Below are 72,089 nucleotides of genomic sequence, written 5' to 3' on the forward strand. Positions count from 1 at the left end.
GCAGTGTGTTAAAACATGTAGTAATTGTCTTTCTGTGTCTGGCTTTTTACATCAACATAATGCACATCTAAATAAATTTATCCATTTTGTTGCAAATGTCAAGATTTCATTCAATTTTATGCCTGAACAATATTCTATTGTGTATATGAGACATATTTTCCTTACCCAGTCATCTATTGATAGGCACCAGACTGATTCCTTATCTTAGCTATTGTGAATAGTGATGCAATAAACCTGGACAGGTAGTTATTTCTTTAGTGAGTAGATTTCATTTCCTTTGACTGTGTACCCAAAAGTGGCATACCTGGATCATACGGTACATCTATCTTTAGTTTTTAAGGAACCTCTATACTGTTATTCACAATAGCTCTGCTGGTTTACATCCCTAAGAGTTCCTTTCTCTCCACATCCTTGTCAACATTTGGATATTTTGTTTGTATTTTTGCTTTTTGATAATAATTCTAACTACTGTGAGATGGTATCTCATTATAATTTTCATTGCTTTTCCTTCATGGGAAATCCTTAGTGATTTACTCCTCTGTAATTCCTAATATTTCTAATATGTGCTTTTTTTCTTTAGTGATTATTATTTTTTTTTTTTTTGTGTGTGTGTGTGTGTGTGTTTCTTTTACTGGCAGTCTGGTTAGAGCTTTATTAGTGTCATGCATCTTTCAGAAGTCAATTTTGCATTTTATTAATTTTTCTCTATTTCCTTTTTCATTTTCAATTTTATTGACTTTATTGTCCTTATTATTGTTTGTCTTAGTATGCTTGGAGTTAATTTCATCCTTTTTTATTGTACCTCATTCTCAAAGATTATAAGTATTTCTTTTTCTTCTGTTTAGGTACTTTGACTTTTGGCATGCAGATTGCCTAAAACATCAAATTCAGTCATGATGAATCACACAGCAATAACAACATTCATCTTTTTGGGACTTATAGATGACCCACAGCTGCAAATTCTGTTTTTTAACTTTTTATTCTTGACATACATTCTGAGCATCACTGGTAATCTGACTATTATACTTCTCACCCTGATGGATTCCCATCTTAAAACACCTATGTATATTTTACTTTGAAAATTCTCCTTCTTAGAAATCTCATTCACAAGAGTCTGTGCTCCCAGATTCCTCTACAGTATATCAACTAGGGATAACACCATAACTTACAATGCTTGTACCAGTCAAATATTTTTTATTGGACTCTTTGGGGACACATAGTTTTTTCTCCTGGCCGCCATGTTCTGTGATCACTATGTGGCCATCTGCAAACACCTTCATTACATCACCATCATGAACAACAGAGTCTGTGCCATCCTCGTCTTTTCTTGCTGGATCTCTGGGTTGGTGTTCATCATCACACCTCTCAGCATGGGCCTCCAGCTGGAGTTCTGTGACTCCAGTGTCATTGATCATTTTGGCTGTGATGCATCTCCTCTTTTTAAGATCTCATGCTCAGACTTGTGGTTTCTAGAACAGACTGTTATTATTGGCACAGTGTTTACTTTCATTATCACACTAATAGGTGTGATTCTTTCTTACAGAAATATCATTAGGACAATTCTCATATTTCCTTCTGCTCAGCAAAGATAAAAGCTTTTTCTACCTGCTCCTCCTACATGATTGTGGTTTCCATCACCTATGGCAGCTGCATCTTCATCTACGTCAAGCCTTCAGCCAAAGAACAGGTGGACATTAATAAAGGGGTATCTGTGCTCCCTACATCTTTTGCCCCTTTGTTAAATCCATTTATTTATGCCTTGAGGAACAAGCAAGTGAAACAAGCTATCAATGACACAATCAAAAAAAATTGCCTTTATCTTGTACAAGTAGAAGCATGCTGGATATAAGCAATTAAATGAAAATGACAAGTTAGTTCCTTTATGTCTTTCTTGAAGTTCTAACTAGATTACCTAGATTAACTTTCTCATGGTTCTTTAAATATTGATTTAGGACTCTTCTTAGATAAAATTAATTTTTTCTCTCTTTAATATCAGAATTGTTTCTATCATTAAAATATATCAGGCCAGGCATGGTGATGCACATCTGTAATCCCATTGACTCAGGAGGCTGAGGCAAGAGGATCACAAATTCACGACCAGCCTCAACAACTTAGTGAGATCCTAAGAAACTTAGTGAGACCCTGTCTAAAAATTTTTAAAAAATTAAGAAGGGCTAGGGATGCAGCTCTGTGGTTAAGCATACCTGGGTTTAATCACCAGTACTGAAAAATTAAATTAAAATATGAGTACATCAGAATTTATTTCCAGAAACTAAAATCTTCCTTTCTTTCTTATTTGGATTTTTTACTATTATTCAAAAAAATGGTATAACTTGGCAGGACCATATTTATGATTTCTGGGAAAATTTTGGAACACTGGTCTTATTTTATATTTATCTATATTTTAAATATACAAATATTATGAATATTTGAAACATAAGAAATACCTTCATCTTATTAAAGTTATCACAATATGAATGCTTATAGCAGATACAATCATATTAGTCACATTATGAACCAGCACAGTATCCTATAAACAGATGAGTAAATAAAGAATATGTGATATATAAAACTCCATTTTGAGTTTTACTCACCATAAAGAAGAATAAAGTTATGATATCTGCTGATAAATGGATGGAACTGGTAAGCACCAGAAAGGCCATGATCCAAAAAGTCAAGGGTAGAATATCTTTTCTCATATGTGAAAACTAATAACAAAATGTGAGGGAAACTCCATAAAAATAGAGATCAGTGGAATGGAAAAGGGAATTGACGGGAAGGGAAACAGACTGGGAAAAAGGAGGAGTGGTGCAATTAAATTGACCAAACTATCCTATGTACATACCTGAATATACCATGGAGAATTTCAACTTTATGTGTCTCTATAATGCTCTAATTAAAAATAATACTATAAATATGTAGAGGAAGGATTCACTGAATGGAGAAAAAGGAATAGAGGGAGGGAGAAAGGTAGATAAAGGGGAAGTACTTGGGATTGAACTGGAGCAATTAAATTTCATGCTTGTATAATTATGTCAAAATGAATCCCAATATTATGTATAAATATAATACACTAAAAAAATTAAATGAAGTATCCTAAAAATAGTTTATTTTCCCAGCATCTTTACCAGCATTTAATGCTGTTTATATTATTGATGACTGCCATCCTGAGTGAGTTGTAATCTGTAGATTTGTATTTCCCTGATGGCTTATCATGTTGAATATTTTTTTTTCATGTAATTGTTGTCTACTTGTATTTTTCCTTTTGAGAAGTATTTGGTTAGTTTATTTGCCCTTTTATTAGTTTTTTTAATACTGAGATTTTTTGAGTTCTTTATGTATTCTGGATATTAGTTCTCTGTCAGAAGAATAGCTGGCAAAGATTTCCTCCCATTCTTTAAGGTTTAATTTCATTCAATTTTGTCCTTTGCTGTGCAGAAGCCTTTTTATTTGATGCCACAAATTTATTATTTCTCATTTCCTGAGTTATAAAGCTCCTATTCAAAAAGTCTTTCCCTGTACCTATATTTTGGGGTGTTTTCCCTACATTTTCTTCTAAGAATTGAAATGTTTCTGATCTTATATGTTTGAACCATTTTGAGTTGCCGTTTGTGAGAGATATGAGTCTAGTTTCATCTTCTATATATGGATATCCATTTCTATTTACATCAATTGTTTAAAAGGTTCTCTTTTCTCCAATGTATATTTTTAGTATCATTGTCAAAATTAGATAAATGTAACTGTTTTTGGTTTATCTCTGTGTCTTCTAGTCTATTCCATTGGTCTATATGTCTGTTTTTATGCCTGCATCATGGTGTTTTTGTTACTGTGTCTCTGTAATATAATTTGAAATCAGGTATTGAGATGCCTGATTTTGGCTTGAAAATTGCTTTGTCCGATATGAGAGTGGCTTTTAGGTTTCACTTGAATGGAGTATTGTTTTCCATCCTTTAACTTTCGGTCTGTGAATGCCTTTGCCTATGCAGGATTTTCTTGGAGACAATATACAATTAAGTCTTGTTTTTAATCCAATTTCCCAATCAATATCACTAAATTGGAGAATTAAGACCATTTAAATTCAGCCTTACTACAGGGATGTGTGTGTTAATAATCATTTTGTTTTATTTCTAATATCTGAACCATTCCTAATTTTTGTTTGTTTATCTACTTTTCTACATTCTTTTCAATGCCCTTATGGTTATTTTTTGCTTTCTCTGCTATGTGGAGGATTCCTTTAAGCATTCATCAACTCCTTCATTTATGCTTATCTTAAAAGGCTTTTTATTTCTTATTCAATTCTGAAGGAGAGTTTTTCAGTATATGTCAATTAGGGTGGAGAACTATTTTCTTACTGTGCTTGAAATATATCATTTCATGCCCTCTGGGCCTTAAGAGTTTCTTCCGAAAATTCTGCTGCTATTCTGAATGGTTTACCTTTCTTAGTTACTTGGTGCATTTCTCTTGCAGCCTTTAATGTTATTTATTTGTTCTCATTTTCTTGGCATGTCAGTCATAATAGATCATGGAGAAGTCCTTTAATAATCATATATCTATTTGAAGATCTAAATGCCTCCAGTACCTGCAAGTCCATCTCATTCCAAAGACTAGGGACATTTTCTGATATAATGTCATTGAACAAATTTTCTAGGTGTTATTTTCACCTATCTTGAACTACATGATTAGCTCCCAGTATTTCCAAAGAATATCTAATAAGGTGGAGACTGCTAAGCTATCACAAGTGTTCCTTCCAATTTAATAGTAATGAGTGCAACTGAGGTATTATATGCACTTATAAGTGTTTTGAACTCCACAAAACTGCCAATTGATTATATTCTATTCCTAAGTGTAGCTGGGTTTGTAGATGCCATTGATTATTCTCACATTAAATCATTTGATATTTAAGGGGTCATTACCATTACTGAAATGTATTTCCACACCTAAATTCACTTCTCTTCTGTCTGACCAGATTCATTTCTTTTCCTTAAAATTATTTCATTCACATTCAGACACATGATTTATCAATACATTATCTTCATTTTCATATATAAAAGAAAGAATTTTTCTTCAGTAATACCTGACCTAAAGGATTCATTAATTTTTTTTGGTCTTTGTATGGATTTTTAAAAAATTTGTTATATATGACAGCAGAATGAATTACAATTCATATTACACATATAGAGCACAATTATATTTATATCTGTACACAAAGTAGAATCACACAATTTGTGTCTCCATAGACACAAAATAATGATATCCATCTCATTCCACAGTCTTTCCTACCACCATGCCCTCTCCCTTTCCCTTCCTCCCCTTTGCCCAATCTAGAGTTCATCTAATCTTCCCATGCCCCACCCCAAACACATTATGTATCAGCATCCTTAAATCAGAGAAAACATTCAGTATTTGTGTTTTGGGATTGACTTACTTCACTTAGCATTATATTTTCCAACTCCATCCATTTACCTTCAAATGCTGTGATTTTATTCCCTTTTATTGATGAATAATATTCCATGTGTATATGTACCAAATTTTCTTTATCTTTTCATCTACTGAAGGGCATCTAGGTTGCTTCCACAGTTTAGCTATTGTGAAATGTGCTGCTATAGACATTGATGTGGCTGTGTCCCTTTAGTATGCTATTTTAAGTCCTTTTGGTATAAAATGAGGAGTGGGATCAAATGGTGTTTCCATTTCAAGTTTTCCAAGGATTCTCCATACTGCATTCTATATTGGCTGCACCAATTTGCAGTCCCACCAGCAATATATGAGTGTGCCTTTCCCCCACATCCTCACCAACACTTATTGTTGTTTGTATTCTTAATAATTGCCATTCTGACTGGAGTGAGATGAAATCATAGAGTAGTTTTGATTTCCATTTCTCTGATTGCAAGACATGTTGAACATTTCTTTATAATTTGTTGATTGATTATATATCTTCTGAGAAGTGTCTGTTAAGTTCCTTGGCCCATTTTTGATTGGGTTATTTGTTCTTTTGGTGTTAATATTTTTGAGTTTTTTATATATTCTAGAGATTATTGCTCTATATGATGTGTATGTGGTAAAAATTGGTTCCCAAATGTAGGCTATCTATTCATCTCAGTGATGGTTTCTGCTGCTGATAATAAGCTTTTTAGTTTTGATTCATTCCATTTATTGATTCATGATATTAATTCTTGTGCTATTGGAGTCTTATTAAGGAAGTTGTGGCCTAATCCAACATGATGTAGATCTGGGAATATTCTTTCTTCTAATAGGCACAGTATCTCATTTAATTCCTAAGTCCGTGATCCATTTTAAGTTGAGTTTTGTGAATGGTGAGAGATAGGGGTTTAATTTCATTTTGTTACCTATGGATTTCCAGTTTTCCGAGCACCATTTGTTGAAGAGGCTATTTTTTCTCCAATATGTTTTTATGCCTCTGTCTAATATAAGATAACTATAATTATGTGGGTTAGTCTCTGTGTCCTCTATTCTGTACAGTGGTTCACAAGTCTATTTTGGTACCAATACCATGCCGTTTCTGTTAATATTGCTCTGTAGTGTAGTTTAAGTTCCAGTACAGTGATACCACCTGCTTCACTCTTCTTGCTAAGGATTTCTTTAGCAATTCTGAGTCTCTTATTTTTCCAGATGAATTTTATGACTGCTTTTTTTTATTTCTATGAGGAATGTCATTGAGAGTATGAATGGAATTGCGTAAACTCTGTATAATGCTTTTGGTAGTATGCTCATTTCTGCTTATCCAAGAACAAGGTAAATCTTTCCATCTTCTAAAGATTTCTTGTGTGTTGTAGTTTTCATTGTAGAGGTCTTTCATCTCTTTCATTAAACTGATTCCCTAGGTTGTTTTTTTTTTTTTTTGAGGCCATTATAAATGGGATACTTTCCTCATCTCCCTTTCAGAGGATTTGTCACTGATATACAGAAATGACTTTGATTTATGACTGTTGATTTTTATATCCTGCTACTTTGCTGAATTCAATATAGAATTTTCTGGTGGAATTTTTGGGGTCTCCTAGATATAGAATCATATCATCAACAAATAGTGCTAATTTGAGTTCTTTTTTTCCTATGTGTATCCCTTTAATTTCTTTTGTCTGTCTAATTGCTCTGGCCAGTGTTTTAAGAATTATGTTGAATAGAAGTGGTGAAAGAGGGCATCCCTGTCTTGTTCCAGTTTTTAGAGGGAATGCCTTCAATTTTTCTCCATTTAGAACGATATTGGCCAGGGGCTTATCATAGATAGCCTTTATGATGTTGAGATATATTCCTGTTATCCCTAGTTTTTATAGTGCTTTGAACATGATGGGGTGCTGTATTTTGTCAAATGCTTTTTCTGCATCTATTGAGATGATTATATGATTCTTATCTTTAAGACTATTGATGTGATGAATTACATTTATTGATTTCCATATGTTGAACTAACCTTGCATTCCTGGGATGAATCCCAGTTGATCATGGTGGATGATCTTTTTAATATGTTCTTATATTCAATTTGCCAGAATTTTATTGAGAAATTTTGCATCTATATTTATTAGACATATTGGTCTGAAGTTTTCTTACTTTGATATGTCTTTGCCTGGTTTTGTAATCAGGGTGATATTGGCCTTATAGAATGAGTTCGGAAGTGCACCCTCTTTTTCTATTTCATGAAATAATTTGAGAAATATTGGTATTAGTTCTTCTTTAAAAGTCTTGTAGAACTGTATCCATCCTGGGCTTTTCTTGGTTGGTAGGCTTATGATGGCATCTTCTATTTTATCACTTGAAATCTGTTTAAATTGTGTATATCATCCTGATTCAATTTGAGCAAAATATAAATGCCTTTGATATATTTTATTTTATTGGAGTACAAGTTTTCAAAATCATTTCTAATTGTCTTCTGTATTTCTGCACTGTTTGTTGTGATAGTCCCTTTCTCATCACATATGTTAGTAATTTGGGTTTACTCTCTTCTTCTCTTCATTAGCATGGCTAAGCATTTGTCAATTTTATGTAACTTTTCAATGATCCAACTTTTTGTTTTGTCAATTTTTTTCTTTTCTTTCAATTTCATTGATTTCAGATGATTTTAATTATTTCCTGTCCACTACTGCTTTTGGTGTTGATTTGTTCTTCTTTTCCTAGGACTTTGAGATGTAGTGGTAAGTCATTTATTTGTTGACCTTTTCTTCTTTTAATGAATGAACTCCATGCAATGACCGTTCCTGTTAGTACTGATTTTATAGTGTCCCAAAGATTTGGATATGTTGTATCTGTGTTCTCATTTACCTCTAAGAATTTTTTAATCTCCTTCTTGATGTCTTTTGCAACCCAATGTTCATTCGGTAGCATATTATTTACTCTCCAGGTGTTGGAATAGCTTTTATTTTTTATCATTGATTTCTAATTTCATTCCATTATGAATGATAGAATGCAGGGTAGTATCTCTACTTTTTTGTATTTGCTAAGAGTTTCTTTGTGGCATTATATATAGTCTATTTTGAAGAAGAATTCATGTGCTGCTGAGAAGAAAGTATATTCACTTGTTGTAATTGAAATATTCTATATATGTCAGTTAAGTCTAAGTTATTGGTTGTATTGTTGAGTTCTATAGATTCTTTTTCCAGTTTCTTTTTCCAGAACTATCCAGTGTTGAAAGAGGTGTGTTCAAGTCACCCAGAATTATTGTTTTGTGGTCTATTTGACTTTGAACTTGATAAGAGTTTGTTTGATGGATATAGATGCTCCATTGTTTGGGGTGTATGTATTTATTATTGTTATGCCTTGCTGATGAATGGTTTCCTTAATCAGTATGAAATATCCTTCTTTATCCATTTTGATTGACTTTGGTTTGAAGTCTACTTTATTTGTTATGAGAATGGAAACCCCTGTTTGCTTGTGCAGTCCATGTGAATATTATGAATTTTCCCCAACCTTTCATCTTCAGTCTATGGATGTCTTTTCCTATGAAAGAAGTCTCTTGGAAAGAGCATATTGTTGGCTCTTTATTGTCTATGTATTTTTATTGGTGAGTTTAGGCCATTAGCATTCAAGGTTATTATTGAGTCATGATATGTATTCCCAGCCATTTTTGTTTATTTTTGGTATTTAACTTGGTTTCTCCTTTGATTCATTTTTTTCTTTGTTTAATACCTCCCTTTGCTGATTTTTATTGTGTTTTAATTCCTCTTCATAGAATATTTTACTCAATATGTTCTGTAGTGAATGCTTTCTAGTTGTAAATTCTTTTTTTTATCATGGAAGTTTTTTATTTCATCATCGAATCTAAAACTTAATTTTGTTGGATATAGATTCTTGCTTGGCATACATTTTCTTTCAGAGCTTAGTGTATGTTGTTCCAGGATCTCTTGGCTTTGAGGGTCTGGGTTGAAAAATTTGCTGAGATAGGAATTGGTCTCCCTTATTTGGGATCTGATTCCTCTCTCTTGTAGCCTTTAAGATTCCATCTATATTCTGTATGCTAGGCATTTTTATTATAATGTGCCTTAGTGTAGATCTGTTGAAATTTTGTACATTTGGTGTCCGTAAGCCTCTTGTATTTGACTTTTCTAATTCATTCTTCATGTTTGGGAAATTTTCTGATATTATCTCATTGAACGAATTGTGCATTGCTTGGGTTTGAAACTCCAGATTGTATACTTTGTCTTTATTATCTGAATTTCTGTCTTCTAAGTGATCTAGTCTGTTGGTGATGCTTTCTATTAAGTTTTTTATTTGGTTTATTGTTTCCTTAATTTCAAAGATTTCTGATTTTTTCTTTCAGTAATCTTTTGAAATAATCTTTTGCTACCTGTATTTACTCCCTTACCTCTTTGTTGGTGTGATCAATTGATGCCTGCATTTGCTCCCTTATTTGTTTATGATGTCATCAATGGTTGCCTGTATTTGCTCTCTTATCTCTTCATTGTAGTTATCAATTTTTGCCTATATTTGCTCATTTAGGTTATTCGTTAATTCACAGATCAATATAATTAAGAACATTCCAAACTCCTTCTCTGACATTTCATTAACTGTACTGTCCATGGGTTTTGTTATTATAGTATCTTGGTTTGTTTGGGGCAATTTCCTTCTTTGTTTTTTCATGTTGTCTGTGTGTCTTCCTTTCTTGCAGTGTTCATCTGAGATATTACAGTTTGAACCCTACAATCTTATAGTATCTGTGCAGATTATCTGTATCTCACCTTGGTATTGGGCTTCCTGACCCTGCTGGTGTCCCAGCATGGATGCTACTGCAACTATAGGTGGTGGCAGCAATAGGAGGAGGTAACTCGATATAGCAGTGAAGGTGCCCAAAGATAGATGCAATGTCTTTCAGAGATGTGCTTGAAAGGGTGGGCTTTACACTGGCTTTGTGATGTCTACTATAAGATGCAGCTGCTTCTAGGCCCTGTCTTTTGTCCCAAAGTAGAGGCTACAATGTGGGAAAGGCTATGGGGATGGCTGCAGTGTCTCAAGATGGAAATGGGTTAGACCTGGGCTCCAGGTGTGGGGCAGGTAGACCCAGGATTACCCTGGGCCCTGGCTCCACGCCGGTCAACAAGTTGGATCTGGGCTGGACTTGATCACCAGGGGGTGTCTGCCAGTGTCAGGATGGACTCAGTCCTGGGGATTCATTAGTGTTAATCCCAAATTGACATCTGAAAAATAACTAGGTTGATAAATGTTGACAATGAACCATGAAGTGAAAAGAATGAAATGTGTGGTGTTATAAAATGAATTTATGAATAGAGTATTATCTCAGGATTTTTTCTCTAAAACATCATTGGAATTTTTAGCCACATTGGCCATATATGTTGAAGCATATTCTATAATGACTATTACATTATAGATTCTATAATGATTAATACATCATGTATCTTAAGAGGATAATTTAAGATACATGATGTATTCATAGGATATGTAAACATACACACACACACACACACACACACACACACATGCACATACATCTAACATCAACAGTCTCTATGTTGCTGTTTAATTGTATAGAATTTAGGTTCAACCTTGTTTTCTGCTGAAATAATGATCTAGAATACTCACATAATCCAATAAATATATGCAGTTCAACATTATTTTCAATTATAAATCATGTAGTATTCAAGATTTATTTCATATGTTCTGTGGATAATTACAAAATCCATCTCCAATTTATTAGAATTTCATAGACTTTAATATTTTATTAACAAAGGTCACTTGACTTTTAATATTTAGAACTTAAATTACAAAATGAAAATTTTAAATGAATAGTGAAGATCTCTATTGAGATTTTCATCAACCAAGAGCATCTATATGAAATTTATAGAACATGCTTGACAACAATAACAGAACACATGGAAAACTATTTACTGTTTTTACTTTTTATCTTGAATGTTGGAGACATTCAGTAAATAGATAGAAATTCTGGAGAGGAAAAGGAAAGGAGGATTATTTCTAACTACATTAATGAGACTGCAGAAATTTTAGGCTTAACCCTAAACCAAATGCCTATGGTTCAGACTAAAACAGATTTTAGCAAAAGCTTAAAATGCTTATCTGAAATTTGAAAAAACACAAATGTAGGTAAGATTTTGCTCATGGTCTAAGTATAAAAGAGTACACTGCTTACTAGAACAATTTATCTATTAGACCAAATCTCCAAAGGATTATACTAGAACTCAGAGTTAAACTAATATATATATCTATAAAGTCCAAGATACAATTCACCTATCCTAAATTGTAGATGAATTACTACAAAGAACTAGTAAAATATATTCCATTCTGGAAAAAATAAAATAATCAGTCATTGCCAAATCCAAGCAGATTTCAATACTGCTATAATCAGACAAGGACTTTAAAGCAAACAGTTCAATAATAATTTCTGAAATAAAAGGAAGTAAAACACAATAAACAAAAAGTTAAGAAATCCCACAGAAAAGTATAAAATATATATTTAAGGTGAAAATTTAAGATAAAAATAAATACATTATGCAACGGAAAAAATTTCACTGATTGAGCTTAAAATATAATATAGATTACACAGGGGAAGGGCAATGATCTTGAAATTAGAATAACAATTGTGTAATATTTAGAATAAATAGTTATGTATTTAAAAAAATAGCAGAGTCTCCAACATTTAGGATAAAAAGTGAAAGCTCTAGAATATGTGTGATTAGACTCTCAGAGGAAAACTCAGAAAGTGATTTAAAAAAATTATTTGAAGATCAATTCAAAGAAAATCACAACTGAACCTATGCATAGTGAAAGCATGAACATAAAAATACAAAAAAGTGACTACATATAAAAATGAAAACAAAAATGTATAAAGAGTATACATTTTAAAATAACAACAGATATTTAAAATAAAAATAACAATATATAAAAATAAAAAAAATGATAAATGTCTGGATGTTTATTATATAAATATCACTGGTAGTTATTTTATTTTATTTTTTTCTGTTTTTATAAGCCTTTTTTCTCTTTGATTTTCGGAAAAGCAGTATTTATATTAACTATTATTAATTTTCTACAATCAGTGGGAAAGGAAAAAGTCAACATTAATATGTTATAATGCCTAAAGTAATGCTAAAATAAAAGAGGGTGGGGTTTTGTTTGTTGCATTATTTTTCATTAGAAATAAAAACATCAAGTGTTTAAAGGTCATCACAGCAAAACAAGGCCAGGAGCAAAGGGCTCTTTCATACCTTAAATAAGAGGTAAGGGGACAAGCAGCGGCCTGGAGACTTGCAATAGCTTCACTTGGGTCTCTAAGGACTGCTTATGCCTCTTGGCTCTTGGTGACACTCCTATACTTGCTTCTAAGGAAAACAGAGCCACTTCACAGTCTATTATGCTTTTTAAAACTGTCTAAATGTTCTTTTCTATTGTCATTTTTTTTAAATAAATTTCTTATTTCAGTTGTAAAAAGGAAAATAAGGTTGCATTTGCCTGTGATGGCTACTGTGGTGCCCTTGGCCAGCTTATGATGCTAATGTTTACACCTGTATCTCTGAGGACACTTTCCTAGCACTGCCTATTATCCTCTGAAGCCCCAAAGTCTATTACATTAGAGATTCATTACTAATGGGTAGATAAGGCCACTAAGGACACTTTTGTTTACCTCACTTAACTGAAAATTGAAGCTTTTATTATGAAGTCAATTTTGTCAGATTAGAAATATCTACCTCTTCCCAGAAAGGTCAGAACCTCAGTCAGAGGGAGAGGGAGAATGAAAGGGAGGGGAAGAGAGAGAGGGAGGGAGGGATAGGGAATACCTCCTAGGCTTTTAAATTATTGTTATCTTTATAGAAACAGAGAGTAAAGAAAATACTCCTTTGGCTCAAGAAGAGACAGGATTTGTGTCAAGAAGTCCTCATGTTGTGTAGGTGGTAGAAGACTTAGTGAAAACTGCTTTGCAGATCTCCCTGTGAAAGGATGTGTTCGTAAGAATGAGTGGCCAGAGCCTGCCCTCCTACCTCCACTGAGATATTACTGGGTGACTTTTTCCATCCATTACTACTTTGGAGTTCAGTTAACACATGAAGCCATGACAAATAAAAAAGTAAGTACCTTTATCATTTTTTATTTTCCTATTTTAAATTATAGAATGTTGCTTTCTTCTGAGAAAAGTATCAATAACAAAATAAATAATGTAACTTTGTTATTTTGATATTTTATGAATGAATTTAATATCATTTATGAAGTAAGCATTTTAATAGAAGTGGCAAATATATGATAGTCTCTGATGCCGTGTTTCCATGTATCAATAAAACAAAGGTGGTCTAACGTTACTAGAATTCTGGGAGAACACCATTCAGCAGCATCTACCACAATCTCATCCTTTAGTTCATCAAAAGCTGTGTATAAAATATGTAAGTTCTACCTCCATCCATTGACTTCTTATTTGCTGATGTGTTGTCATTTGGTGACTCTACCCTCTAATAGCCTTCTAAAATCTAAACTCAAGTTTTAAATCTCTGCATCTTAATGACCATTTTATGACAGTGTTCTCAAGTACATGAATTATTAATGACTTAAAGAAAACTGATGTTTTTGAAAGAAAAGATACAATCGTAGGTAGAGAGACTGAATGGTGTGCCTGGAGTGAGCTGGGGTGAGGGGAACAGTGGCAAGGCACCTGGCTGCAGGTGCAGCCCATTTCTCTACCATGTGCTGTATTTGGCCTTTGTGATCCTTGCCATGGTGTCAAGGTGGGGGTCTAACTTTGAGGCAAGTTGTAATCTCTTATTATGGTTTTGTTTTCTAAATCCCCTTTAGACTAACCTATGGAACTAGGAACAAAGTAAATTATATCTACCTTCATTACACTTAGTAGAAAGGAAATGTTTTAAAACAACCAGTGAAACTCTTTGTCACATCCCATCAAGACTACAAGGTAAATGTTTTTAACATTGTGATATTAAAAAATGACAAGCTGTCCAGGTAAATGTTAAAGAGAGGAAATATTTAAGCAACTGTTATAATCAGTTTTTTTTTTAAAAAAACAAGACCAGATATAGGATAGGTATTGACCCAGAAAAGAATTATAAATCTTTGATTTCTTGCACTCTAAGACAAATTACTGCTGAGGCTGGACATTAGTAGTGTTATATTTCATTGTTGTGAAAGAGCTCTTCAGAATATTTTTATCCTGCAAAACTAAAATACTATATTTATTAAATAAGAACCCTTGCTCCTTTTTACTTCCCCTGGGACCTGGTAGTTACCATTTTGCTTTCCTCTTTATGTATATTTTAAAAATGTTTAAGAACATATGCATAAATGGAAAGATTAAAGGAAAAAAAATCAGTATATGTGTTAGTTCAGGAAAGAAGGAAGAAGATAGTGGTAACTAAGAAATAAAGAAGCAAATTTTGAGGCTCTCACTATTTTTCCATATTTGACCCAAGTAGTAGTTACACAGTAATTTTCTTAATAAGTTTATTTTAAATGGACATATATATCTTATCCATTGTCCTAGAATATAAGATCACTAATACCCTTTAAAGATACACAAAAAGTTAATACTAGAGTTAACTGCACATAGATTTCTTCTTTTTTATTAATTATTATTTTAATTATTCAAATATATGGGGTACAGAGTGATAATTTGATGCATGTAACTGTAAGGCATATAGATGTGTACTTAAGTTGATGACAATAATTCTATGGCTATAAACACTGTTTTCAAGAGTGAAATGCTTTAGAAAGGACAAGAAAAAGTGTCCTTTCTTTTACATTGATTATCTGAGGTATTTTTTTAGTGATGGAAATCTGACTTACACAAACCTCTTTAATCATAACAATGAAAGATAGCATTCAAACACTGTACACATCACTTCAGACAGTCTGTCAAACTCATTGCTTTCTTTCGCATTAAACAGGAATTTGACAACAAGGCAGTCATTGGATTCAACTTTTGAGTAGTTGAAGAACCACTGAAAACAAAAGGACATTACAAAACTCATCAAATTATATAACATGAAAGGTCTTTCCTAGTCTTATATCTTAATTCATTTTAGAGGCAAAAAGAGTGATACTACAGTAATTTAAAAAATGTGTGAGAAAGTGCAAAAGGCAATAAGTATGTGAACTATAACATAGTAAAACCAATACTAAACAGAAACATTCTCTTCATGAGACATACAATGCTTATTAACAGGAATTTTGACAACAGTCATATATCAAGTAAAAGAAGAAAATGACTACTGATGGCAGAATTGGATTTCCCAGCCATCGTCCTTGAGATCTTACATAAACGTTCTCAGTTCAATGCCCTCTGGGTTTGTGACAAAATTGAACAGTGAGAGTCAGTGATGAGAAACCATACATCATTAACTACATTCATACTTCTGGGACTCACCAATAATCCTCAAATGCAGGTTCTGATTTTTATATTACTGTTTGTCACCTATATATTGAGTATAACTGGGAACCTGATCATCATTATACTCACTTTAGTGGATTCTCACCTTAAAAGTGCCATGTACTTTTTCCTCAAAAACTTCTCCTTCTTAGAAACTTTATTCACCACGGCCTGTATTCCCAGGTTCCTCTACAGCTTATCAACTGGAGACAAGACAATTTCCTATAATGCTTGTGTTGCTCAAGTATTTTTTATCATCTTGTTTGGAGCTACAGAATTTTTCCTTCTGACCATCATGTCCTATGATCGCTATGTAGCCATCTGCAAGCCCTTGCATTATGTGACCATCATGAACAGCAGAGCCCGTGGTTGGCTTGTTATCTGCTGTTGGGTGGCAGGCTTGTTGGTCATACTACCGCCACTGTGCCTGGGCTTAAACCTGGAATTCTGTGACTATAATGTTATTGATCATTTTCTCTGTGATGCTTCTCCACTGCTAAAAATCTCTTGTTCAGATACCTGGTTCATAGAACAGATGACCATTGCCATTGCTGCACTGACCACGTTCATAACACTTCTGTGTATAGTCCTGTCCTATATTTATATCATCAAGACTATTATAAAGTTTCCTTCTGCTCAGCAACGGATGAAGGCCTTTTCTACCTGCTCTTCTCACATGGTGGTGGTTTCTATCACATATGGGAGCTGTATTTTTGTTTATATCAAACCTTCACCAAAAGACCAAGTAGCAATTAATAAGAGTGTTTCAGTGCTTACTACTTCTGTTGCCCCCATGTTAAACCCATTTATTTATACCCTAAGGAACACACAAGTGAAACAAGCTTTTGCAGACTTAATCAAAAGAATTTCAATGATCTCAAAGTAAAAGAATGTTGAATTTAAACATTTAACTTATCATACTAGAGCAGATAGCCTTAAGTATATATTCTCACTTTCTTAATTTTTTTATCTCTTCCTTGTCCCTGGTATAGTATTACTGTCTTACTTATAGCACTACTGCTTCTTGAATTAACAATTAAAATATTCTTTCACTTCTTTTGGCAAATAAAATTCTTTGAGGTTACAGCTGTCCTCAGAGAAAATGGAATCAGATTTCCAGGATCAAGGAGTCTTGAGTATATTCAAACTAGTTTCAGCAAAAACAAAAAAGAAAGTTATATTATTTAATTAACAGAAAAACAAAGGGCAGTAATGACCATTCTTTTTTCCAATTAAAAAACCTTCCTGACAAGAGAAAAATATCATATATGTTAATACTATTCTCAATCAGAAACAAGATAGTTTTAAAAAATAAAGAAAACCAGAATGTCACCATATACCTGAAAATTAACATATGCAAGTTAAGGAACCTGAAAATATCTAGCTTGAAAACGGAAACTTTAAACCCCTGTGATTTAGAATTTAGATTCACTGGATTATCTCCAAAATGAAAGATTGGAATCTCTGCACAAATTGATAATCCCATAATAGGTATCCAATAAACTCTACTGAGATATCGTAAAGCCATCTTTAGGATGGCAAACCAGGACCAATTTGAAAAAATGTGCTAATGTCAAATTCCTTAATGTAGCTTAAAAAGCCAATAGGAGGCAGGAAGCTCAGTTAGATGAAATAATAGACAGAAATTCAAAGACTAAAACAGTAAAATATATGGACTCTTCCCTACCCCTCTTGTATACTCTAGGCCTGTGTTCAGTAGCCCTCATCTGTGTACCTGTTACCTTTATAGAGTTGACTATGGCCAAATAACAAATAACCTCAAATTAGCACTCTCAAACACAGATTCCTGGGTGAGCTGGATATTTGTGTTGATCAGGGGAGCAATCAACTGATCTCAGCCTGACTTGTTCTCAGGATTGGCAGGATGAATGTCTGGTCTCAATCACAAATACAGAAGTAGGATGGCTCTTTATGGAGACTACTAAGTCTACTCCACGTGGTGTTTTATGCTATAGGCCAAATTCATTCTATGAGGCCAACATCACCCTGATTCCGAAACCAGACAAAGACACCTCAAAGAAAGAAAACTACAGACCAATATCTCTGATGAACCTAGATGCAAAAATCCTCAATAAAATTCTGGCAAATCGGATACAAAGGCACATCAAAAAAACTGTGCACCATGATCAAGTAGGATTCATACCTGGGATGCAAGGATGGTTCAATATACGGAAATCAATAAATGTTATACACCACATCAATAGACTTAAAGATAAGAACCATATGATCATCTCGATAGACGCAGAAAAAGCATTCGACAAAGTACAGCATCCCTTTATGTTCAAAACATTAGAAAAACTAGGGATAACAGTAACCTACCTCTACATAGTAAAAGCTATATATGCTAAGCCTCAGGCTAGCATCATTCTGAATGGAGAAAAATTGAAGGCATTCCCTCGAAAATCTGGAACAAGACAGGGATACCCTCTATCACCACTTCTATTCAATATAGTTCTCGAAACACTGGCCAGAGCAATTAGACAGACGAAAGAAATTAAAGGCATAAAAATAGGAAAAGAAGAACTTAAATTATCACTATTTGCAGACGACATGATTCTATACCTAGAAGACCCAAAAGGGTCTACAAAAAACTACTAGAACTAATAAATGAATTCAGCAAAGTGGCAGGATATAAAATCAACACGCATAAATCAAAGGCATTTCTGTATATCAGCGACAAAACTTCTGAAACGGAAATGAGGAAAAACACTCCATTCACAATATCCTCAAAAAAAATAAAATACTTGGGAATCAACCTAACAAAAGAGGTGAAAGATCTATACAATGAAAACTACAGAACCCTAAAAAGAGAAGTAGAAGAAGATCTTAGAAAATGGAAAAATATACCCTGTTCATGGATAGGCAGAACTAACATCATCAAAATGGCGATATTACCAAAAGTTCTGTATAGGTTTAATGCAATGCCAATCAAAATCCCAACGGCATTTCTTGTAGAAATAGAGAAAGCAATCATGAAATTCATATGGAAAAATAAAAGACCCAGAATAGTAAAAGCAATTCTAAGCAGGAAGTGTGAATCAGGCGGTATAGCGATACCAGATTTCAAACTATATTACAGAGCAATAGTAACAAAAACAGGATGGTACTGGTACCAAAACAGGCGGGTGGACCAATGGTACAGAATAGAGGACACAGAAACCAATCCACAAAGCTACAACTATCTTATATTTGATAAAGAAGCTAAAAGCATGCAATGGAGGAAGGATAGCATCTTCAACAAATGGTGCTGGAAAAACTGGAAATTCATATGCAACAAAATGAAACTGAATCCCCTCCTCTCGCCATGCACAAAAGTTAACTCAAAGTGGATCAAGGAGCTAGATATCAAATCAGAGACTCTGCGTCTGATAGAAGAAAAAGTTGGCTTCGATCTACATATTGTGGGGTTGGGCTCCAAATTCCTTAATAGGACACCCATAGCACAAGAGTTAATAACAAGAATCAACAAATGGGACTTACTTAAACTGAAAAGTTTTTTCTCAGCAAGAGAAACAATAAGAGAGGTAAATAGGGAGCCTACATCATGGGAACAAATTTTTACTCCTCACACTTCAGATAGAGCCCTAATATCCAGAGTATACAAAGAACTCAAAAAATTAGACAACAAGATAACAAATGACCCAGTCGACAAATGGGCCAAGGACCTGAACAGACACTTCTCGGAGGAGGACATACAATCAATCAACAAGTACATGAAAAAATGCTCACCATGTCTAGCAGTCAGAGAAATGCAAATCAAAACCACCCTAAAATACCATCTCACTCCAGTAAGATTGGCAGCCATTATGAAGTCAAACAACAACAAGTGCTGGCGAGGATGTGGGGAAAAGGGTACTCTTGTACATTGCTGATGGGACTGCAAACTGGTGCGGCCAATTTGGAAAGCAGTATGGAGATTTCTGGGAAAGCTGGGAATGGAACCACCATTTGACCCAGTTATTGCCCTTCTCGGACTATTCCCTGAAGACCTTAAAAGAGCGTACTACAGGGATACTGCCATATCGATGTTCATAGCAGCACAATTCACGATTGCTAGACTGTGGAACCAACACAGATGCCCTTCAATAGATGAATGGATAAAAAAAAATGTGGCATTTATACACCATGGAGCATTACGCAGCACTAAAAAATGACAAAATCATGGAATTTGCAGTGAAATGGATGGCACTAGAGCAGATTATGCTTAGTGAATCTATGCAATCCCTAAAAAACAAATACCAAATGTATTTCTTTGATATAATGAGAGCAACTAAGAACAGAGCAGGGAGGAAGAGCAGGAAGAAAAGATTAGCATTAAACAGAGACATGAGGTGGGAGGTAAAGGGAGAGAAAAGGGAAATTGCATGGTAATGGAGGGAGACCCTCATTGTTATACAAAATTAAATATAAGAGGTTGTGAGGGGAATTGGAAAATAAACAAGGAGAGAAATGAATTACAGTAGATGGGGTAGAGAGAGAAGATGGGAGGGGAGGGGAGGGGGGATAGTTGAGGAAAGGAAAGGTAGCAGAATACAACAGTTACTAATAGGACATTATGTAAAAATGTGGATGTGTAACCGATGTGATTCTGCAATCTGTATTTGGGGTAAAATTGGGAGTTCATAACCAACTTGAATCTAATGCATGAAATATGATATGTCAAGAGCTTTGTAATGTTTTGAACAACTAATAATAAAAAAAGAATTTTTCCTATCCAATCAAAATCCTACATGCTCAAACCCCAAAGAGTCACCATGCAGAAATATCCTGTATCTCTGCTATTATAACATTTTCTCTCTGTCTATATCTTGTAGTAGATTGTCAGTATTGAAAGAAAAAAATTTGTCAGTTTAGTTTTTGTCCTTGAGTATGAATAATTTCAAATATATTGAAAGTACAACTTTCTCAACAATAAAAATGATACAAGAAATATTTGGATCATTATAACAGAAAATAAAAGAGAAAAATATCTCCAAAAAGAGAAATTGAATGTATCAGTGTTGAAACCAAAGTTGAATTTATGCTATATTGATTATAACATAAATATGCTTCCTGCATTTCATTTTTGATTGCTGCTTTCAGTGAATATATAGTTCCAATATATTATACATATATATTTATTATTTTATGTATCATTTTATTGATTTTATTGTATGTATTTAAAGTAAACAACATGATATACATGATGAAATGTTTACTACAATCAAGAAAATTAATATACCCATCATCTCAAAAAGTCTTTGTTTTGTGTATAGTAAAAGCACCTGATATCTCTTATTGATTTTTCAGTATAAAATATTATTAATTATAGTCCTCCTGATGTAAACTGCCTCTAGATTCATTCATTTTGTATAACTGCAAGTTTGTACCCTTTGACCTACATTGCATAGATTGGTTAACAATCATACATTTTATTTTTCTAAAGGTGAGTCCAGTTTCTACCCAGTTAGTTGCATGTTCTCTAGTAAAAGATATAAAATCACAGATCCTGGGGTTTTTCAACTCTTTAAAAAAGAGTTAAAACTTTTCAAAAGAGTTAACTCTTTGAAAAGTTAACCTTGAGGTAATAGTATCTAAATCCAGATCCTGTCATCATTCCTACTAGCCATGAGATTTTTACCAACTCACCCTACTTCAGTCATTTCCTTTTGATTGAAGCACTTAATCCATTTTTTAAGAAAACAGCTGTATCAGTAAATCAAATACCATAGAGTACACCTTAAATATACATAGTAAAAAATAATAAACACACCTTTATTAATATGTGACTTATATACATATAACTATATGAAGTATAGATTATAATTGTACAATTAAATATAGAATCAAATTATTTTGTTATATTTACAAAGTTGTGCACACCTCACCATAATCTAAATTTGGAACATTTCTATCATCCCAAAGGAACCATCTTATCCTCAGCCATCACTTTTATCTATCTCTTTCCATATTTCTTCCCAGCCTGAAACAGCAAATATACTTTCTTCACTTACTGGTCAAAGAACACAGAATTTCAGTTAGGAGATCTGTTGTATATCAGGGTGAATATATTGAATAACAGTATATTGTATGTTACAAAAGATTTGAAAATAAGTTCAAATCTCTAAGCATGAAAACATGGGAGGTGAGGGATGGAAGCACATAGCCACCAAATGATGGAGGCAGGAGACAGGAAGCAAATCTTGGATCAGCAAGCTATCCTCTATTCTGTAGCAAAGTCCATTAATCAGGCTCAGAAGGGCTCATTTTCTGAGTACAGGAAATGGCCCTCTGGATTACAGAAGAAATTTGGGTTTTATAGTTTACAATGAGGGTGACTTAATCAATGGAGACTGCAGATGTGCAGTTTGGACAGTCAGGGAAGTAGTTGTGCAGCTTAAAATTTTAACTCGGGAAGGCATTTGTAAAAAGGTTTACACTTCCTGTCACTGGGAAAAGCTCCCAACTCAATTGTTCACTGCTTATCTCTGGGACCCATCTAGAGCTTACCTAGTGTTTCACTATTTGCTTTTCTCTTTCCAAGACTCACTGCAATGGGAAAGGGTAAAAGTCCAGACCCAGCATTTTGGTATTTGCTTTCTTCCTTCAGGACCCATTGTGGTTAGGAAGGGGTGAAGGTTTACTTTTGGTGGAGATGCTGGTGATGAACCTGGAAAGGATGAAAGTTTGCTTTTTCATCAAGGCCTATTCTTAGTGTTTGGCTAATTTCTTTCCCTCCTCCGGAGCCAAACTGTCCCTTCATTTTTTCTTGGGGCGGTGTCTTGTAGAAATATTATTTTCCATATCCCTTCAATGGATACGCTATTTAGCATACTTGGATCAGTCCTCATTGTACATATATATCAAAACATAATGCATGCCATTACTGCATACAATTATGGTTTGTCAAATTAATACTAATAAAAATATATTTATTGTATGTGAGCTTTAAAAGTATTCTTATACTTAGTGAAGAAATTTCTTACTTATAAGAAATTTGCTTAACAATATTTTCATGCCTTCTATTATATTTCTATTGCTGGGGGAATTATAAAATCAATTTTATGAAAGAATAAATTTCATGTTGTGAAGACCTTTCAGTGAATTTGAAGTCACAGAAGTGCTGGGGTACTAGATTTTAACATAATTTAAAATATCAGATAAGTTAGTGCACAAAAAGAAATTGACATTTCTGCTTTCTTTTAGAATGCTCACAGTTGAACCTAGGCAAGTTTGTTGAAATTATTTATTTGTTTTGACTGAAGAATTTTTATGTTTTGTGTAATAAGAATAACATTTTGAGAAAGAAAAAAGCTGAGTAATATTTTTAAATCTTTATGTATAATTTATTTTTTTCATAAAAATTGGTAAAACAGAAAAAGAGATCTTTTAGCTACCTTATGTGCTAACAATTAATTAAAATAAACTGGACTAGGTTTTTTTTTTAATGAGAATCTTAAAGTTTTGTCCTACAAGTCTCTTTTAATGATCCACATGCTTTATCTTGTCTCTAAAGTCCTTGTTCCCATTGTTACTTTGGTAGGTTGGATTGTTTTTCCCCAAGTTCATTACACAAATGATTCATTAGTAGTTTTTGAATCTGGGTCACAGAGGACTTTTTTGTTAACTTTGTTGCAGATTTGGCAAATAAAATAAATATCTAGCTTCAGATTGGAAAACCCTTTCTCTGAGCAAAAGAGTTCTGAACATCAATTATTCTAAAGGTAACAAGAGTTCCCTTGAACACACTTTTCAGTGATAGTTAAATATATAAAATTATTTCCTGGGCTTATAATAGAACTGTATCTATTGTGAGAAAGTTGGTGCAATTGATAAAAGAGAAAATCCTAGAAAATCACGTATTCCCAGGATAGTGTTAGTGTTGAAGTGAACAAATTCAATCAGTATTGGCTAAAAATTATCAAGTTTATTCTCAACATTTTCAAGTTGTGTCTCTAAACATACATGTAAACAACTAATAGAGGAAGGTTATGATTAATTGCCAGAAGGGTAAGTATAATAAATTTTGTTATTTGTTTCATTTTCTTTTTTGAGAATTGGGTCATATGTGACTCTAATAAATAAATCTTTCCTGATTTCATTCAAATTTAGAAATGTAAATTTATGTGGTTTTAACTAAACAGTATTTTTAGAGTGCTTTAATCTTGTGTATTGTATAGATATTTATAAGATTATATTAGGCAACAATAAAAAAGGTAGCATAATTTGTGTCATGTGAAATGTAGTAACATCCCCCCAAAAAATTTCTGGAAACTAAAACCTAGAAACTAATTGCTTGATATGGACATTTCCACTAAAATTAGATACTGTGGGACAGAGATAAAATGGAGAAGTACAGAGCATTGAAGAGAAGATTACTCCAGATAATCCATGTGAAGTGTTTATTTCACTGTCTAGTAAAGATTTAATAATTAGAGCATACTAATTTGATTATAAAGAATACAAGGTGAGAATTAAAAAGGGGTGTGGAAAATCATGATTTTCACTTTGGTTGCGTTTGGGGTACATCTAATTATACGATTGAGATCATAAAGAGCAATAACTTTTTAGAGCTGAGAAATTCAGGAAAAAAATCTATCAGAAAGAAATAATGAAGCACTAAGAACTATCAACAAAGAGACACCAGCAAGAAAATAAAAGTCTAAAAATGACAAAGCATAAAGGTGACAGGTTCAATATGTATGTAACAATCATCAAGTTAACAGAGGCTACTAGAAATATTGTGTGGTTGAAAACACTTCTGAGATGGGAAGGGTGGCACACTCCTATAATCTCAGCGACTGGAGAGGCTGGGATAGGAGGATCACAAGTTCAAGTCCAGCCTGGGCAATTTGTTAGACCCTGTCTCAAAATTAGGAAAAGCAAATGAAGAAAACACACATTATAACATTATACTTAGAAATTTCCTAAACTTCAACAGAAAAAGGGAGGTATTTGATAAACTTTCTTATAAGTCATATATTTAAAAACATGGGGGCAAAACATGATTTCAGGATAATAATGATTGAATGTATGGTAACCAACAAAAGGAAAATAATTATGAACCAGGGCACTGAAGTAGTTAAATTATATTTATTACTCATTATTAGACAGGTACTTTTATAAATATTTTATATAATATACTATCACATAGTATATGTATGAAGAGTAATATTTTATTTTCCATTTTACACTAACAAACTGAGTCACAGTGAAATTAAATCATGCTTGAATAAATATGTAATAGTTTAAACCTGATAGATTTTGGACTTTGTGATACTAATACAGTATTTTAGACTGTGCTCCACACTTATAGACATTAAAAGATTAAAAAAAAAACAATTGTGATTTTTATCAGGTATATATTCCATACCTAACTTATATTATCACCCTATACAATAAATTCATCCTCAAAATACACTTTCTTATTGGGGCTGGGAATGTGGCTCTTAGGTAGAGCACTCGAGTAGCATGGGTGGGACTTGGGCTCCATTCTCAGCACCACATGAAAAATTAAAAAGGCATTGTGTTGTGTCCATCCACAAAAAGAAAAAAAAAAGATCTATCTCTCTCTATCTCTCTTTCTCTCTCTCTTAAAAAAAATACTCTTTCTTATGTACCACAATAGGAAAGAAGTATTTTAAATAGAAAATTATGAGGGAAAAGCAGGGGAATAAGTAAGGAAGTAATTTTTTTTAAAGAAAACACAAGTGTAATTGACATCTTCAGCCATAGAAGTAGAGCCTGTATAATTAACTGTCTGTGTGATACAATTGTATTAATAACAAGACTTCAAGGAAGCATAAATATGAAAAAGAAAGATTAAGGTTCAACTTTAGGGTTCACAGTATGAACAAGGAAAACCTCTCAATCTCAGAAAACACTAGTATTCAAATCTAACTGTTGGGGAAAATTAAATTTGAGATGCACGTAAAATAAAAAATAAGACAGAATGCAATAAGAAGGAAGCAACCATAACATTTTGGAATTGGTATACATAATGCAATTTTATTTTTTAAATCTACCTTGAAACAAAATATATATAATTATAGAACCTATGCTACCAGTGAATGACAAAATAGTTAAATACATGTGAATGGGTTTTCCAGGTTCTTCCTCTGTGAATTACTATCTTACACAAACATCTCTGAATTTGAATTGCAAATTAAATAGAAGTCAGGATCCACTTATGAGAAATCACACAATAACAACATTTATCCTGCTGGGACTGACAGATGACCCACAACTGAAGGTCGTGATTTTCATCTTTCTCTTTCTCACCTACATGCTGAGTATAACTGGGAACCTGGCAATCATCTCCCTCACCTTCCTGGATGCACACCTCAAAACTGCCATGTACTTTTTCCTACAAAACTTCTCCTTCTTAGAAATATCATTCACAACTGCTTGTATTCCCAGATACTTGTACAGCTTATCAACAGGGGATAAGACCATCACATATGACAGTTGTGCCATTCAGATATTTTTCACTGACCTCTTTGGGGTAACAGAATTTTTTCTCCTTGCCACCATGTCCTACGACCGATACATAGCTATCTGCAAACCCCTACACTATGTGACCATCATGAACACCAGGGTCTGCAGAAGACTCATCCTTTGTTGCTGGACAGCTGCTTTGTTGGTCATACTCCCACCACTTAGCCTGGGCCTGAATCTGGAATTCTGCAACTCTAATGTTATTGACCATTTTGCCTGTGATGCAGAACCCATTCTAAAAATCTCATGCACAGAAACATGGCTCATAGAGCAGATGGTTATAATTTGTGCTGTGTTAACTTTTATCATGACTCTCATATGTGTCGTTCTATCCTATGTATACATCATTAAGACTATTCTGCAATTCCCTTCTGCCCAACAAAGGAAAAGGGCATTTTCTACCTGTTCTTCCCATATGATTGTGGTCTCCATAACCTATGGGAGCTGTATCTTCATCTACGTTAAGCCTTCAGCAAAAGATTCAGTGGCTATTAACAAGGGGGTGACAATCCTTGTTACATCCATCAGTCCCATGTTGAACCCTTTCATTTACACACTGAGGAACAAGCAAGTGAAACAGGCCTTCAAGGACTCAGTCAAAAGAATTGCATTGTTCTTAAATAAGTAAAGGAATTTGCTAGTGTAAAAGTATTGTAAGTGTACTGAAAAGATTGTTGATCTCTAAATATGTGTCTTTGACTTTTTACATCATTCCTTTCCTTGCAAGGAAAGAGTTTCAGGATAAGTGTTCTCAAAAAGAAAACCTACTTCCAGGCAACTGGAACATAATAGAAAATCTGAACAGAAACTGCATATAAAATGAAACAAATAAACAGAATCAATGCATTCACCACATATTTGGGATTGAGTAATTGTGTTGATAGAATTTCCCAATTCTAATATTTTTTTATTGATATATGACAACAGAATGCATTACAATTCTTATTACACATATAGAACACAATTTTTCATACCTCTGGTTGTATACATAGTATATTCATACCAATTCATGTTTTCATACCTGTACTTTGGATAATAATGTTCCTCACATTCCACCATATTTTATAACCCCATGTGCTCGCCCTTACCATTCAACCCCTCTGCCCTATCTAGAGTTTGTCTATTCCTCCCATGCCCCTGTTCCCTATTCAACTATGAATCTGCCTCCTTATATCAAAAAAAAAAAAAAAAAAAAAAACATTCAGCATTTGGGTTTTTGGGATTGGCTAACTTCACTTAGCATTATATTCTCTAACTCCATCCATTTACCTGCAAATTTTATGATTTTATTCTCTTTTATTGTAATATTGCATTGTGTATATATATACCACATTTTTAATCGATTCGTCTATTGAAGGGCCATCTAGGTTGCTTTCACAGTTTAAATATTGTGACTTGTACTGCTATAAACATTGATGTGGCTATGTCCCTGTAGTATGCTGTTTTTAAGTCCTTAGGTTATAAACTGAGGAGAGGAATAGCTGGGTTAAATGGTGGTTCCATTTCCAGTTTTCTTAGGAATCTCCATACTGCTTTCCATATTGGCTGCATCAACTTGCAGTTCCACCAGCAGTGTATGAATGTATCTTTTTCTCCACAGCCTCACCAACACTTATTGTTGTTTGTATGCATAATAGCTGCCATTCTGACTGGAGTGAGATGAAATCTTAGAGTGGTTTTGATTTGCATTTCTCTAATTGCTAGTGATTTTGAACATTTTTTCATATATTCATTTGTTGCTTGTACATCATTTTCTGAAAAGTGTCTTTTCTGGCCCTTGGCCCATTTATTGATTGGGTTATTTGATTTTTTGGTGTCTAGCTTTTATTTCTTTATATACTCTAGAGATTAGTGCTCTATCACATGTGTGAGTGGTAAAGAATTGTTCCAAAAATATAGGCTCTCTATTCATCTCACACATTGTTTCTTTTGCTGAAAAGAAACTTTTTAGTTTGAGTCCATCCCTTTTATTGACTCTTGATTTTATTTCTTGTGCCACAGGACTCTTATCAAGGAAGTTGGGGCTTAATCCCACATGATGGAGAATGGGGCCTACCGTTTTCTTCTATTAGACGTGGGGTATCTGGTTGTATTCCTAAGTCCTTGATCTATTTTGAGTTGAGTTTTGTGCCTGGTGAGAGATAGGGGTTTAATTTCATTTTATTGCATATGTATTTCCAGTTTTCCCAGCACCATTTGTTGAAGAGGCTATCTTTTCTTCAATGCATGTTCTTGGCACCTTTGTCTAATATAAGATAATTATAGTTCTGTGAGTTAGTCTCTGTGCCCTCTATTTGTACCATTGGCCTACCAGTCTGTTTTGGTGCCAATACCATGCTGTTTTGCTACTATTGCTCTATAAGTTCTGGTATAGTGATGCCACCTGCTTCACTCTTCTTGCTAAGGATTGCTTTAGCTTTTCTGGGTCTCTTATTTTTCTAGATAAATTTCATGATGGCTTTTTCTATTCCTATGAGGAATGTCATTGGGATTTTGATTGGAATTGCATTAAATCTGTATAGAGCTTGTGGAAGTATGGTCATTTTGTTAATATTAATTCTGCCTATCCAAGAACAAGGTAGATCTTACCATCTTCTAAGGTCTTCTTTGATTTTTTTATTTGGGGTTCTGTAATTTTCATTTTATAGATCTTTCACCTCTTTCATTAAATTGATCCCAAGTATTTTATTTTATTTTATTTAGGCTATTGAAAACGGTGTAGTTTTCCTCGTTTCTCTTTTAAAGTTTTGTCCATGATATGCAGAAATGCTTTTGATTTATGGGTGTTGATTTTTTATAAAATTCTAATACTGAAAGCCTTTTCTAAAGCAAGGCACCATTTCAGGCAGTGCAGATGAAATAAATAGAAAACCCACGAATTTCCTGTCCTTTTGATTCTAATGTTTTAATAGATTTATGGGACCAATGAATTAAAAACCTGATAAAACGTATTACATGTAAATTATAAACACAAAAATATTAACTAAAAAACAGATGCATTTCAATGTTTAATAAACATCTATATAAATATTCATGTCAACATGGAAACTAAATTATAAAACATGAAATTGTAAAAGTTTGAATACTCTGAAAATCACAGGGCAAATGAACTAAGTTTAATAGAATTTACATGAAGTAAGATGGTAAAAATTCTGTTTCTATTTTTTTTTTTTTAGTTTTGATGGATCTTTATTTTATTTATTTTATTGGTGCTGAGGTTTGAACCCAGTGCTTCACACATGATAGGCAAGTGCTCTACCACTGAACTACAACCCCAGCCCTGAAAATTCTTGAAAGACATGTATTTGCAAGGCAAATATTCATATATCTATATATTTATTTGGTTTTATGATTTATCTGTAATCATATTAAACTTTTAGTAAAATAACAGAAATTTCATCATTTTATAAAGAATAATTCTATTGAATCACAAGAAAGGATTTGTTGTTCCTTTCTACCTGTAGGGAGTATGTACAATGTTTTACATTATTCAAACAAAGAGTTATTTTCTTCAAAAGAGAAAAACAACATATTCTAAGGCAGTCTGATTAAGAATAAGAGAAGACTGAAATAAATAAAATCAGAAATGAAAATGGAAACATTATGACATATACCTCAGGAAAAAATTATAATAAACTGTTATAAAAAATTATATGCCACAAAAATGGAATAGCTTAGAGGAACTGGACAGATTCCTAGAAGTATGTACCCTACCAATGCTGAATCAAGAATAGCCTGAACAAACTAATTACAATTAGATGGAAGTAGTAGTCAAAACTTCCCTAAAAAAAGAAAAACCAAAGATAAAATGATTTTGAAGATGAATTTGACAAAAACTCACAGAAGAATTAATACTAATTTTTCAACTCTTTGAAAAAACATACGTACAGGGAACACCTACAAATTCATTTTGTGAGATATCACTCTGAATCAAAATCCATAATATATCAAGTACTTTGACCACAATAGAAATTCAGGATCTGAATGTAAAAGTAACCCAACAAATAAGTTTATAAAAGAGAATCTGTTACTAAAAATTTTGTTATGACTATCTTAAGAAAATAAATATAAATTTGTAAGAATATCTGAATGTAGGGATCATGACATGTTTGGGGAAAGAGAGCAGTAAGGATTAATAATATCAAATTTAGAAAACAATATATTTTCATTTATGCAGAAAAAGACTGCAAAATTATGCTTAAGAACTTATTCTATGTATAAATGATATTGACCTTTTAAAAAGTCTAATCATTGACTAATGCCAACATAATGCCAAATTACTTATTATCTTAGTAAAATTAATGAAGAAATATTTCCATTAAAATATACAAATAAAATTATTTATTTAGGGGATAAAGGATTTTGTATTATTATTTAACTGACCAAAATTTCGAGATATTTATTTTGAAATAATAATGAACATTCTGGGCTGGGGTTGTGGCTCAGTGGAAATTTTTTCCACAGCAAGTGTGAGGCCCTTGGCTCAATTCTCAGTACCACATATCAATAAATAAAATAAAGGTCCATTGATAACTAAACTATTTTTTTAAATGAACATTCTGACAGTTTTCTTTTGAATAATAAATAAAGGTCTTTCACTTTTAAGTATTTATTCCAATTCAGAAAGATTAATTTTATGAGTTCACAATACATGGCTGTATGCAAACTCATAATTGAAGTGTATAACTATAAGCATCTGTTTTGAAAAAAAGTTAATCCAAATAGTTAATTTAATGGGTAAATTACTGGGAAATTATAATGATTTTAGTGGGATAGGTGCCATTGAGTTATTAAAAAAAATGTGTTATGACTGAAGTAGCACAGCTAACTAAATGATAACTCTGACTTGAAATGAGGAAACAGGTACTTAAGAAAAGTGATATTTTGAGAGGGATCAGAAAAACTAATATATGAAGTATTTCACAATAAATGATAGCTAACCAAGTAATTTAACTTGAACAGTGTTGCTTTACATGGAGATCTGACACATAGTTCAGACTATGTGTCAGAAAACAAAACAGAATTAGTACTGTCTGAAAACAAAACAGAATTAGTATTTTTCTTACTTCACAGTGATTCACAAATCACTTAGAATTTGCTTTAGAGATATCCCAAGTTAATTAGAGAAAGTTTGGGTACTTTGAAAACATCAAATAATATGTTACATTATTAATTTTCAAAAGATACCATTGAGATTATCACATTTTCTTTTAATCATGATAAAATTCATTTAGAAATGTAATCTCTTTTATCTAAAACTTAAGTGATTTGCTATTTTAGAGCATGTGCCTATATACAAATACACACATAAAACATTTAAATATACACTTCAAAGATAAATAGTGCTCAAATATAAACATGAAATATTTTTTAAAACCATTGTGAATAAGAAAAAACCTAAATGATAGAGGTAAAACTGATAAATATTCTGTAGCAAACTGTCTCTGAATGTTACATGTATATTTAACAGAAGTCAAGAATCAACAATGCTAACAATACTGTAACAATTTTCATTCTACTGGAACTGACAGATGACCCACAACTGCAGGTTCAGATTTTAATCTTTCTATTTCTTACCTATGTGTTAAGCATTAGAGGAAATATGACTATTATCTCTCTCATCTTAGTGAATCCTTGCCTTAAAATAGCCATCTACTATTTCCTACAAAATTTTGCTTTCTTGGGATCTCATTCACTTCTGCATGTATTCCCAGATACTTATATAACATAGCAACAGGTGACAAGATGATTACCTACAATGCCTGTGTCAGCCAAGTATTTTTTACTGACCTCTTTGGTGTAACTGAATTTTTTCTCCTGGCTGCCATGTCCTATGATCGCTATGTGGCCATCTGCAAGCCCCTGCATTATGTGACTATCATGAGTAGTAGAGTCTGCAGGAGACTTGTGTTTGTTGTTGAGTAGCTGGTCTGTTTCTTTTAATCCCCCCACTCAGCCTAGGCCTAAATCTGGAGTTTTCTGATTTCAATATCATTGATCATTTTCTTCATGATGCATTTCCCCTCTGAAAATCTCTTGCACAAATACTTGGTTTATGGAACAGACCATTATCATTTGTGATGTACTGACCCTCACTATGTCACTCTTGTGTGTAGTTCTGTCCTACATTTACATCATCAAGGAAATTTTAAGATTTCTTCTGCCCAGCAATAGAAAAAAGCCTTTTCTACCTATTCTTCCCACATGATTGTGGTTTCCCTCACATATGGCAGCTGCATCTTCATCTACATTAAACTTTCAGCAAATGACTCAATGGCCATAAATAAGGGGGTGACTGTCCTCACAACTTCCATCGCTTCCATACTGAACCCCTCTTCATTTACACACTAAGGGACAAGCAAGTACAACAGCCCTTCAAGGAGTCAGTCAAAAGAATTTTTATATTTTTCAAGAAATAAGGGACATGAAGGTGATGAACAAGTTTGGTGAACTTCCCAAAGTCTGCTGGCAAGTTAACTTTTCAAAACGCTCTTGCTCATCCTCATCCAGTGGCATCTTCTCAACAAGCCTCTTTTAAGATGACATCATTTTATAATAGGCATGTTAATAGCTTTCAAAATTTTAAATCCTTGCTTCATTTTCAAATTTGAAGACCAAAAAATAAGATAAAAGAAAATAAAATAGATATAAACTTCTTGTCATTTTTTACATTTTCAGGGTCAACAGAACAAATAATCATCACCACTGTTTCTTCCAATCCAAAAGTTCCAAATGATTCATTCATTAATTCACCTAATAAATTGTATTGGGTAGTTTCTTTAGAGTAGGTACTGTTCTAGATCCTACAAACAGAGGACAAAAAAATCAGAATAAAAAAAAATCCTCTTATGAACACTCAAAAATTAAAACAAGAAATGAACAAGCAAGCTAAGTGATTATCAGCTGTAGAATGGATGAAGAAAATGTGGTATATATACACATTGGAATACTTCCCAGACATAAAATAATATGAAACTCTGTTATTTGCAAGAACATAGATGAAAGTAGAAATAATTGCATTAAGAGAAATAAGCTGGTGCAGTGGTGCATGCCTATAATCCCAGTGAAGCAGGAGGCTGAGGGAGGAGGATCATAATTTGAGACCTGTTTCAGTACTTGTGAGACCCTCAGTAATTTAGAGAGACCATGTCTCCAAAATACAAAATAAAAATGGCAGGAGAAGTGGCTCAGTAGTTAAGTGCTCCTACTTTAATCCTCAGTCCAAAAGAAGAGAATACAAACAGAAATAAGCCAGGAACAGACAGACAAGTACTTTATGTGTGAAATATAAAAAAAGTACATTTCATTGAAGTTGTGTGTAGAGTGGCAATTGCAAGAGGCTGGGGAAAGTAGAATGCGGAATAGTAAATTGATGAGTATTAAGTTACAGATAAGAGTAAGAAGTTCTTCTGTGCTACTGCCCCGAAGAGTGACTTCAGATAACATTATTATATCAGATATTTCAAAAAGCTAGAAGAAAGGATCTTGAATGTTTCAGTCATAAACAAATGATAAATATTTGCGAAGACAGATTATTTTTCCCTGATTAGAATATTATACAATGTATACATGTATTGAAGAATCATGTTGTACCCCATAAATATGTATACTTTTTATGTTTTATGTGTCAGTTTAAAAAGTAAATTTAAATAATAAAAACAAAAAGCTTAGATTGCACCAAAAATTAGTGTTTTTGTCATGAAAACGAATTACAAACCTTTCAATTTGAGAAAAACCTCTAAAATACTAAAAGTTGAATATTGTGAGATTTTAAATTATATCAAATTAATGAAGCCAAAATTTTAAATAGGATAGGCTTTTCTCAATAAAAAAGAAATAAAGTTAAAAATGCTATTTTGAGAAATTTTAATGTTTTAGTACTACAAAAAATAATGCTAGATATAGATATCTATATTAATATATCTACCCAAAATGTTAGTGAAATAAGCAAACACACATGGAAAAAAATAAAGTAAAAAGAAATCAATTAAATAAAAGCAGCCAAATATATAGTACCTTTAAAATTTAGATAATTTTCTAAAAGGAATATGAAAAGCTATAAATATAGTACTACATTTTTAGGACATAAACAGCAGTATAATATAAGAGTATAAATTGTTTATCAGATTCCCCCCACAAAAAGCTCATGTGGCTCATCATCTGAAATTAATTCCCATCCCAATGGCATTTGAATTTATATTTTTCTAATTTTTTGTCCCTCATCTTTTCCATATGATGTTTATATGTCCAAAAAAATTTTCCTTATTTTTTATGCCTCGGTTCTCAAAATAAAATTTACTCCGTTTAAGAATTTTTTCCTGTCCAGACAAAATCCTACATGCTCAAACCCTAAAGAGTCACCATGCAGAAACATCCTGTATCTCTGCTATTATAACATTTTCTCTCTGTCTATATTTTTAGTATATTGTCAGTATTGAAAGAAAAAAAAATGTCAGTTTAGTTTTTGTCCTTGAGTATGAATAATTTCAAATATCTTGAAAGTACACCTTTCTCCACAATAAAAATGACACAAGAAATATTTGGATCATTATAACAGAAAATAAAAGAGAAAAATATCTCCAACAAGAGGAATTGAATGTATCAGTGTTGAAACCAAAGTTGAATTTATGCTATATTGATTATAACATAAATATGCTTCCTGCATTTCATTTTTGATTGCTGCTTTCAATGAATATATAGTTTTGATTTATTATACATATATATATATTTATCATTTTATGTATCATTTTATTGATTTTATTGTATGTGTTTAAAGTAAACAACATGATATACATGATGAAATGTTTACTACAATCAAGAAAATTAATATACCCATCATCTCAAAAAGTCTTTGTTTTGTGTATACTAAAAGCACCTGATATCTCTTATTGATTTTTCAGTTTAAAATAAAATATTATTAATTATAGTCCTCCTGATGTAAACTGCCTCTAGATTCATTCATTTTTCATAACTGCATGTTTGTACACTTTGACCTACATTGCATAGATTGGTTAACAATCATACATTTTATTTTTCTAAAGATGCATCCAGATTCTACCCAGTTAGTTGCATGTTCTCTAGTAAAAGATATAAAATCACAGATCCTGGGGTTTTTCAACTCTTTAAAAAAGAGTTGAAACTTTTCAAAAGAGTTAACTCTTTGAAAAGTTAACCTTGAGGTAATAGTATCTAAATCCAGATCCTGTCATCATTCCTATTAGCCATGAGATTTTTACCAACTCACCCTACTTCAGTCATTCCTTTTAATTGAAGCACTTAATCCATTTTTTAAGAAAACAGCTGTATTAGTAACTCAAATAGGATAGAGTGCACCTTAAATATACATAGTAAAAAATAATAAACACACCTTTATTAATATGTGACTTATATACATATAACTATATGAAGTATAGATTATAATTGTACAATTAAATATAGAATCAAATTATTTTGTTATATTTACAAAGTTGTGCACACCTCACCATAATCTAACTTTGGAACATTTCTATCACCCCAAAGGAACCATCTTATCCTCAGCCATCACTTTTATCTATCTCTTTCCATATTTCTTCCCAGCCTGAAACAGCAAATATACTTTCTTCACTTACTGGTCAAAGAACACAGAATTTCAGTTAGGAGATCTGTTGTATATCAGGGTGAATATATTGAATAACAGTATATTGTATATTACAAAACAGTTGAAAATAAGTTCAAATCTCTAAGCATGAAAACATGGGAGGTGATGGATGGAAGCACATGGCCACCAAATGATGGAGGCAGGAGACAGGAAGCAAATCTTGGATCAGCAAGCTATCCTCTATTCTGCAGCGAAGTCCATTGATCAGGCTCAGAAGGGCTCATTTTCTGAGTACAGGAAATGGCCCTCTGGATTACAGAAAAAATTTGGGTTTTATAGTTTACAATGAGGGTGACTTAATCAATGAAGACTGCAGATGTGCAGTTTGGACAGTTAGGGACCTAGTTGTGCAGGTTAAAATTTTAACTCCGGAAGGTAATTATAAAAAGGTTTAAACTTCTCATCACTGGGAAAAGCTCCCAACTCAATTATTCAGTGCTTATCCCTGGAACCCACATAGAGCGTACCTAGCGCTTCACTATTTGCTTTTCTCTTTCCAAGACTCACTGCAATGGGAAACTGTAAAAGTCTAGAGCCCAGCGTTTTGGTATTTGCTTCCTTCCTTCAGGACCCATTGTGGTTGGGAAGGGGTGAAGGTTTACTTTTGGTGGAGATGCTTGTGATGAACATGGAAAGGATGAAAGTTTGCTTTTTCATCAAGGCCTATTCTTAATGTTTGGCTAATTTCTCTCCCTCCTCTGGAGCCACACTATTTCTTCATTTTTTTCTCGGGGCGCTGTCTTGTAGAAATATCATTTTCCATAACCCTTCAATGGATACACTATTTAGCATACTTGGATCAGTCCTCATTGGACACATATATCAAAACATATTGCATGCCATTACTGCATACAATTATGGTTTGTCAAATTAATACTAATAAAAATATATTTATTGTATATGAGTTTTAAAAATATTCTTATACTTAGTGGTATTATAAGAAATTTGTTTAACAATATTTTCATGCATTCTATTATATTTCTATTCCTGGGGGAATTATAAAATCAATTTTATGAAAGAATAAATTTCATGTTGTGAAGACCTTTCAGTGGATTTGAAGTCACAGAAGTGCTGGGGTACTAGATTTTAACATAATTTAAAATATCAGATAAGTTAGTGCACAAAAAGAAATTGACATTTCTGCTTTCTTTTAGAATGCTCACAGTTGAACCTAGGCATGTTTGTTAAAATTATTTATTTATTTTGACTGAAGAATTTTTATGTTTTGTGTAATAAGAATAACATTCTGAGAAAGTAAAGCTGAGTAATATTTTAAAATCTTTATGTATAATTTATTTTTTTCATAAAAATTGGTAAAACAGAAAAAGAGATCTTTTAGCTACCTTGTGTGCTAACGATTAATTAAAAGAAACTGGACTAGGTTTTGTTTTTAATGAGATTCTTAAATTTTTCCTACGAGTCTCTCTTAATGATCCACATGCTTTCTCTTGTCTCTAAAGTCCATGTTCCCATTGTTACTATGGTAGGTTGGATTGTTTTTCCCCAAGTTCATTACACAAATGATTCATTAGTAGTTTTTGAATCTGGGTCACAGAAGAATTTTTTTTTTCATTAATTTGTCGCAGATTTGGCAAATAAAATAAATATCTAGCTTCAGATTGGAAAACCCTTTCTCTGAGCAAAAGAGTTCTGAACATCAATTATTCTAAAGGTAACAAGAGTTCCCTTGAACACACTTTTCAGTGATAGTTAAAAATAAAAAAAAAAAAAATTTCCTGGGCTTATGATAGAACTGTATCTATTGTGAGAAAGTTGGTGCAATTGATAAAAGACAAAATCCAAGAAAATCACGTATTCCCAGGATAGTGTTAGTGTTGAAGTGACCAAATTCAATCAGTATTGGCTAAAAATTATCAAGTTTATTCTCAACATTTTCAACTTGTGTCTCTAAAAATACATGTAAACAACAGAGGAAGGTTATGATTAATTGCCAGAAGGGTAAGTATAATAAATGTTGTCATTTGTTTCATTTCCTTTTTTGAGAATTGGGTCATATGTGACTCTAATAAATAAATCTTGCCTGATTTCATTTAAAGTTAGAAATGTAAATTAATGTGGTATTAATTAAACAGTATTTTAGAGTGCTTTAATCTTGTGTATTTTATAGATATTTATAAGATTATATTAGGCAACAATAAAAAGGTAGCATAATTTGTGTCATGTGAAAAGTAGTAACATCCCCAACAAAAATTTCTGGAAACTAAAACCTAGAAACTAATGGCTTGATATGGACATTTCCACTAAAATTGGATACTGTGGGATAGAGATAAAATGGAGAAATATAGAGCATTGGAGAGAAGATTATTCCAGATAATCCATGTGAAGTGTTTATTTCACTGTCTAGTCTGTAGTAAAGATTTAATAATTAGAGCATACTAATTTGATTATAAAGAATACAAGGTGAGAAGTAAAAAGGGGCGTGGAAAATCATGATTTTTCACTTTGGTCCTGTTTGGGGTACATCTAATTAACAGATTGAGATCATAAAGAGCAATAACATTTTAGAGCTGAGAAATTCAGGAAAATAATCTATCAGAAAGAAATAATGAAGCACTAAGAACTATCAACATAAAAGACAGCAGCAAGAAAAAAATGTCTAGAAATAACAAAGCAAAAAGGTGACAGGTTCGTATGTATGTAACAATCAGCAAGTTAACAGAGGCTACTAGAAATACTGTGTGGTTGAAAACACTTCTGAGCTGGTAAGGGTGGCACATTCCTATAATCTCAGTGACTGGAGAGGCTGGGATAGGAGAATCACAAGTTCAAGGCCAGCCTGGGCAATTTGTTAGACCCTGTCTCAAAATTAGGAAAAGCAAATAAAGAAAACACACATTATAACATTATACTTAGAAATTTCCTAACCTTCAACAGAAAAAGGGAGGTATTTGATAAACTTTCATGTAATTCATATATTTAAAAACATGGGGGCAAAACATGATTTCAGTATAATAATGATTGAACGTATGGTAACCAATAAAAGGAAAATAATTATGAACCAGGGCACTGAAGTAGTTAAATTATATTTATTACTCATTGTTAGGTACTTTCATTAATATTTTGTATAATATACTATCACAGAGTATATGTATGAAGAGTATTATTTTATTTTCCATTTTACACTAACAAACTGAGTCACAGTGAAATTAAATCATGCTTGAAGAAATATGTAATAGTTTAAACCTGATATATTTTGGAAGTTGGGATACTAATGCAGTATTTTGGACTGTGCTTCACACTTATAGACATTAAAAAAATTAAAAAATGTGATTTTTATCAGGTATATATTCCAAACCTAACTTATATTATCATCCTATACAATAAATTCAACCTCAAAATACTCTTTCTTATGTACTGCAATAGGAAAGGAGTATTTTAAATAGAAAATTATGAGGAAAAACCAGGGGAATAAGTAAGGAAGTAGTTGTTTACAGAAAACACAAGTATACTTGACATCCTCAGCCACAGAAGGAGAGCCTATATAATTAACTCTCTGTGTGATATAATTATATTAATAACAAGACTTCAAGGAAACATAAATATGAAAAAGAAAATTTATGGTTCAGCTTTAGGGTTCACAGTATGAATAAGGAAAATTGCTCAATCTCAGAAAACCACTAGTAGTCAAATCTAACTGTTGGGGAAAATTAAATCTGAGATGCAGGTAAAATAAAAAATAAGAACAGAATGCAATAATAAGGAAGCAACCATAACATTTTGGAATTGGTATAGATAATGCAATTTGATTTTTTAATCTACACTGAAATGACCAAAAATATATGATTATAGAACCTATGCTACCAGTGAATGACAATATTTGTAAACAAAATAGTTAAATACATGTGAATGGGTTTTCCAGGTTCTTCCTCTGTGAATTACTATCCTACACAAACATCTCTGAATTTTAAATGCAAATTAAGTAGAAGTCAGGATCCACTTATGAGAAATCACACAATAACAACATTTATCCTGCTGGGACTGACAGATGACCCACAACTGAAGGTCGTGATTTTCATCTTTCTCTTTCTCGCCTACGTGCTGAGTATAACTGGGAATCTGGCAATCATCTCCCTCACCTTCCTGGATGCAAGCCTCAAAACTGCCATGTACTTTTTCCTACAAAACTTCTCCTTCTTAGAAATCTCATTCACAACTGCTTGTATTCCCAGATACTTGTACAGCTTATCAACAGGGGATAAGTCCATCACATATAACAGTTGTGCCATTCAGATATTTTTCACTGATCTCTTTGGTGTAACAGAATTTTTTCTCCTCGCCACCATGTCCTACGACCGATACATAGCTATCTGCAAACCCCTACACTATGTGACCATCATGAACACCAGGGTCTGCAGAAGACTCATCCTTTGTTGCTGGACAGCTGCTTTGTTGGTCATACTCCCACCATTTAGCTTGGTCCTGAATCTGGAATTCTGCAACTCTAATGTTATTGATCATTTTGCCTGTGATGCAGAACCCATCCTAACAATCTCATGCACAGAAACATGGCTCATAGAGCAGATGGTTATAATTTGTGCTGTTTTAACTTTTATTATGACTCTCATATGTGTCGTTCTATCCTATGTATACATCATTATAACTATTTTGCAATTCCCTTCTGCCCAACAAAGGAAAAGGGCATTTTCTACCTGTTCTTCCCATATGATTGTGGTCTCCATAACCTATGGGAGCTGTATCTTCATTTATGTTAAGCCTGCAGCAAAAGACTCAGTGGTTATTAACAAGGGGGTGACAGTCCTTGTTACGTCCATCAGTCCCATGTTGAACCCCTTCATTTACACACTGAGGAACAAGCAAGTAAAACAGGCCTTCAAGGACTCAGTCAAAAGAACTGCATTGTTCTTAAATAAGTAAGGGAATTTTCTAGTGTAAAAGTATTCTATATGTACTGAAAAGATTGTTGATCTCTAAATATGTGTCTTTGACTTTTTAAATCATTCCTTTCCTTGCAAGGAAAGAGTTTCAGGATAAGTGTTCTCAAAAAGAAAACCTACTTCCAGGCAACTAAAGGACTTCACATAATAGAAAATCTGAAAGAACCTGCAAAAAAAAAAAAAGAAACAGAGGTAATGCATTCACCGCATATTGGGATTCAGTAATTGTGTTGATAGAATTCCTCAATTCTAATATTTTTATTTATATATGACAGCAGAATGCATTACAATTCTTATTACACATATCGTACACAATTTTTCATGTCTCTGATTGTATACATAGTATATTCACACCTATTCATGTCTTCATACCTGTACTTTGGATGATAATGTTCCTCACATTCCTCCATCATTTATAAGTCCATGCGCTCTCCCTTCCCATTCAACCACTCTGCCCTATCTAGAGTTCGTCTATTCCTCCCATGCCCCTGTTCCCTATCCAACTATGAATCTGCCTCCTTATATCAAAAAAAATAAAAAATTCAGCATTTGGTTTTTTGGGATTGGCTAACTTCACTTAGCATTATCTTCTCTAACTCCATCTATTTACCTGCAAATTTTATGATATTATTCTCTTTTATTGTAATATTGCATTGTGTATATATCCCACATTTTTAATGCATTCGTCTATTGAATGGCATCTAGGTTGCCTCCAAAGTTTAACTATTGTGAATTGTGCTGCTATAAACATTGATGTGGATGTATCCCTGTAGTATGCTGTTTTTAATCCCTAGGTTATAGACTGAGGAGAGGGATAGCTGGGTTAAACAGTGGGTCCATTTCCAATTTTCCAAGGAATCTCCATACTGCTTTCCATATTGGCTACATCAACTTGCAGTTCCACCAGCAGTGTATGAATGTATCTTTTTCTCCACATCATCACTAAGACTTATTATTGTCTGTACACATAATAGCTGCCATTCTGATAGGAGTTGTTTTGATTTGCATTTCTCTAATTGCTAGTGATGATGAACATTTTTTCATGTATTCATTGATTTCTTGTACATTATCTTCTGAGAAGTGTCTCTTCAGGCCCTTGGACCATTTATTTATTGGGCCATTTGATTTTTCAGTGTTTAGCTTTTTGAGTTCTTTATATACTCTAGAGATTAGTGCTCTATCAGATGTGTGAGGGGTAAAGATTTTCTCCCAAGATGTAGGCTCTCTATTCATCTCACACATTGTTTCTTTTGCTGAAAAGAAACTTTTTAATTTGAGTCCATCCCTTTTATTGACTCCTGATTTTAATTCTTGTGCCACAGGGCTCTTATTAAGGAAGTTGGGGCCTAATCCCACATGATGTAGAATAGGGCCTACATTTTCTTCTATTAGACATGGGGTCTCTGGTTGTATTCCTAAGTCCTTGATCCATTTTGAGTTGGGTTTTGTGCATGGTGAGAGATAGGGGTTTAATTTCATTTTGTTGCATATGAATTTCCAGTTTTCCCAGCACCATTTGTTGAAGAGGCTATCTTTTCTCCAATGCATATTCTTGGCACCTTTGTCTAATATAAGATAATTGTAGTTCTGTGAGTTAGTCTCTGTATCCTCTATTCTGTACCATTGGCCTACCAGTCTGTTTTGGTGCCAATACCATGCTGTTTTGCTACTATTGCTCTATAAGTTCTGGTATAGTGATGCCACCTGCTTCACTCTTCTTGCTAAGGATTGCTTTAGCTTTTCTGGGTCTCTTATTTTTCTAGATAAATTTCATGATGGCCTTTTCTATTTCTATGAGGAATGTCATTGGGATTTTGATTGGAATTGCATTAAATATATATACTGCTTTTGGAAGTATGGTCATTATGTTAATATTGATTCTGTCTATCCAAGAGCAAGGTAGATCTTTCCATCTTCTAAGGTCTTCTTTGATTTCTTTCTTTAGGGTTCTGTAATTTTCATTATATATATCTTTCACCTCTTTCATTTAATTGATCCCCAAGTATTTTATTTTTTAGGCCATTGAAAATGGTGTAGTTTTCCTTCTTTCTCTTTCTGAGGATTTGTCAATGATATGCAGAAATGCCTTTGGTTTATGGCTGTTGATTTTATATAAAATTCTAATATTGAAAGCCTTTTCTAAAGCAAGGCACCATTTCAGGCAGTGGGGATGAAATAAATAGAAAACCCACTAATTTCCTGTCCTTTTGAGTCTAGTGTTTTAATGGATTTATGGAAGCAATTAATTAAAAACATGATAAAACCTATTACATGTAAATTATAAACACAAAAATAACAACTAAAAAACAGATGCATTTCAATGTTTAATAAACATCTGTATAAATGTCCATTTCATCATGGAAACTGAATTATAAAATATGAAATCCTACAAGTTTGAATACTCTGAAAGTCACAGGGCAAATGAACTAAGTTTAATAGAATTTACATGAAGTAAGATGCTAAAAATTCTTTTTCTAATGTTTTTTTTTTAGTTTTGATGGATCTTTATTTTATTTATTTTATTGGTGCTGAGGATTGCACCCAGTGCTTCACACATGGTATGCAAGTTCTCTACCACTGAACCACAACACTAGCCCCCAAAATTCTTGAAAGATTTGTATTTGCAAGGCAAATGTTCATATATCTATATATTTATTTGCTTTTATGATTTATCTATAACTAATCTTTAGCTGTGGAGAAATTATAATTATTAAATGACTATAAAATTATTTAACAAGTAAAAAATGTGAGGGGCTGAGGATATAGCTTAGTAGGTAGAATGCCTGCCTAGCATGCCCAAGGCCCTGGATTCAATCCCTGCATCACCAAAAAAAAAAAAAAAAAAAAGAAAAAAGAAAAAGAAATTGAAAAACAAGGAATGTATGTAAATTAGCCATATAAATGACTACAACTCAATGTAAATTTATGGAAGCTGTATCTCTTTCTATTTCAAGCTTTCAATCTGTTGATCTCATAATAGGTAAGGGGCATTATTGCAATCTAAACAACTCCTCCTCCTCCTCCTCCTCCTCCTCCTCCTCCTCCTCCTCCTTCTTCTTCTTCTTCTACTTCTTCTTCTTCACCAGGGAGTGAACCCAGATGCACTTTACCAATGAACTATATCCCCAAGCCCTTTTATATTTTGAAAGTGGGTCTCATTAAGTTGCTTAGTACCTTGCTCAGTTGCTGAGGCTGGCCTCAAAATTGTGGATTTCGTGCCTCAGCATCCAGGGTGGCTAGGATTACAGCTATGCACCACCACACCTGGCTGTTTTTAACAGCCATAATGAAAGAATCTCAATGCAACATATCTTTTTTATTAATTATTATTTTAATGGTACAACTATATGAGATATAATGTTACAATTCAATATTTCAATATAGACATAAGGTGTATAATGATCAAACTACCTTGATGTTAACATTTCCAACTATTAACATTTTAAAAATGTTTTGTCAATGCATCTTATCAATATAAGATTCATACTATGCAAATGAAACTTACTTATGGGTTAACAACTAAAGGAACTATTGGATAAAAATTTAAGTGTTGTGACACACTAGCATAATTTGAGGTTTTCTGGAAAAAAAATTAAATTTTGCATACATAATTCAATATAAACAATTGGAATGGAAATATGTAAAGTATGCCACTTTTTAGATCAACACCTAGTAATACTGACCAGGCAAGAAGGGGAATAGAGTAAAAGGAGTTAGGGATGTGGATAAGCTCTATCTAATATAGGAATTTTGGGGCCACTAATATTTTCAGTTGTTCTACAACACTACCTCCAATTTGGTCTCCAGTTCTGATTCTGATGACTTCTCTTTTCATCACTTTTGCAATTTAGTCCAAACTTCCCACATTTTTTCAGTGGACCCAGTTCATGACCTAATTCCAAGATTAGTTAACACTATTAATTATATTCTTACTGTTCTAAATCCCTGATTTGAAAAGCACTGGGTGTTTATGAATGGAAATCAGTGAACTTAGTGACTAGTGAGTTATTAGAAATTCTGTTTCAAGAAGTTTAGATTGCAGCCAGGCACAGTGGTGTACACCTGTAACCAGCAACTCAGGAGGCTGAGTCAGGAGGTTCACAAGTTTGAAGCCTACCTCAGCAACTTAGCAAAGCACTAAGCAACTTAGTGAGACCCTGTTCAAAGTACAAAAAAAAAAATACTGGAGATGTAACTCAGTGGTAAAATGCCTCTGGGTTCAATCTGTGGTACAAAAAAAAAAAAAAAACAACTTAGATTGAAATAATGCTCTTCACCTATCTTGAGATCAAGATAGTGGAGGAGACCTATAATAAAGTCACCTGAAGCTTTGGGTTCACTTAGAGAAGATCTAATGGCACAGACTGAGAAGCAACAGCAGGCCATATTCAGAGCCTTTTTTCACAGCTAGTATCCTAAATTTCTTGAAATGTCCAAAAAATGTTAATCTTGAAAGCTTATGCTATGCAAGGTCATATGCTAAGCATTTTATATCTAATAATTTTATATTTACGGAAATAGATAACAGTTTCATAAGGAACACATCTATCACAGTATTAAGAACTTATCAATTTAAGGCCAATCTTGTTTACTAAATGTTTTTATAGTGCACCATAACTATACATAATACTGCAGTTAATTTTGACTTAATCATGGATGCATTCAAATATATTTCTTGTCCTATGCATTTTATTTTATAGACCTCATTCCACTGTCAATGAAACTCTTTTTCTTCAAATTCCAGGAGCATGTCTATTTTGTCTAGTACAATACATGTTCTTAGATAACTGTTTGGAGAAGTAATAAATGAAAGAATGAATAAGCATAGTTTTTTTCCCCTAGGGATTGTAATTCAATGACTAAGAAATATTTGTCCTAGAAGAGCTTGGAGTAGAGATATTGTTCTACAGGGATATATAGAGATCATAAAACATAGACCTGTTTTAGATTGGCAAAATTAAATTGCTTTAATAGTAATATATTTTCTTATGTAGGTTGTTCTTTTTTCCTGATTATTCACTACATCAGAAATTATCTACTTTGCCCTGTAAAATCATGCTTACCAACCAGGACATCAACATTAGTAGATTTCATGGACTTAAGCATTCATAATGGACAGGAACTTCAAACAGCCCTATATTATGGGAGAAAATTGAGTAAGAAGATGAAAAATACTTCTTATCCCTCCCCACCTGTCCACAACACTGTTATCACTCTTTTTTTTTTTTTTTTTTTTTTTTCGGGGAGAGAGGAGTAATGAGATTGAACTCAGGGGCACTTGATCACTAAACCACATCCCCATCCCTATTTTATATTTTATTTAGAGTCTCACTGAGCTGCTTAGTTCCTTGCTTTTCCTGAGGCTAGTGTTGAACTCAAGATTCTCCTGCATCAGCCTCCTGAGCCACTGGGATTACTGACATGTGCCACTCTTTGAGCAGAGACAGTGATAAAAGCAGTGCTTTGCACACTCTGATACCATGCTTTAGTCATTAAATCTTCATTGAATTATAGGTTGCTGAGTAAACATCACACATGACTTTCCTAGTTGTTCACTAACAGGAGAGGACCAACTAAGAAGCCATTTCCCAGAGTTTCCTTCTCAAAATGGTAAATTAAAACCATGAAAGAACATTGTGCAAAAATTGGATGTTAGAGAGAAGCAAAGGTTATTATTATTCTCCAGAGGTGTACTCAGGCTGCTGAGTTAACATGACATCCAGAGTATCTTCTCATTATGTATTTGAGAATTACCTACTTTGCTGCTAAGGTTTTCATAAGCACTCTTGAAGAAATTACTAAAGTTCATTGCCATTTTCTATACTTTTTCTGCATGGCTCCAATCTGAAATTTTCAGCATTAATTTCCTCGACATTTTGTCGTCAACACTCACACTTTGGCTTTTGGCTCCCTCAGGTCTTTAAAAGCAAGATGAATCTTGGAGTCTACTGAATTATAAAAACAAATAACTCAAGTATAGTTTCAGCTAAAGGGGGTCATAAGGAGAGCAACAAAACGTGGAATGTATTTCTCTACAGGTATCTTTCTTTTTTTTTTTTTCCTTAAGGAATAATTTCTTAAGCTTCTCTGGAAGATGGGAATTGAGGAAGGAAATCAGCAAGACATGAGGAGATAGTCCATTCCTATTAATTCCCCTTTGACAGATTTTATTTCAAAAGGACATATGAAAGGATAATTTTCAGGGATTGGCATTCAATTTATTCATTTTTCACATCAAAAAAATAAAGATTCCATTTTGTAGAGAGATTCCTCAGAAAGTAAAATATCACAGTATTGGAGTAAGGGAGGAAAAACTATCGAAAGGACAGGAGACATGCTGCTAAATCACAATAGCATAAAGAAGAAGCTGTGGATGCATGCAATAACATGGATGAACTTTGCTATGTTGAACAAAAGAAGTCAGACATGTAATTCAAAGAGTGTAGTTTCTTTCATATAAAATTTCAAAACAGGCATGACAGGCATTCAGAACAGTTATTAAAGATCATCATTGTATACTCTGATTCAATGGCAGATGGAAATGTTTTTATACACATGCTTTAAATATATAAATATTTCTCCAAACCAACATAAAAATTTATATATAATGAATTGTAGGTTGACTTTCTTTCATGGGTTAGTATCATCTTTAATGTTCAGAGACTATGAAGTAAGAACCAAAGCCTGATGTTCAATTATTTTTACTCCAAATGACATCAATTTATGTTTACAAATAACTTATTTGTAATTATTTTGATTCCAAAGGAGAAACTTTTATTTATGTCTAAACTCCGCCTTGTTGTTTTCAAAAGAACAAAACCTTTGGAGCATATGCTTGAGAGCTTCTTTCACTTGCTGGTTCCTCAAGGTGTAAATGAAAGGGTTGAGCAAAGGGGCAACAGAGGTATTGAGCACAGCTACACCTTTAGTTAAAGTCACCCTTTCTTTTGCTGATGGCTTCATATACATAAAGATACAACTTCCATAAGTAATAGAAACAACTACCATGTGTGAGGAGCAGGTGGAAAAGGCTTTCATTCTTTGTTGAACAGAAGGGAATTTGAGAATGGTATTGATGATGAATGTGTAGGAGAGGACCACTAATAACAATGTGAGGGCAAGTGTTAACACAGCTAAGACAAAGGCCATCAATTCTATTAAATGTGTATCTGTACAAGAGATCTGCAGGATGGGGGAAGTGTCACACAGAAAGTGATCAATCACTTTGGAAGCACAGAAATCCAGTTTGAGCCCCAGGAGCAAAGGGGGGAAGATGATTAAGAATCCAGCTGCCCAGGAGCTGAGCACCAGTAGGTAGCACACTCTGCTGTTCATAATGACTGGGTAATGCAGAGGTTTGCAGATAGCAACATAGCGGTCATAGGACATGGCAGCCAGGAGGTAAAACTCTGTAATCCCTAATAGGAAAAAAAAGAATAACTGAGTTGCACAGCAATTGTAGGAAATTGTTCTGTCTCCAGTGAGAATGCTTATCAGGAACCGTGGAATGCAGACTGTTGTGAAGGAAATTTCCAAGAAGGAAAAATTTCGGAGGAAGAAATACATTGGAGTCTTGAGGCGGGGATCCAGCAGGGTGAGGATGATGATGGTTAAGTTCCCCATCAGGCTCAAGATATAATTGAAAAATAGAAACAGGAAAATCACAATTTTTAGCACAGGGTCATCTGTCAGCCCAAGTAAAATGAACTCTATCTCCATGGATTGATTCTTCATTTCTCTTTTGTCCTATCAAATTTACTGAAAATAAAAACTAATATCATGAGTAAGAAGTTAGTTCTTCCTTTTCAGCTATATAAAAATCCATTTTCAAAACTTTACCAATTCACAAATATTTCTCAAATCAGCTTAGATTTCATCACAAGGAACATAATCCACACTTCATTCCTCATCTTTATGAAAACACTGAGAGATCCTTCCTTTGTTTAGAACTTAGTGTGACCTACTCACCAGTTTATAGGACATTTAATAGTCATTTGAAATGTATTTCTTCAATTTGATTCATGTTAATCTATAACTAATCTTTCAAATACTTTATGAGAATAGGTGTTCAAATATTTGATTTTTTTTTTGTCTTGGGGATTAAACTGAGAGGTACTTAAACACGGAGCCACATGCCCAGCACCTCCCCACACACTTTATTTATTTAGAGACACAGTCTAACTGAGTTGCTTAGGGACTCACTAAGTTGGTGAGACTGGTTTTGAACTCGGAATCCTCCTGGCTCAGCCCCGCCCAGCTGCTAGATTTACCACCATTCACCACCATGCCTAGCTTGTGTGATCAAGCAAATTATCATTCAAGTGACACAATGATTACACGAAATAGTTTTCTTCCAAGTAGCCAAAATAACTAGAAATTTATGGATACATATAATAGTATAGGAAATTTCTAAGAAAGAAAAAATATATGAGAATCCAGTGAATATACAGCAGGGTGAGTGAGGGGATGATCAGATCAAAGCAGTGCTTAACAAATATTTGTGAAGCTGGAACATAAATAACACAACATTCAAATGTGGGTCATTTGAATTCACCAAGATAAACACTGTTACTATTGTATGGTTTCCCATTACCATGTTGTGTCTTTTATCATGTCTGAATGGTGAGAGTAGAAGGAAAGCTCTATCTAATAACAGTGATAGCTAGTACTCAAGTTATGGTTAGCAAAATTATGTTTCAGGTAGAGTTATTCAATGCTCATTTATGAATTGCAGGTAGTATGCTGGTAGAGAAGGAGATAATGTTTTTCTTCTAGTTATAACTTTAAAAACAAATAAGATCCAGTGGTGTGCAATGGACAATAAAGGTTTATTGAAGCAGATAAATATAAAAAGGTGTTTGTGATATGTCATTAGAAGTGAACTGCGTCATGAGAAGAATAGAAGGGTTATAGAAACCTAAAGACAAAGGACACTTTTTAAAAGTTAGATGAATGATTTTTAGGAAAAAAATGGATCAATAAAATTCAGAAAGATAATTATATAGAGAAGTAATAAGGGAAGAATTTTTAAAACATAATATGCTTATATTATTAAAACATACCTTTTTGCTTATTCCCTAATGTGTAGACTGCAATCATGAGTATACTTTAAGTCAGAATGATCTAGAGGGGGAAAATATGTGATGAATTTCAAAATTACACTGCATTGTTGGACTGGTTTTCAGATAAATTTTGGATAGCATCTACAGCCTTCTCAAAATAATGATATTGAAATGTCAGGCAAACAAGCAACTATGTTAATAACTATAACTTTGGGCCTATTGAGAACTATATATGTAACAATTACTATTCTCAATGTTCTGCATTTGTTCTGTAGAACTAAAGAGATTAAAAATTAAAAACTGTGCCCAGGCTTACATTCAGAGCAAGGGGTCAGATTAATAGAGATTATTTTCAGAAGTTATAGCTTTAAAATTCCACAGTTGTCTAAAAGTTTTACTCTCAAGTTTTCATATAAGTTTTAACTAGAAGATAAATTATGGACACTCATCCTAAAAAGAATTATTGATACTTCCATGGGAAAAAAAAAAAAAAAAAAAACTAACCAAAAAATGAGAGGTCTTCCCAGAGTTCTCTACAGGAATTTAAAGAAGGAGATATCTAAGTGTTTGCCTCTTAGATGTGCCTTAGAAGGAGATGAAAAGATGAGACAAGTTATATTAGGCAGATGAAGCAAGATGAAAGCCAAAGAAAAGCAATGGCTCCAACATAATTTGGTTAAAAAGAGTATTTAGAATTCCCTTATTTAATAATCTTAATAAAAGCATAAACCATTGGAAAGAGCAGTGATCCACGTCCAGAGTTCCTTACCACAATCAGATGATTGTGAAATTATATATTATAAAATTATATCATTTATACAAATGATCCGAATGAGAACACTGATATAAATGTTCAATTATATTATAAACTATAATTTCATCATATTAAATTGTTGATTTGTCCCGATTCAACAATCACACATACCATGTATCTTTACAACATAGGCTATGAGGGAAAATAATATAAGATCGTGTGAACACAGATCAATAGATGCAATTATATGCAGTTTTGTTGACAATAGTGAATACCACATAAAAATTAAAATTTAAAAGGCTTGTCAGTTTTAAATCATTACTTATCTTATCTATAATATTTCACCAATATCTACAAGTTAAAGTATAGTTAGTAGTTAAAACACTAACCATTTAATAGTATAATACAGATTATTGTATACATTATCTGGGCCAACCCACTGTAGTTCCATACTTAACTCAGCATCTTGGTGAGCAGAGAACACTGATGATCAGTTTTTCTCCCTAAGCACTTGAATCTACATAAAACATATGATTGATTTAAACGTTATTTAAGAAAGATTATTTATGATTCATATACTACATGTTTTCAGGAAATTTATCAAATTACCTTATTTCCTAAAATTTGCTATAACCCACTATCTGACCCTTCCTAAATGTGATATGCAATGAAATATGAAAATTAACCATCTCTCGATACCATGAAGGATTTATGTCTTCTTACAGGAAAACATCTAACAAGAACAAAGAACTCTCAGGGTAACTGAGATCCCAAAACGTCATTTCCTAAGGGACTGCCAATTTTTGAATTACAGAAGTGTTTTCTACACACACACACACGCACACACACACACACACTTTTATATGTTCTAATTTTGCTTCCAGTAATTCTGTGTACGTTGCTCTCCTAGTTCATTGCCTAGTACTCGCCCATTCCCAGATACATAGTTTAGGATTTAGAAACAGAAAGAAAAATATTTTTAAGTTCATATGAAAATTGAGAATATAAAATGAAAAAAAAATAGCCTCTGTAAACCAACTAAATTCAAGCTAAATTTTATATACTACAGATATCATGATTCCTTTTGATTTATTCACTAAATAACAATATCCTGTCAAACACACCACGTCTACTCTTGGAGATATTTCAAATTTGTTAGGGCTGCATAGTCCTTCTTTAAAAGGATCTGTCATAACATATTTAATTGCTCTCATTTTTAGCTAATAGTTTGTTTTCAATATTGTCAATTAGAGTGCAACCATGAATAAAATCATGGACATGCATTTTTATAATTTTTTAATAAAAAAGAAATTATATAATATTGGAGGTCATAATGTCAGCATAAATTACTAAAATTGGAATTTCTGAGCCAAAAGTAAATGCCATTCACTTTCAGTTAGCAATGTTAAATCATTTTCTACACACAGTGTTTCAACTCCCATTAACAGTCTATTATTAGTGTTCTTGTTTCTCAATAACTTTAACATCAGAAGAGGTTTTTATCATTATAAAGTATTGGCAATCTTACAGGTTGAACATGGTAAGAGAAAATTATTTTACTTTGTATTTCTCTAATTATATGTGTGATTGAATATCATTTCACAAGTCAAAAAGCCATTTCCTATATAATTGTGAATTGTTTATATACATCTTTCACTAATTTTCTCTACCAAGTTTTTATTTTCTTACACCTTTTAAGAGTTATTTGTATATCATTAAATCATCTTTGTATGTTGAAATGTTGCAAGTATTTTCTCCTAGGTTGAATGTGATTTGAATCTGTTTATGAGATTGTGTTTATGTGCTTGTACTAAAAAACAATAATAAAAAAACCACTTTATTTTAGCTTCTTTAAATGTATTGATCATTTTTATTGTGCCTGTATTTGATAAACAGGTAAAAACCCTTTCTTATATCAAAGATAAAAAGAAATTCACCATATTAACTGTTTCCTATGTTGAATAGCTTTTTAAATATAATTCCATTAATTTGCTTTTGCTTTTGGGTCTCGTCCAAAAATCCTTGCCCATTCCAATGACTTAAAGATTTCCCCTATATTTTCTTCTAGTTGTTTTCTAATTTCATGTTTCACATTTAAATCTTTCTTTCTCTTTGACTTAGTTTTTAGGATTGATAAGAGATGGGAATTTAGCTTTATTCCTCAGCATTTGTATATTAAATTTTACCAGCATTGTTTATTGAAAAGGCTATCTTTTCTCCAACGCATGTTCTTAGCACCTTTGTCATAAATCAGTGTCTGTAGGTGTGTGGGTTGCTTTACTCGGCTTTCTATTCTGTTCCACTGGTCTATGCATCTGTTTTTATCCCAATACCATGCTCTTTTGATTACTATAGCTTTGCAGTATATTTTAAAGTCAGGTAATGTAATGTCTCCTGATTTTTTTTCCTTTTTCTCAAGAGTGTTTGTGTTATTTAGGGTCTTCTGTGGTTGAATGTGAGTTTTAGGATTTTTTTCTAATTCTGTGAAGAATGCCATTGATATTTTGATAGAAATTGCCTTGGGTCTGTTGATCACATTGGGTAATATGAACATCTTAACTTTTGATTCATCTAATTCAAAAGCATGGAATGTCTTCTTATTTTTGTGTCTTTCATCTTTGATTCTTTCATTAATGTTTGTAGTTTTTATTGTGAGATTATTCTTATATATTTTGTATTTTTCTAACTATTGCAAAGAGAAATTCTCTCTTGGTTTTAGATAATTCACCAATGACCTATAGAAATTGAACTGTATTATATATTGATTTCTATTGGGCAATTTTGCTGAATTCACTTATTAATTCTATTTGTTTCTTGGTGGAATGTTTAGGAAGATCATGTAATCTGACAACATACACAATTTGTCTTTCTCCTTCTTGATTTGGATGCACTTTACTTCTTTTATTGCAGAATGCTCTGGCTCCGACTTTGAGTATTATGTTGAATAAAATTGGGGAAATAGCCATCTTCATTTCGTTCCAGATCTTAGAAAGCTTTCAGCTTTTCTCCATACACTATGATGTTAGCTTATGACTTGTTATACACAGCCTTTATTATGTTGACATTACTTTCCTTCAAAACCTAATTTGTTAAGAGTCTTCATCATAAAGGGATAATAAATTTCATCAAATGCCTCTTCTATGTATTGAAATGATTATATTTTTGTCCTTCAATATGATGACATAGTTATTAATATATTATTATTATTTATTAATTCACATGTTGAACAATCCTTGCATCTTTAGGACAAATAACATTTGATTATGCTAAATAATTTTTTAAAATATATATTTTTAGTTGTAGATGGACACAATACCTTTATTTTATTTATTCACTTTTTTATGTGGTGCTGAGGATCAAACCCACTGCCTGACACAGGCTAGGCAAGCATTCTACCAGTGAATCACAAGCTCAGCCTGATGAATAATTTTTTAATTTAATTGGATTCAGGTTTTTAGTATTTGGTCAATAATTTTGAATCTATATCTATCATGGACATAGCATAAAGATTTCTCTGTGTATTCTGTGTGTGTGTGTGCGTGCGCGCACACGTGTGTACATCCTTGTCTGGCTTAGTGTTAGAATAATAGTGGCTGCATAGAATAAATTTGTAAGAATTTTCTTCTCTTTAATTTTTTGGAAAAATTTAGGAACAATTAGTATTAGTTCTTTGTTCAATGTTTGGTGAAATAGAGCAGCTAAACCATCTGTCTTATCCTTGTCTTTTCTTTAATGGGAGATTGTTGTAAAGCCTACATGTGACAAGGGATTAATATTCAATTATATAAGGAACTTAAAGAACTCAATGTCAAAAAAATGAAAAAAAATAAATTAATTAAATTAAAACTAGCATAAAATCCTGATTTTAAATATGTGAAATTAACCTAAATAGATATTCATGAAAAGAAAACAAACAAATATCCAACACAAATATAAGAAAATCCTCAACATGACAAGTTATCACGGAATTGCAAATCAAAACCACAATATTACCTTACTGTCATCAAAAAGACAAAAGACACCAAGTGTTACTGAAGATGTGGAGAGAACAGAACCTTTGTACATGTTGATGGAAATGTGAATTAGGACCACTTGGAAAACAGTGTATGAGATCCACTAAAACTAGAAATAGAAATGTCATATGCTCCAGCAATCCCACTGATGGGCACATGTTCAGTAGAAATGAAATCAGTAGGCCAAAGGAACATCTGTACTGCTATGTTTATTGCAGACTATTCACATTAGCCAACAAATGAAAACAAACTAGGTGTTCATCAAATGATGAACAATAAAGATAATGTGGTATAGTCACACACTAGAATACTATTCAACCTCAGGGGCAGGGGAATAAAATCTTGTCATTTGAAAAAGCATGAATAGAATAGGAGATCATTTTGTTAAGTGGAAAAAGCTAGGCACAGAAAGACAAGTACTATGTGATATCACTAATGTGGAATCTAAAAACGTTTATTTCATGAAAACCAGAGTAAAATGATAGTTAACAGAACTGGAAAGAATAAGGAAGAAGGAGGGATGAGGACTGGTTTATCATTGGGAATGAACACATTTAGATAGAAGTAAGAAGTTCTTTGGTATTGCACAGTAGTGTGAATACAGATGACAGCAATGCACTGTATATTTCAAAAATCTGAAAGAAAGGTTATTGAATGTTTTCATCATAAAGACATGAAAAATATTTGAGGAGATATATGTGTTTACACTTACCTAAATATTTCATAATATAAGCACCAATATTTCAGATCACATTCTATAAACATATGTATCATTTATGTTCTATATATCAGATAAAAATTCAAAAAGAAATTTACTCACAATTTCTTTTATACCATTTATTTTCATTTTTTACATTTAGATTCCCTAAGCCATTTGGAGTTGATTGTTATGTAAGGTGTAAGAAATGAACTAATTTTTCTTTCCAAATTATTTATCAATTTGCCCAGTAATACATATTTAAAAGTTCATATTTTCCTATGATCATCTTTTTATTATATGCAAAATTTCACATATTATATAGTGTATATTAATGCTGTCATTTTTAATTATATCCATTGAGAAACATCTTGTTGGTGTTTTATTAACTTTTTTATTAAACTTTTAGTAAAATAACAGAAATTTCATCATTTTAGAAAGAATAATTCTACTGAATCATAAGAAAGAGTTTGTTGTTCCTTTCTACCTTTAGGGAGTGTGTACAATATTTTACATTAGTCAAACAAAGCAACATATTCTAGGGCAGTCTAATTAAGAATAAGAGGAGAGAAGACTGAAATAAATAAAATCAGAAATGAAAAAGGAAACATTATGAGAGACACCTCAGGAAAAAAAATCATAATGAACTGTTATGAAAAATTAATGCCACAAAAATGGAAAAAAGTACGTCTCATTGAAGTTGTGTGTAGAGTGGCAGTTGCAAGAGGCTGGGGAAAGTAGAATGTGGAAAGGTAAATTGACGAGTAAGTTACAGATAGGAGTAAGAAGTTCTGCTGTGCTACTTCCTAGAAGAGTGACTTCAGATGACATTAATACATCAGATATTTCAAAAAGCTAGAAGAAAGGATCTTGAATGTTTCAGTCATAAAGAAATGATAAATGTTTGCGAGACAGATTATTTTCACCCTGATTAGAATATTATACAATGTATACATGTATTGAAGAATCATGTTGTACCCCATAAATATGTATACTTTTTATGTTTTTATGTGTTAGTTTAAAAGGTAAATTTAAATAGTAAAAATAAAAAGCTTAGATTGCACCAAATTTTAGTGTTTTTGTCACGAAAGGGAATTACAAACCTTTCAATTTGAGAATAACCTCTAAAATACTAAAAGTTGAAAATTTTGAGATTTTAAATTGTATCAAATTAATAAAGATAAAATTTTAAATAGGATAGGCTTTTCTCAATAAAAGAGAAATAAGGTTAAAATGCTATTTTGAGAAATTTGAATGTTTTTGTACTACAAAAAATTATGCTAGATATAGATAGCTATATTAATATATCTACTCAAAAGGTTATTGAAATATGCAAATACACATGGAAAAGAAATAAAGTAAAAAGAAATCAAGGAAATAAAAGCAGCTAAATATATAGTATGTTTAGAATTTAGATAATTTTCTAAAAGGAATATGAAAAGCTAAAAATACAGTACTACATCTTTAGGACATATACAACAGTATAATATAGGAGTATAAATTGTTTATCAGATTCCCCCCACAAAAAGCTCATGTGGCTCATCATCTGAAACTAATTCCCATCCCAATGGCATTTGAATTTACATTTTTCTAATTTTTTGTCCCTCATCTTTTCCAGATGATGTTTATATGTCCAAAAAAATTTCCTCATTTATTATGCCTTGGTTCTCAATATAAAATTTACTCCTTCTAAGAAATTTTTCCTGTCCAATCCAAATCCTACATGCTCAAACCCCAAAGAGTCATCATGCAGAAACATCCTGTATCTCTGCTATTATAACATTTTCTCTCTGTCTATATTTTTAGTATATTGTCAGTATTGAAAGAAAAAAAAATGTCAGTTTAGTTTTTGTCCTTGAGTATGAATAATTTCAAATATATTGAAAGTACACATTCCTCAACAATAAAAATGACACAAGAAATATTTGGATCATTATAACAGAAAATAAAAGAGAAAAATATCTCCAACAAGAGGAATTGAATGTATCAGTGTTGAAACCAAAGTTGAATTTATGCTATATTGATTATAACATAAATATGCTTCCTGCGTTTCATTTTTGATTGCTGCTTTCAGTGAATATATAGTTACAATTTATTATACATATATATTTATTATTTTATATATCATTTTATTGATTTTATTGTGTGTATTTAAAGTAAACAACATGATATACATGATGAAATGATTACTACAATCAAGAAAATTAATATACCCATCATCTCATATAGTCTTTGTTTTGAGTAAGTAAAAGCACCTGATATCTCTTATTGATTTTCCAGTATAAAATAAAATATTATTAATTTTAGTCCTCCTGATGTAAACTGTCTCTAGATTTATTCATTTTGCATAACTGCAAGTTTGTACACTTTGATCTACATTGCATAGATTGGTTAAATATCATACATTTTATTTTCCTAACAGATGCATCCAGATTCTACCCAGTTAGTTGCATGTTCTCTAGTAAAGATATAAAATCACAGATACTGGGGTTTTTCAACTCTTTAAAAAAGAGTTGAAACTTTTCAAAAGAGTTAACTCTTTGAAAAGTTAACCTTGAGGTAATAGTGTCTAAATCCAGATCTGCCACAGTCCGGCTGCAGCAAAATTACCAGGGGGTGATGAGCAACTTGTGTACATTGATATAGCAGGAGTGGGAGCTGTTTATTGTAGGACATTCCACACAGCTTATCTTGATTAACATAAACTAGATACAGCAGTCAACCAATAAGGAATCTCCACTTAATGGCTCGTTGGCATTACTTTACAAACCACTCCCTCTGGCAAAATGCCAGGCACCATCTTGACTTGTTTACAGACCCTAACATTTCCCCCTTTTGTTTAATTTAAATAACAACCATGGTGGTTTTTACACAAACACCATAAATAATCTGCTACAGGCAGAAGGGGAGGATACAAAATGCCACAATACCAAGCCAATTGATGGCTCCATGCAAGAAGCCCTTGGAAAAATTATACCAGCAATGACACCATTAGCAAAGATACCGAGTTTCAATTTGTTGTATATTACAGTTTGTTGTCTCAGTCCAGGTAAAGCAGTGTCTCAATAGATTAACTCACAGTCTAGGTAAATCACAGTCCAGGTAAGTTTTGCAGGCATCTAGCTTAAATCACAGTCCAGGTAAGTTCTGCAGGCAGGTAGCTTAAATCACAGTCCAGGTAAGTTCTGCAAGCAGTTCAAAGCGGAGGAATCTATCAATATGTCCATTTCCTCCCAAAGTAAATCGACTCATTGATTGAGCATTATTTGTTGAGTTATTATTCATTGATGCATCAGTTTATACAGTTTGCTGTGATAGCTATCGAAGAAGCTGTAGTTTGGTTTTTATCTTTGTCTTCACCGGCACTAGGATGAAGATAGGAAGTCTGTCAATGATGGCTAAAAAGAAATTTTGTAACATTCCAACAGGCACTAAGAAAACAATTTTTGAACAATTTACATTATCCTGAACAGAATTATTAAATATAATGAAAAGGAAAGGTGAAAGTAAACATACAGATCTGTTAACCTCCTTATTTGTTCACATATGAAAACAATCCTCAACAGCTATTTACCCAATTTTAATTAAACCATTTAAATCATGTGAATCAAAAAAAAATATTTGGGTCCATTTTTTCATGAGCGCTCCTCATATATGATCTATGGACATACGCATATACAGACATAATACACAAAACACAAGTGTGCACACATACCATACAACACATAAGACAATAGTAAAGGCCTTGTAGCTTTACACAGGTGAAATCTCCATAGCAATGTTTAAAAACTCCACAGTCAAAAAATAAAACTGATCAGAAAAACATTAACCTAGGTCTGTATGAGTTCAAAAAATAAAATAGAACTTTACGATGTGGAAAAATGCAATAATAAAATAGATATTGAAAAAACCATCCTGGTTAATCACTGTCACAGATGTAAGAATAGCCAAGCTGGAGATCTGGATATCAGCTGTTATGGAATTGAGTCAAATCATCTTCTTTTTGGTTTGTAGAAACCGCTTTGGTTAGTCTCTCTGGAATCCAAATCGGCTGCTGTTCTCCCTGTGGAAACATGCAAACAGAACCCCGACTCCAGACAATCACTGGGTCACATTTTTGATGACAAAAATGGGAGAATTATGGGGAGATATGGAAGGTTGTATATGTCCCTCCATTAATTGTTGTTTGACCAGGTCATGGGCTTCTTGTATCTTTTCTTTAGTCAGGGGCCACTGAGGAACCCATACTGGTCTTTCTGTTTTCCAAGGAATTTTTATTGTCTCAGTGGCCCCTTCTGAAAACCCAATCCATGTCTATTTATTTCTTGAACTATTTGAATTGGTGCTGCTATACCTTGTTCTTGTTCTCCTAAACTTTTTTCTTTCCTAAAACCTTGTCTAGCCCTACTAGTGGGTATGTTAGGATTGATGTTATTTGTTAATGTCAAACCTAATTGATCTAGGACATCTCGTCTCCATAAATTTATAGGAAGATGATCCAATACATATGGCTCTATAGTTCCTTCACATCCTCCAGGATCCTTCCAATCTAATACCATTGCACTTCTATGGGGATTAGCCGCCACTCCTAGGCCTCGAAGCGTTTGAGTGGCTTGTTGTAACGGCCAATGTTTTGGCCATTCTTGACGAGATATGATGCTAAGGTCTGCACCTGTATCCAGTGGCCCATTAAATTCATGTCCTTGAATATTTAGTTTTAGCATGGTGTGAGAATCTAAATTTAAAGACAGCATAGCCCAATCTATACATGTGGAGCCTAATCCCCTGAAACCTCTTTCTATAGTACGACTGGAAAATTTATCAAGCAGGGTGGGTATTATTAATAACTGTGCTATTCTATCTCCTGGTGAAATTACTGATATACCTCTTGGAGAACTAGCTATAATTTTTATTTCACCTACATAATTGGGATCAATTACCCCAGGACTTATCATAAGTCCTTTTAGTGTAGAAGAACTGCGTCCCAATAATAAGCCTACTGTTCCTTGGGGAAGAGGTCCTTTTACTCCTGTGGGAATGATTTGAACTCCCATCTCTGGATTTAGTACTGCTCTGGTGGAGGTGCAGATGTTCAACCCTGCACTCCGCTCCCTCTGGTTTGTCTGATGAGGGATTTAATGGATAATGTGTCCTGGGCACTACCCTGATGGTATTTCTGGGTTCCTCCATTGCCCCGTATATTTGTGGTTGTGGGCCCCAGAGCATTGGGCTCCCCAGTCCGTTTTTTGGCAATGGAGCCTGATGTCTTTCTCCATGATATCATGGGTAAACACCTGATCCTTGTCCATTTTTTGATAATGGAGTACCCTCTATGGTGGTTTGAGAATGGCATTCATTAGCCCAATGTCTCCCTCTATGGCATCATGGGCAAATACCCGGTATTCTACTCCTTTGATACCTAGTTTTGTTAAACCCTTCTCCTATGGGGCAATTCCTTTTAAAATGTCCTGTTTGTTCACAATTGTAGCATGTTTTTGCCCTGGCATCTAAAGCCTGTTGTACTGCAGCTGCCAAGACTTGCCCTTGCTCATTAATGTCTCTACATAATTTAATATATGTGTTTAAATCTCCATGTTTCCATGGTCTAATGACCTCTCTGCACCAACAATTTGCTTGCTCATAAGCCAGTTGTTTTATTAATGGCATTGCTTCTTCTGTATCCCCCAAAACTCTGGCAGCTGTTTGAATAAGCCTATCTACAAATTCAGCATAAGGTTCATTAGCTCTCTGTATTACCTTAGATAATTGACCTTGTAAATCTCCATATCCTTGAAAAGTCTTCCATGCCCGAACTGCGTCTACAGCAATTTGTGCATATATAGCAGGATCAGGTTCAATTTGTTGCCATTGACCCTCATAAGGTCCTTTTCCTAACAACATATCTAGATTTCTTTGAGGGTAACCAGCTGATGCATTTCGCCTAGCTGTCTCTGTGCAAAATTCCTCATTGGCAACCTTCCATAACAAATATTATCCTCCATTTAGCACAGATTTACACATGGTAGCCCAATCTGCTGGCGTCATGTCCAAGTTGATAATGGATTCAACCATGCTTTCAGTGAAGGGTGCTTGGGGAACATAGGTTGTTACAGCCTCCTTTAACTGCTTCACTGTTTTGAAATCTAAAGCACGGTGAATTCGCTGCCCTCCTGCCTGCTCAAGTACAGGGCATGCTAATCTTTGAGGTCCTGTCTCAGGATCCCATCTATCAACTACTGGGGTTGAGGGCCACTCAGCTGTCTCTATAGGTGGAGCTGTTGGTTGAATTACACCCTCTGGTGATAGAACGGTGTTAGTAGCAGCCTCCTGTTGTAGCTTTTTCCCTAATAGCCCCTTTTCCTTTAAATTTTCTTCTTCTCTCTGACTAGCTCGAGAGACCTTCTCTTTTGCTTGATCTAAAATGTCTTTCTCCATGATCTGAACCTCTAACAATTTACTTAACACTCTTTCGGTTTGTTTTTTACTAATTTCTAATCTACTATAAAGATAACGCAACCCAATAAGATAACACAAAACAAAACCGAAACACAATGAAACAAAAACGGAACAAAAAATTGTATCAATTTTCTCTTCCTAGGGCCGAACAACTTCAAACCTTGAGCCAACCATTTTTCCCAGTTTGCCTGAGAAAGTTCTAGGGATAGGCAGCTTGAAACAAAAACAAAATAAATCAAAACAAGAACACATTGTTTTTTGAAATGGTCACCCATTCTCTTGCCTTCCCTCAGGGGTGAGCAATTTCACTTACCTCCGAGCTTCAGGCGTTCCCCACAAGGTCCGCCAAATGCCACAGTCTGGCTGGGCACAAAATCACGAGCCACTCAAGCAGGAACAAACTTTATTTCCAAAACTCCCGTGAATGCCACGCACAAGGCCTTCTCCCGGGACACACTACACCAACAGGCCAACAGGCACTCCCTCCTCTGGAATTCCCTCCTACCACACTTCCCTAACCAATGGGAACTCTCCGGGAGTCCCAGGAGAGCTCCAAAGTAGCAGGCTGAGGTGGACAGCAGGGGTCTAATCTCCAATTGAATGAACATCTTAACATAATCATTATCATCTCAGTGGCTTGCTGGGGTCACCTTTCAACCAAAAATGCCATGCCTCTTTCCTATTTGGCTATGGCTCTCAGTATCTCCCCCCATCTGTTTAATTAAACAACAAGCAATGTGGCTTAGTGACCATGCCTGTTAGGTTGTCCAATTCAACATATGGTCCTTAACTGTCATTGGATGAGTTGACATCTAGGCATCAGCCTCCTGTCTTAGGTTGGTACCACTGCAATTGGATCATACCCGTCACTGACTACTGTCCAGCATACAGCCATACTTGTGGATAGGCGTATGCACCAGTGGGGGGGTGAGGTTCTTTGCCTCACCTCTGTTCGCCCCCAAATTTTAGACCATCACTAGCAGAAGGGAGGAGGATACAGAAATGCCATGACACTAAGCCAATTGACGGCTCCTTTGGAAAAATTGTATCACCAGTGACACCATCAGCAAAGATATGCCAGCACTACCACAATTTGCTGTACCAACAGATAGTTCACAATGTGTACAAGTGATACATTCTGCCGCAGTCCGGCTGCAGCAAAATAACAGGGGTGTGACAAGCAACTTGTGTACATTGATACAGAAGGAGTGGGAGCTGTTTATTGTAGGACAGGAGGGGTATATATACATCACACACAGCTTATCTTAATTAACATAAACTAGATACAGCAGTCAACCAATAAGGAATCTCCACACTTAATGGCTTGCTGGTGTTACTTCACAAACCACCCCCTCTGGCAAAATGCCAGGCACCATCTTGCATGTTTACAGACCCTAACACAGATCCTGTCATCATTCCTACTAGCCATGAGATTTTTACCAACTCACCCTACTTCAGTCATTTCCTTTTGATTGAAGCACTTAATCCATTTTTTAAGAAAACAGCTGTATTAGTAAATCAAATACCATAGAGTACACCTTAAATATACATAGTAAAAAATAATAAACACACCTTTATTAATATGTGACTTATATACATATAACTATATGAAGTATAGATTATAATTGTACAATTAACTATAGAATCAAATTATTTTGTTATATTTACAAAGTTGTGCATACCTCACCATAATCTAACTTTGGAACATTTCTTTCATTCCAAAAGGAACCCTCTTATCCTCAGCCATCACTTTTCATCTATCTCTTTCCACATTTCTTCCCAGCCTGAAACAGCAAATATACTTTCTTCTCTTACTGGTCAAAGAACACAGAGTTTCAGTTAGGAGATCTGTTGTATATCAGGGTGAATATATTGAATAACAGTATATTGTATATTACAAAACAGTTGAAAATAAGTTCAAATCTCTAAGCACGAAAACATGGGAGGTGATGGATGGAAGCACATGGCCACCAAATGACGGAGGCAGGAGACAGGAATCAAAGCTTGCATCAGCAAGCTTTCCTCTATTCTGCAGCAAAGTCCATTGATCAGGCTCAGAAGGGCTCATTTTCTGAGTTCAGGAAATGGCCCTCTGTGTTACGGAAGTTTAGGTTTTATAGTTTAAAATGAGGGTGACTTAATCAATGGAGACTGCAGATGTGCAGTTTGGACAGTCAGGGACCTAGTTGTGCAGGTTGAAATTTGAACTCGGGAAGGCATTTGTAAAAAGGTTTAAACTTCTTGTCACTGAGAAAAGCTCCCAACTCAATTATTCACTGCTTATCCCTGGAACGCACCTAGAGCTTACCTAGAGCTATTTGCTTTTCTCTTTCCAAGACTCACTGCAATGGGAAAGGGTAAAAGTCCAGGGCCCAGCATTTTGGTATTTGTCTCCTTCCTTCAGGACCCATTGTGGTTGGGAAGGGGTGAAGGTTTACTTTTGGTGGAGATAATGGTGATAAACCTGGAAAGGATGAAAGTTTGCTTTTTCATCAAGGCCTATTCTTAACGTTTGGCTAATTTCGCTCCCTCCACCGGAGCCACACTATCCCGTATTTTTTTTAAGGGGTGCTGTCTTGTAGAAATATCATTTTCCATAACCCTTCAATGGATACACTATTTAGCATACTTTGATCAGAAATCATTGTACACCTATATCAAAACATATTGCATGCCATAACTACATACAATTATGGTTTGTCAAATTAATACTAATAAAAATATATTTATTGTGTGTTAGCTTTAAAAATATTCTTATACTTAGTGGTATTATAAGAAATTTGATTAACAATATTTTCATGCCTTCTATTATATTTCTACTCCTGGGGGAATTATAAAATCAATTTTATGAAAGAATAAATTTCATGTTGTGAAGACCTTTCAGTGGATTTGAAGTCACAGAAATGCTGGAGTACTAGATTTTAACATAATTAAAAATATCAGATATGTTAGAGCATAAAAAGAAATTGACATTTCTGCTTTCTTTTAGAATGCTTACAGTTGAACATAAGTATGTTTGCTGAAATTATTTATTTGTTTTGACTGAAGAATTTTTATGTTTTGTGTAATCAGAATAACATTCTGAGAAAGTAAAGCTGAGTAATATTTCAAAATCTTTGTTTTTTTTTGCATAAAAATTGGTAAAGCAGAAAAAGAGATCTTTTAGCTACCTTGTGGGCTAACAATTAATTAAAAGAAACTGGACTAGGTTTTGTTTTCAATGAGATTCTTAAAGTTGTCCTAAGTCTCTTTTAATGATCCACATGCTTTCTCTTGTCTCTAAAGTCCATGTTCCCATTGTTACTACGGTAGGTTTGATTGTTTTTCCCCAAGTTCATTACACAAATGATTCATTAGTGGTTTTTGAATCTGGGTCACAGAGGACTTTTGTGTTCATTAACTTTGTTGCAGATTTGGCAAATAAAATAAATATCTAGCTTCAAATTGGAAAACCCTTTCTCTGAGCAAAAGAGTTCTGAACATCAATTATTCTAAAGGTAACAAGAGTTCCCTTGAACAAACTTTTCAGTGATACTTAAAAATAAAAAATAATTTCCTGGGCTTATGATAGAACTGTATCTATTGGAGAAAGTTGGTGCAATTGATAAAAGAGAAAATCCAAGAAAATCACATATTCCCAGGATAGTGTTAGTGTGGAAGAGACCAAATTCAATCAGTAGTGGCTAAAAATTATCAAGTTTATTCTCAACATTTTCAAGTTGTGTTTGTAAAAATACATGTACACAACTAATAGAGGAAGTTTATAATTAATTGCCAGAAGGGTAAGTATAATAAATTCTGTCATAAGTTTCATTTTCTTTTTTTGAGAATTGGGTCATATGTGACTCTAATAAATAAATCTTTCCTGATTTTATTAAAATCTAGAAATGTAAATTAATGTGGTATTAACTAAACAGTATTTTTAGAGTGCTTTAATCTTGTGTATTATATAGATATTTATAAGATTATATTAGGCAACAATAAAAAAGGTAGCATAATTTGTGTCATGTGAAAAGTAGTAACATCTCCAACAAAAATTTCTGAAACTAAAAACTAGAAACTAATGGCTTTATATTCACATTTCCAGTAAAATTGGATACTGTGGGACAGAGATAAAATGGAGAAATACAGAGCATTGAAGAGAAGATTACTCCAGATAATCCATGTGAAGTGTGTATTTCAATGTCTAGTCTGTAGTAAAGCTTTAATAATTTGAGCATACTAATTTGATTATAAAGAATACAAGGTAAGAAGTAAAAAAGGGTGTGAAAATCATGATTTTCACTTTGATCATGTTTGGGGTACATCTAATTATATGATTGAGATCATAAAGAGCAATAAATTTTTAGAGCTGAGAAATTCAGGAAAATAATCCATCAGGAAGAAATAATGAAGCACTAAGAACTATCAACATAAGAGACAGCAGCAAGAAAATAAAAGTCTAAAAATGACAAATCAAAAAACTGACAGGTTCAATATGTATGTAACAATCAGCAAGTTAACAGAGGCTACTAGAAATACTGTGTGGTTGAATACACTTCTGAGCTGGGAAGGGTGGCACATTCCTATAATCTCAGTGACTGGAGAGGCTGGGATAGGAGGATCACAAGTTCAAATCCATCCTGGGCAATTTGTTAGACCCTGTCTCAAAATTAGGAAAAGCAAATAAAGAAAACACACATTATAACATTATACTTAGAAATTTCCCAAATTTCAACAGAAAAAGGGAGGTATTTGAAAAACTATCATGTAATTCATATATTTAAAAACATGGGGCAAAACATGATTTCAGCATAATAATGATTGAATGTGTGGTAACCTACAAAAGAAAAATTATTATGAACCAGGGTACTGGAGTAGTTAAATTATATTTATTACTCATTATTAGACATGTACTTTTTAAAATATTTTATATAATATACTATCACATAGTATATGTATGAAGAGAAATATTTTATTTTCCATTTTACACTAACAAACTGAGTCACAGTGAAATTAAATCATGCTTGAAGAAATATGTAATAGTTTAAACCTGATGTATTTTGTACTTTGGGATACTAATACAGTATTTTGGGATGTGCTTCACACTTATAGACATTAAAAAAATAAAAAATGTGATTTTTATCAGGTATACATTACATACCTAACATATACTATCATCCTATACAATAAATTCATCCTCAAAATACTCTTTCTTATGTACCGCAATAGTAAAGGAGTATTTTAAATAGAAAATAATGTGGAAAAATCAGGGCAATAAGTAAGGAAGTAGTTGTTTAAAGAAAACACAAGTGTACTTGACATCCTCAGCCACAGAAGGAGAGCCTGTATAATTAACTGTCTGTTTGATATAATTGTATTAATAACAAGACTTTAACGAAACATAAATATGAAAAAGAAAGTTTAAGGTTCAGCTTTAGGGTTCACAGTATGAATAAGGAAAATCTCTCAATCTCAGAAAACACTAGTAGTCAAATCTGTTTGGGAAAATTAAATCTGAGATGCAGGTAAAATAAAAATAGGAACAGAATGCAATAATAAGGAAGCAACCATAACATTTTGGAATTGGTATAAATAATGCAGTTCGATTTTTATAATCTACCCTGAAATGACCAAAAATGTATGATTATAGAACCTATGCTACCATTGAATGACAATATTTATAAACAAAATATTTAAATACATGTGAATGGGTTTTCCAGGTTCTTCCTCTGTGAATAACTATCCTACACAAACATCTCTGAATTTTAAATGCAAATTAAATAGAAGTCAGGATGCACTTATGAGAAATCACACAGTAACATTTATCCTGCTGGGACTGACAGATGACCCACAGCTGAAGGTCGTGATTTTCATCTTTCTCTTTCTCACCTACATGCTGAGTATAACTGGGAACCTGGCAATCATCTCCCTCACCTTCCTGGCTGCACACCTCAAAACTGCCATGTACTTTTTCCTACAAAACTTCTCCTTCTTAGAAATCTCATTCACAACTGCTTGTATTCCCAGATACTTGTACAGCTTATCAACAGGGGATAAAACCATCACATATAACAGTTGTGCCATTCAGATATTTTTCACTGATCTCTTTGGTGTAACAGAATTTTTTCTCCTCGCCACCATGTCCTATGACCGATACATAGCTATCTGCAAACCCCTACACTATGTGACCATCATGAACACCAGGGTCTGCAGAAGACTCATCCTTTGTTGCTGGACAGCTGCTTTGTTGGTCATACTCCCACCACTTAGCCTGGGCCTGAATCTGGAATTCTGCAACTCTAATGTTATTGACCATTTTGTCTGTGATGCAGAACCCATCCTAACAATCTCATGCACAGAAACATGGCTCATTGAGCAGATGGTTATAATTTGTGCTGTGTTAACTTTTATCATGACTCTCATATGTGTCGTTCTATCCTATGTATACATCATTAAGACTATTCTGCAATTCCCTTCTGCCCAACAAAGGAAAAAGGCCTTTTCTACCTGTTCTTCCCATATGATTGTGGTTTCCATAACCTATGGGAGCTGTATCTTCATCTATGTTAAGCCTTCAGCAAAAGACTCAGTGTCTATTAACAAGGGGGTGACAGTCCTTGTTACGTCCATCAGTCCCATGTTGAACCCCTTCATTTACACACTGAGGAACAAGCAAGTAAAACAGGCCTTCAAGGACTCAGTCAAAAGAATTGCATTGTTCTTAAATAAGTAAAGGAATTTGCTAGTGTAAAAGCATTCTAAGTGTACTGAAAAGATTGTGGATCTCTAAATATGTATCTTTGACATTTTACATCATTCCTTTCCTTGCAAGGAAAGAGTTTTAGGATAAGTGTTCTCAAAAATAAAACCTACTTCCAGGCAACTAAAGGACTTCACATAATTGAAAATTTGAAAAGAACCTGCAAAACAAAAACAGAATCAATGCATTCACCACATATTTGGGATTGAGTAATTGTGTTGATAGATTTTCCCAATTCTAATATTTTTTTCATTTATATATGACAGCAGAATGCATTACAGTTGTTGTTACACATATCGTACACAATTTTTCATATCTCTGGTTGTATACATAGTATATTCACAACTATTCATGTCTTCATACCTGTACTTGGGATAATAATGTTCCTCACATTCCACCATCATTAATAACCCTATGAGCCCTCCCTTCCCCTTCAACCCCTCTGCCCTATCTAGAGTTCCTGTATTCCTCCCATGCCCCTGTTCCCTATCCAACTATGAATCAGCCTCCTTATATTAAAGAAAACATTCATCATTTTTTTATTTGAAATTGGCTAATTTCACTTAGCATTATCTTCTCTAACTCCATCCATTTACCTGCAAATTTTATGATTTTATTCTCTTTTATTGTAATATTCCATTGTGTATATATGCCACATTTCTTTAATCCATTCTTCTATTGAAGGGCATCTAGGTTTCTTCCACAGTTTAGCTATTACGAATTGTGCTGATATAAACATTGATGTGGCTGTGTCCCTGTAGTATGCTGTTTTTAAGTCCTTAGGTATAGACTGAGGAGAGTGATAGCTGGGTTAAATGGTGGTTCCATTCCAATTTTCCAAGGAATCTCCATACTGCTTTATATATTGGCTGCACCAATTTGTAGTCCCACCAGCAGTGTATGAGTGTACCTTTTTCTCCACATCCTCACCAACATTTATTGTTGTCTGTATGCATAATAGCTGCCATTCTCACTGGAATGAGATGAGATCTTAGAGTGGTTTTCATTTGCATTTCTCTAATTGCTAGTGACGATGAACATTTTTGCATGTATTCATTGATTGCTCATACATCATCTTCTGAGAAGTGTCTCTTCAGGCCCTTGGCCCATTTATTGATTGAGATATTTGATTTTTTGGTGTTTAGCTTTTTGCGTTCTTTATATACTCTAGAGATTAGTGCTCTATCAGATGTGTGAGGGGTAAAGATTTTCTCCCAAGATGTAGGCTCTCTATTCACCTCACAGATTGTTTCTTTTATGAAAAGAAACTTTTTAGTTTGAGTCCATCCCATTTATTGACTGTTGATTTTAATTCTTGTGCCACAGGACTCTTATCAAGGAAGTTGGTGCCTAATCCCACATGATGGAGATTAGGGCCTACATTTTCTTCTATTAGACATGGGGTCTCTGGTTATATTGCTAAGTCCTTGATCCATTTTGAGTTGAGTTTTGTGCATGGTGAGAGATAGGGGTTTAATTTCATTTTTTTGCATGTGGATTTCCAGTTTTCCCAGCATCATTTGTTGAAGAGGCTATCTTTTCTCAAATGCATGTTCTTGGCACCTTTGTCTAATATAATATAATTGTAGTTTTGTGGGTTAGTCTCTGTGTCCTCTATTCTGTACCATTAGTCTACCAGTCTGTTTTGGTGCCAATACCATGCTTTTTTGTTACTATTTCTCTATAAGGTCTGGTATATTGATGCCTCCTGCTTCACTCTTCTTGCTAAGGATTGCTTTAGCTTTTCTGGGTCTCTTATTTTTCTAGATAAATTTCATGATGGCTTTTTCTATTTCTATGAGGAATGTCATTGGGATTTTGATTGGAATTGCATTAAATCTGTATAGTGCTTGTGGAAGTATGGTCATTTTGTTAATATTAATTCTGCCTATCCAAGATCAAGGTAGATCTTTCCATCTTCTAAGGTCTTCTTTGATTTCTTTATTTGGGGTTCTGTAATTTTCATTATATAGATCTTTCACCTCATTCATTAAATTGATCCCAAGTATATTATTTTATTTTATTTAGGCTATTGAAAATGGTGTAGTTTTCCTCGTTTCTCTTTTTAAGGTTTTGTCAGTGACATGCAGAAATGCCTTTGATTTATGGGTGTTGATTTTATATAAAATTCTAATATTGAAAGCCTTTTCTAAAGCAAGGCACCATTTCAGGCAGTGGAGATGAAATAAATAGAAAACCCACTAATTTCCTGTCCTTTTGAGGCTAGTGTTTTAATGGATTTATGGAACCAATGAATTAAAAACATGATAAAACATAGTACATGTAAGTTATAAACAAAAATAACAACTAAAAAACCGATGCATTTCAATGTTTAATAAACTTTTGTATACATGTTAATGTCAACATGGAAACTGATTTATAAAACATGAAATTCTACAAGTTTGAATACTCTGAAAATCACAGGGCAAATGAACTAAGTTTAATATAATTTACATGAAGTAAGATGGTAAAAATTCTGTTTCTAATATTTTTTTAGTTTTTATGGATCTTTATTTTATTTATTTTATTGGTGCTGAGGATTGAACCCAGTCCTTCACACATGATAGGCAAGTGCTCTACCACTGAACTACAACCCCAGCACCCAAAATTCTTGAAAGACTTGTATTTGCAAGGCAAATATTCATATATCTATATATTTATTTGGTTTTATGATTTTTCTATAATCATATAAAACTTTTAGTAAAATAACAGAAATTTCATCATTTTATAAAGAATAATTCTATTGAATCACAAGAAAGAGTTTGTTGTTTCTTTCTACCTGTAGGGAGTGTGTACAATGTTTTACATTATTCAAACAAAGAGTTATTTTCTTCCAAATAGAAAAACTACATATTCTAGGGCAGTCTAATTAAGAATAAGAGGAGAGAAGACTGAAATAAATAAAATCAGAAATGAAAAAGGAAACATTATGACAGATGCCTCAGGAAAAAAAAAATCATAATGAACTGTTATGAAAAATCAGATGCCACGAAAATGGAATAGCTTAGAGGAATGGGGCAGATTCCTAGAAGTATGTACCCTACCAATGCTGAATCAAGAATAGCCTGAACCAACTAATTACAATTAGATGGAAGTAGTAGTCAAAACTTCCCTAAAAAAAGAAAAGCCAAAGATAAAATGATTTTGAAGATGAATTTGACAAAAATTCATGGAAGAATTAATACCAATTTTTCAACTCTATGAAAAAATATATGTACAGGGAACACCTACAAATTCATTTTCTGAGATATCACTCTGAATCAAAATCCATAGTATATCAAGTACTTTGACCACAATAGAAATTCAGGATCTGAATGTAAAAGTAACACAACAAATAAGTTTGTAAAAGGGAATCTGTTACTAAAAATTTTTTATGACTATATTATGAAAATGAATATAAATTTGTAAGAATATCTGAATGTAGGGATCATGATATGTTTGGGGAAAGACAGCAGTAAGGATAAATAATAT

At 33.3% G+C, this 72,089-nt stretch overlaps 5 protein-coding genes and 2 pseudogenes across 5 annotated transcripts; 6 read left to right on the forward strand and 1 right to left on the reverse strand.

Moving 5' to 3' along the window:
- The first annotated feature begins 893 nt into the window (after window positions 1-893).
- Window positions 894-1,857, forward strand: LOC114088373 (olfactory receptor 6C2-like; annotated as a pseudogene).
- Window positions 1,858-15,794: 13,937 nt separating this feature from the next.
- LOC114087654 (olfactory receptor 6C2-like) lies at window positions 15,795-16,730 on the forward strand. Its single transcript, XM_027929200.1, has one exon. The coding sequence runs from the start codon at window positions 15,795-15,797 to the stop codon at window positions 16,728-16,730; it is 936 nt and encodes a 311-aa protein (XP_027785001.1).
- A 9,303-nt stretch (window positions 16,731-26,033) lies between these two features.
- Window positions 26,034-26,969, forward strand: LOC114084429 (olfactory receptor 6C2-like). Its single transcript, XM_027925523.2, has one exon. It carries the CDS (start codon window positions 26,034-26,036, stop codon window positions 26,967-26,969), a length of 936 nt encoding a protein of 311 aa, XP_027781324.2.
- A 4,223-nt stretch (window positions 26,970-31,192) lies between these two features.
- LOC114084431 (olfactory receptor 6C2-like) lies at window positions 31,193-32,760 on the forward strand (annotated as a pseudogene).
- Window positions 32,761-39,938: 7,178 nt separating this feature from the next.
- LOC114084432 (olfactory receptor 6C2-like) lies at window positions 39,939-40,874 on the forward strand. The gene has a single exon (XM_027925525.2). It carries the CDS (start codon window positions 39,939-39,941, stop codon window positions 40,872-40,874), a length of 936 nt encoding a protein of 311 aa, XP_027781326.2.
- A 6,794-nt stretch (window positions 40,875-47,668) lies between these two features.
- Window positions 47,669-48,631, reverse strand: LOC114084342 (olfactory receptor 6C6-like). Its single transcript, XM_027925456.2, has one exon. The coding sequence runs from the start codon at window positions 48,626-48,628 to the stop codon at window positions 47,669-47,671; it is 960 nt and encodes a 319-aa protein (XP_027781257.2). The 5' UTR covers window positions 48,629-48,631.
- A 19,027-nt stretch (window positions 48,632-67,658) lies between these two features.
- Window positions 67,659-68,591, forward strand: LOC139701346 (olfactory receptor 6C2-like). Its single transcript, XM_071609168.1, has one exon. The coding sequence runs from the start codon at window positions 67,659-67,661 to the stop codon at window positions 68,589-68,591; it is 933 nt and encodes a 310-aa protein (XP_071465269.1).
- The last annotated feature ends 3,498 nt before the right edge of the window (window positions 68,592-72,089 follow it).

This window comes from Marmota flaviventris, chromosome 3 (assembly GCF_047511675.1).
Source record: "Marmota flaviventris isolate mMarFla1 chromosome 3, mMarFla1.hap1, whole genome shotgun sequence".
NCBI lineage: Eukaryota > Metazoa > Chordata > Mammalia > Rodentia > Sciuridae > Marmota > Marmota flaviventris.

Excerpts from the sequence above, each read along its gene's own strand:
- LOC114087654 (XM_027929200.1), top strand. The coding sequence starts at position 15,795 with ATGAGAAACCATACATCATTAACTACATTCATACTTCTGGGACTCACC.
- LOC114084429 (XM_027925523.2), top strand. The coding sequence starts at position 26,034 with ATGAGAAATCACACAATAACAACATTTATCCTGCTGGGACTGACAGAT.
- LOC114084432 (XM_027925525.2), top strand. The coding sequence starts at position 39,939 with ATGAGAAATCACACAATAACAACATTTATCCTGCTGGGACTGACAGAT.
- LOC114084342 (XM_027925456.2), bottom strand. The coding sequence starts at position 48,628 with ATGAAGAATCAATCCATGGAGATAGAGTTCATTTTACTTGGGCTGACA.
- LOC139701346 (XM_071609168.1), top strand. The coding sequence starts at position 67,659 with ATGAGAAATCACACAGTAACATTTATCCTGCTGGGACTGACAGATGAC.